This window comes from Archocentrus centrarchus, chromosome 2 (genome assembly GCF_007364275.1).
Source record: "Archocentrus centrarchus isolate MPI-CPG fArcCen1 chromosome 2, fArcCen1, whole genome shotgun sequence".
Lineage (NCBI taxonomy): Eukaryota > Metazoa > Chordata > Actinopteri > Cichliformes > Cichlidae > Archocentrus > Archocentrus centrarchus.
Window position 1 is genome coordinate 18,582,013 of NC_044347.1, and position 71,772 is coordinate 18,653,784.

The window sequence follows — 71,772 nt, forward strand, 5'->3', positions numbered from 1 at the left end:
ATTTGTGGGAAACAATTTAAATGTATTTATTTTGCTGCACATCACAGTATAAGTCATCTCAAGGCACTTGACATAGTAAGGCCAAGACCCTTTCAACACAAAGAATCCTCCAACAAAAATAAGGTTCAGTAATGGCTCGCCCGGTCAAGAAGTGTCATGTCCTGGGCCATTTGCCCAGCATTTTATGTTTAGTTTCATATTTCCTGAGTTTGTCTCCCCAGTATGTTTTGTTTCTTGTTCCCTTCTTCCCCTGTATCTAAGGTCTGCGTCTCTGTCCTGAGTCTGTGTGCCCAGATCCCCATGTTCAGTCAGCATGTACTTTGGTTTGTCACTTCCTGTTTTATTTTGATAGTCTGGTTTTCCCTGTGCTTTGTGTTTAGTTTTGCTTCCCCTGTGTTATTAGTTTCATTTGCCTCACCTGCTGTGCCCTGCTGTTTCCTCTTACCCTGATTACCCATTGTGTATTTAAGCCCTCAGTTTCCATTTGTTTTTTTGTCGCGTCGTTGATGTTGTTGTGCCAGTGAGTTCCTGTGCTTCCTGTGTCTACCATCAGAAGTATTTTGTATTTGTTTCCCCCCAACCTTAATAAACACTTTTACGTTATGCCTACCTCTGGAGTCCTGCATTTTGGTCGATCTCCGCCCGTCTCATCGCTGGCCATGACAAGAAGAGAAGCAGGATGAGTAGGTTTGTTTTAGTTTAAAATCATAGTACCTAAAGCATAAGAAATGCCAGGGAGGCTATTGATTAAAATTTTGAGGCATGTATTGGTACATCTTGGTAATGGTTCACTTGGTAACAATACTAATTCTCAACACATTACTCAATGGAGCTTCATATGAGAATGCAAATATCAAATGCAGTCAGACTATCCGGTTTTATGTTCCGTGTATTCTTTATTATCATACAAAATAAATAAAGACAAGGCTCAGAAAAGCAAATTGTCCAGTGAATTTACAGCAAGTGTGGACTTCATGTATCCTGCTTCCTGCATGCCCAGAGTTATCAAAGTGGCATTTTAGAAAGCCTTCAAACAAGGAAAGACTGTGCTTCTATACGTCTCAGGCCTCCACAGTTCATGGTGCGCTATAGCAGCACAGAGCAAAACTTAACCTTTGCAGTGACCACAGAAGGTCAGTCACATTGGGTGACTTCAGCTGAATATGGGCGAAAACCTGCTGGTGTTGCTAAGTGGGCAGGTCCCGAGATAAGCATTTCTCAGCTTCAAGGGGCATGACTGAAGCAACCACCAATGAGAGCGCAGGATACTGGTGATTGACCTTCATTTAAATTGTGGTGGAGCTGTGCTAATGGCTCGTTACACTTTAGATAAATGTTAACATGCTAATGGGAAGCAGTTATAGTATTTATTATGTAGCTTCTTAGCATGTTAACACTGACTGTTGATGAGTAAACACAAAGTTTAATCATGAAAAGTTGCAGCAGTTAGACTTGTCGATGCTGAATGAAAGGTCAAAGGATCACTCGAGTTATTACTGTTCCTCCTTAAGGAGGTATTGCAAATTTAGAGGGACTCTATCCAGTAGTTGTTGAGAAATTTCATCCACAACCATAAAATTCAACCTTATGGTGGCACTAGAGGGAAAAAAATCAAAGCTCACCAAAGTCAATAGGCTTCATCCTCTGGGGAACATGAACATCTTTGGGGAAGTTCTTTTAATCCATCATGTAGCTGTTAAAAGATTTCAGTCATGACCATAAATATCGTTAATGGTGCTTCCTGCTGCACTTACAGATTTGCACTCAGAAGACGTGAAGCATCTTGTGTGTGATTGCTTCCATTCATACAAGACAACTTGCTTATTTATTTACACCCACGCTAACTATACACAAGATGATTCTTCTTCACAACACAGGAAGCTTTCAACACACTGGCTGCATGTCAACAACAGTCAACTTCAGCTGAGCCGGTCATGGGAACAGAAATCATTTTACTGATGGCATATTGATAAGTTTCATTTCATGGCTATCTCATTGATTAGACTTCAGTTTTTGGCTCTTGGTGGCTAGAGCCACAGTCACATGAAAAGTTTTCTAAGAACTGATAGCATCGCTAAAAGATCTGAATCTCTGCAGCCTGCTGGCAGTGTTTCCCATCTCCATGGCAACAGCAAAGCCTGTATCACTCTGAGACGAGACTGCTCTGATGCTGAGGATGTGACCACCTCCAGAGTATCATCGTGTTGTGGAAATATTTAGATTGAAGTCAGTTTGAAGCTACTCGTGACCATCTATACCGAGGTGTTCAGAGGCCCCTGTGTTCGGCTGTTCTTCTTTCTTTTATCCACCATTAACTCCACATCTGCTGCCGTGGAGGAGCTGCAGCATGCTCGTTAATGTAGTACGACCCCATTTGGGCGCCACTTTCTCTTCTGTCTCGCTGTAATGAGGGGAGACAGGCAGTCGACAGGCACTCATGCTTTTGCCTTTAATGGACTCGGAGAGTTGCGGAGGCAGATCAGAAATTTTCTGCAGCGGGGCAGGAGCACAGTCTCTTTTTTTTTTAAAGCCCAACAACTAGTTAAAAATGACCTAGATGTTAGATGTTTGTCCAAAATCAGCTGTTGCACGGGTCACTTCTGAGCACGGTGCTTCAAAAGTTTGCATTTAAAATATTTACAGGCGTCACTGACATTTACCCACATGCCCACACAAACAAGCACAAACTGCAGGCCATAAACATGGATTTATATTTTGTGTCCTTTGTCTAGTTCTAATCTCACTTTGTTGTTACTTATTTCTTAATAATACACAGAGGCACAGTTCTATACCCAAAGGGATTATATATATGAATCCACAGACCTGACTACCTCCCCCAAACACACAAACAGTATGCACCCCTTTGATATGTCAGTTCAGTACAAAGGAGCGTGACTCTAAGGATGGCAACATGGCACAGTTGGTGCACCCTTTCCTTTAGTCTAGAATATTTAATTTGAAATACAGTGCCATGTAATTTGGTACAGATATTCAGTGTTCCTAAGGGAAGAATCCCACTGACTGTGATAATCCCCCAACTTTGTTGTTTTAGTGAAATGTCTGGACAATTGAGTCATGTTGTGGTCACTTTGGAGATCATTTACATTTTCATGTAGAACCACTGACAGATTTTAGTCTTTAATAAAATAACAAGCACCAGCCTAGCTATAGTTTTTCTGGTTCACAATTATTTGTATGCTAACACATCATCACCCTCCTAAAAATAATGGTCCAGGGTAGGTGAGGGTGACTACATACAAATCCTTAAAACAAAAGTGAACATGAATGGCGTTTACTTCAGCATCAATTTGGAAGCACTGTCATCGTGATCATCAACAATTCACTAGGACCATGAATTAAACGATTATATCAGTTGTGGGATCCCAAAGTTTCAGACAATCCATGCAAGTGTTCCATTTAAACTTCACACTTTTAAGGACTGATAAAAACTCAGCATTAGAAGGAGGGTAGTGACATAGACACACCCTATTTACACTATATTGCCAAAAGTATTCGCTCACCTGCCTTCACACACATATGAACTTGAGTGACATCCCATTCTTAATCCATAGGGTTTAATATGATGCTGACCCACCATTTGCAGATATAACAGCTTCAGCTCTTCTGGGAAGGCTTTCCACAAGGTTTAGGAGTGTGTTTATGAGAATTTTTCCATCTTTCCATCTTGCATATGTGAGGTCAGACACTGAAGGCCTGGCTCACAGTCTCCGCTCTAATTCATCCCAAAGGTGTTCTATCAGCTTGAGGTCAGGACTCTGTGCAGGTCAGTCAAGTTGTTCCACACCAAACTCGCTCATCCATGTTTTTGTGGACCTGCTTTGTGTGCTGGTGTGCAGTCATGTTGGAACAGGAAGGGGCCATCCCCAAACTGTTCCCACAAAGTTGGGAACATGAAATTGTCCAAAATATCTTGGTATGCTGAAGCATTAAGGGTTCCTTTTACTGGAACTAAGGGGCTGAGCCCAACTCCTGAAAAACACCCCCACACCATAACCCCCCTTCACCAAACTTTACACTTGGCACAATGCAGTCAGACAAGTACCGTTCTCCTGGCAACCACCAAATCCAGACTCGTCCATCAGATTGCCAGATAGAGAAGTGTGATTCTTGATTCCAGAGAACACCTCTCTACTGCTCTAGAGTCCAGTGGCCGCATGCTTTACACCACTGCATCCGACACTTTGCATTGCACTTGGTGATGTAAGGTTTGGATGCAGCTGTTCAGCCATGGAAACCCATTCCATGAAGCTCTCTGCACACTGCTCCTGATCTAATCTGAAGGCCACATGAAGTTTGGAGGTCTGTGGTGATTGACTCTGTAGAAAGCTGATGACCTCTGTGCAGTATGCACCTCAGCGGCCACTGACCCCGCTCTGTGATTTTATGTGGCCTACCACTTCATGGCTGAGTTGCTGTCATTCTCAATTACTTCCACTTTCTTATAATACCACTAACAGCTTACTGTGGAATATTTAGTAACGAGGAAATTTCACAAATTTCACAACTGGACTTGTTGTCTACCACGCTGAAATTCACTGAGCTCCTGAGAAGGACCCATTCTTTCACAAATGTTTGTAGAAGCAGTCTGCATGCCTAGGTGCTTGATTTATACACCTGTGGAAGTGATTAAAACACCTGAATTCAGTGATTTGGATGGGTGAGGGAATACTTTTGGCAGTATAGTGTATGTTCAGCTTATTTTTGCTTTCCCTCAATGTTTGCTTTTGTTTCAAGTTTCACTTTGGTTAGGTTTAAGCACCAAATTTAATTGGTTACTTGGTCACTATAGGTCATAGTAGTGGTCCTTTTTCTGGGGGGACAACAGTCCTACTTGTTAAAATGATCATTTGGCCTAGATGATGAGCTTGGCTATAGACCCTTGGTATTGGAATTACAGTTCAAGGGCTTCCTCTCTTTGAAAGCAGTAGAAATACGTCACCACAAGTCAAAGAGGAGCTGGAGGAGGAGGATGAAAATAAATTTGTAGGTTTAGGCCTGTTTACAAGTGCAGAATATTGGTTTGGTGCAGGTCTTGAACTTCTCCCAAAGCATTTGGTGCTGTGTTGACGCTGCACAGCATTTTCCTTGAGTTCATTTGTTAGTCAAATAGTCTGAAAACCAAATAGTCTGTGATGTCACTGCATTTGTGAAGGCTTTGGCATATTCTGGTCCTCACACACTAATAATGTTGCACAATAATCTGTGAGATGAAGTAAGAGAACTTTGGAAGAACTCTGGCTTAAGAATTGGAATTCCACTATAAAAAGAAAAAGGTTTCTTACACCTTACTTGGTAGGAATTATGAGGGCTTGGACTTTCTGACGTCTGTGGAACGCAGCATAGTTAGAGCTGTGTGTGTGTGTGTGTGTGTGTGTGTGTGTGTGTGTGTGTGTGTGTGTGTGTGTGTGTGTGTGTGTGTGTGTGTGTGTGTTTTGAACAGTGTGCATTTGTGAATGTGTGTGACAGGGTGATCGTGAAGAGTGCCAGGAAGCACTGTATTTCATCTTCTGGACAAGTCCTTAATCTGTATGACCCAGCAAGGGATTATGGGGGTTCTGAGAGAAAAATGGGACTTGAAGCTCACCCTTCGAGCCTGGTAACTGACAGTTTGAGTCTGTGTAACTCTGTCTGTGTGAATTTCTCTTTCTTTATTCCATTTTTTTTTTCCTTTTTGCCTCAAAGCATGACCGTGTCTTGCTAGAGATTGAATTAGCAACAAAATAGAATAATGCTATTTACTGATTATTCAATATCCTCATTGTATGACCTCTCATCGTTCTATATTGACTACAAAACACCATAGCCTGTAGCACTTAGGCACTAGTACAGCTAAATGAAAGGGAAAATGGTAATCCTTGGACTTAAACTGTATTAATTTGGTTAATTTGACAGTGGTATAAATGGCCAACATTATGTGTGAAAGGGAAATTAATTTAGAAAAAAGCTGCAAGTTGAGGTATTTGAATATATTTCAGTTGTTGCAGATCCTCTTTCTATATTTTACTGGAAAATGTTTTATATTAAAGTGATGACACCTTCAGCATCAAACAATCAGTGGTTATTTTGCAATAAATGCAAAAATGTATTCATAAATAATCTTTATTTCTTTACTCAATTTTTTTTTTTTTTTTTTTTTTTTTTTTTTTTTTTTTGCTACACTGTAAAACAAATTCTGAAAAAAAGGGAAAATTTCCTGGTAATTTTCTGCCAATACATTCTGTTTTTTAACGTAAGTTTCTATAAATGGTAAATGGAAAAATTCAATCCGTAGTTTAAAAAAAATTGAAAATATTAAAATTTATACAGAAATTTCCTTCATTTTAAAACTGCATTGGACTGAATTTTTACAGATTTTTTAAAATTTGCACTCACTTTTTAAGCAAAAATGTCAAACATTTGCTGCTTCAGGCTCTCAGGTATGACAGTTTTCTTCAGGAAATTATAATGATTAACTTAATTTAAAAACCTGGATGAATTATTCTCAGCCTTTATGAGACTGTGGATTTTTTTTTTTTCACCTTTTGTGGACCACACACAAAGAAATAATCAGGCTCCATGATAACTACATGTTTTTGTGTGGTAGAAGCTCAACTGTTCATCTGGCTCTGGTGCTGAAGTTTGCTGTCATTAAAGGAAATAATACTTCTTACAAAGCTACCTTGACTCCTACATGTTTTTCACAGTGTTTCACTGGGTGGTCATTCATTTATGCAGAAGGCTCAGGTTTCCTCACGCCGCTTAGAGCCATTCAAATGTCATAAAGTCAGTGTGACTGGAGACCCTCTTTGATTCACCGACATATGGAGCTGAGTGGGTGTTAATTTCAGGCCTCGGGGTGAATGGACCCACTAAATGTCATATATGACACGTTAGCTGTCCTGGCGTCTGATGTTTTGTTAGATGAAAACATCAGGAACTCCTGGGGGAGTGGGGTGGGGTGGGGGGGTCACCTCTGTCTGTAGCTTGGAACGGGATGGGGGGGATTTCCTAAACTGTTTTTGTGGGCTGAGCTTTATCTAAAACGGGGACACGTGGGCACGAATTAAAATCTTATTTAAGAGGATTCGGGACAGATGGTGTCCCATTGTTTGGGGATGTGTTTATTATTAGAAAATGGGGTGAATGATGAAAACTGCACAGCACACTCCCCACCCCCCAATGGCACATGGCTTCATAGCGGTTTGGAAAGATGGTCCAGTTTAGCTCAGATGAGTTTAAGTGAAGCTATTTAAACACAGCAGGAAAACAAGAAATAGATTTTGAGTGAAACTTAACCATTATGCAACGCACAGCTAAGCATGCTCGGAGTTAATTAGAGCTGACTGTGGATGCTCAGAAGTGTTAAAATAACTGATGTTTGGTGTGACAGAAAGCTGAAAATCAGTCTCCCCTTTCCCAGCCTCCCTGCCCAGGTTCTTGCTTTTATCTTACACAGTTACACTCTGTTACAGCATCTCCCTCTTTTCCTCCCTTTCCCTCCCTCCCTTCCTTCCTCTCTCTCTCTCCCTCCTTCCATCCTTTCCTCCCTCCCTCACTCTCTGTTTCTGTCTCAGCTCACCAGATGGAGAGGGGGCGGTGTGTGTGTGTGTGTGTGTGTGTGTGTGTGTGTCGTTGTGGGGTTGCGTGCATGCATGGTTACCCATGAGTTTGCATATTTAAATCACCTGCACATTTTGTCCTTTTCAGGCAAACAATTAAAAGAAAATCACAGCACAACTTGCAAACCACAGCCTCAGGAAGCCACAGATGAAATACGCCTGGCAGAATTATTATTATTAGTAGTAAAAGAAATGTAATAATATATCATCAACATGTATTTTGGGAGTGTTTAACATCATGAGCGCAGTATGAGGATGATTTTGGGCGCCAAAATCAGGCGTCGCCTGGCATCTTTTTTCTTCTTCTTCTTCTTTTTTTTTTTTTTTTTTTTGACGGGGGAGGGGGTTGGGGGGAATAACCAGTGGGTCTGCATTTGCATTTTGAAACTGGATTGTTGATATAGATAGAGACGGCGCCGCGCTTAAATAGGCAGAAAGAGAGAGAGCGGGAGAGAGGTGGGGTGTGGACGAGAGAGAGAGAGAGAGAGAGAGAGAGAGAGAGCATCAAGTCACCAGAATAGGCTCCATCATCCACATACTGTAAGGTACAAGTGCAAGTAGCCTACAAGGAGACTGTATTCCTCTAAAATAATGGACGGGACAAAGCCAGCCATGGAGTCCAACGCAGAGGAGACTCAGGACGAGGGACAGGAGAGCAAAGGTACGCTCTATCAGCCGCTGACATTTGCGCATTTTTGTGCATTTTCTTTGGAGACATTTGCGTCTGCGCCAGCCCTGGCGGGTTTAACCTACTTGCAATGGCTCCTCGCTTGCGCGCGACACAATAGCAGTGCTTTTTGTTCTATGGCCTCACACCTATTTGAGGGCGGTTTGATGAGGGGAATATAGTCTCTCTCCGCAGCAGGTGACCGAGATTATTTGCACAGTTTCGAGTGCAATTTAACGTCTGCTGTGTTATTTTGTGATTTCAAAGGGGTTTGGAGGCGGATGGTAGGAGAACAGGGGGGTGGGCGGCTTGATGCGCTGAGGAGGGTGCTCATTCTGGTTTTATGGAGCATGTATTAATGCCAATTTGCTTTTGCATTGCCGCACCATCATGAGCTTATTCCTGCCTAATGAGCGGCTGATAAAGGGCAGCGCGCTGCGCCGCGCTCCGTGCACGGCTGCATTGTTTTCCGCCAGGTGTATCCTCCCGCCGCAGCCGCTTCGATTATTATCGGTGATGTCCACAGAGGTTTTATGGGCTGATCTGTCAGGAGCGCGATTAGTCGAAGACGCTGCAATATGGAAAGAATTTGAGTCGTTTTATCGTCTCTGTTGGTCGAGCTGGAGGCTAAAAACAATCAGCGGTGCTGTTGACGCAAAAAGATGGTTGTGTCCATCACTTAGAACCCCACCGCACCAATAAGGGAGCCTCTGTATGGTGCATACATGTCATTGTGGACTCATGCGCCATGCTCTTTTTTTTGTATAATAGAGTGAAAATGCAACATACCCCACCTTTGTCCCAGTACATTTAAACCCTTACATGCCAACTGAGCATGGATGCAAGGAATTAATTTACAGACACAAATGGGCTAAAACCCTGTCAGGTGTCAAAGACAAGCGCACAATTCGATATCTTCTCCAAATAATGCTCAAACTGTTGCACATACGGACTCAGTGTGCCGTGTAGGCGTGTCTTTGGTGCGCTGGTGGACTCGACGTCCATACAAAGTGGATGTGACTGATTTGTTTTAGTTGTGGCTTGGTAGTAAAATCACATCCTGCAGTTTGGGGCAGACCAGTGCTGTTGGTAACAGGCTGCCTTGATTATAGACTGACTTAAATGTGAGTGTACAGCACAGTGTGTTCCGTAAATCGTAATTTATTCAGTAATGGGTGTTGTAAAAAAAAAACACACTTTTTTTTTTGTTGTTGTTTACACCTCGGGGGTAGTGTTTCAGCTGATCAGGCATCCTGCCCCCAGCCCTGCTGACTATTAGAGAGGAGGATAGGTGACACCAAGTCAGAGTGCATATACCTGGAGGGCGTTACACACACTCACCTCTCACTTCAGTTTCTGCAGATTTCTTTCACATTTGTACGCGCAGGTGTCCTAAAACCAAGTGTTTCTGTCTGAAAACATATGTTGCTGCAACATATATAAAACGGGCTAAAACTGATTATGTGGGGAGCAGTTATTCACATTTGCACTCTTAGTGTTAGGTTAGATGTGATAACTTTGGAAGGAAATAGCTATTTAGAAACAGTTGCATCATTTTAAAGGCAAATGCTCTGTCAGTACGTTTATATTGCAGCATTGGACTTCTGGGTTTTATTCCTCGACCCTGTCCCGGTGATACTGCTGGGTCACAGTTTGTCTGTGACGTAAAGTTAAAAAGAGTGGGGTATCCCTCAACAGTAATGTTTCAAAAAGATATTACATCATCTTCTCCCAAGACATCCTGCTACGCGCACGCCTGTGTCCAATGAGAGCATTTCATGCGACTTCAGCTGAGAGAGTGGGCGAGTCTGTTTAAAGGCCTCTAAAGATAGAGAGACATATTTATAGTTATCGATTAAGCCTCTGACCTTCTTAATGACCATTTTCAGTGGAAGCAGTGAAATTATATTCTGCTGCTTTCACCCAAGTTCAGCAGCCTCGGCTGTTGTGCTCCAGGTGTGGTGTTGCGCAACACAATCCACCTACACCAGCGGCCCGAAATAGACCGGATTGGAGGATGGCCTATTTGTTGGCGTAATCATTTGTGTGTGCCTTTGACATCTGGAATGTGACCATAAGCTTGTAGCATCCGTTAAGAAGCTGAAGATTTAAAGTTGGGGAGAGAAGGCGAGTGTTGCCGTGTAAGGAGCTTGTGTCGGTGTGTGCCAGCGCTTCTGATTCAGGAAGCACATGTATGAAGTTTGGAGTAAACACTTAAACAGTCCCAGATGTTTGGTGTCACAGTCAGAGGCTCAAGGCAGGACTTGTGCTTAAACTGTGAAACTCGAGTCCCTGTTTCTGCTGTGGATTATTCATGTTTCTTTTTAAATGGTAATCAGTGAGTTAGTGGTTGCATTTCATTTTTCTTGTCTGATAATGGGTATGTTTGATGTAACTGCTGATGTCAGCTGATTGTAGATATATCCATTTTGGTGTTATATGTAACAGGAAATTATAGCAATAGCAACAAAAATTAGAGTTTCTCCTCTTTGAAGAGCCTTAAACTTTTATTTTGTTGCATCAATTGACAGTCATCAAAATCAAAATGCATGCTAAGGGCTAACTAATATATCCTTATGGTGTTAAGCAGTAAAGTAGAAAGTACAACAAACAAGTGGAGATTACCATGGGATGACAGCACACCAGCCACTATAACACTGAATTCTCTGACCTCACCCATCGTGGAAAATATATGTTTATACTCCAGATTAAGAAACCTTATATGAAGAAATATGTTACAAAAGCAAACTGTGTGTAAGGAGCTGACTGTCTGCAAAGGGGACATCGGAAAAGTGTCTTATACCTGCATTCTTTCTAATAGCCAGCAGGGGGCGTCTCCTGTGCTTGCAAACATTGTTGCGGTTGTATGGTGTGTAGGAAAACTGCCTTTGTCTGCCTTGATCTATGGCCTCAGGAAACACTTTCCTGATGGGTTCATGGGCTCAAGCACTAATTTTAAGTTTCATTGAATATAGAATAATATTCATTTACTGCATTGGGTCCCTAATTCTGTCCAAAGGGACAACAGAGCAGGTTGTGTTTTAAGGTGGTCCTAGTTTCTGACTGACAAGTTGCTATCGAATGAGCCTGCAGTGTCCCTCGGACCCATTTCTCGTCAGGTCCGAAATCTTTGCTAACCAAAGTCCATCTTTTATATACAGTCTGTATGTCTTCAGGACCACAAAGTGAAAACATCACAATCCATGTTGCTGCTGCTGGTAAAAATCAGCCCATGAAACAAAAATGTATGTACATATATAAATATTTAGTTTTAATGCATAAACATTCTGTACTTTATAGGATATATAGATACTGTAGATATAATTTGTTTAACTTAGCATAAAACACTTAGCACTTACACAGGAAACAGCGATGCCTCTAGCTGTCATAGTATCTCTAGTCCTGTTAATTTATAGAATATTATAAAGATAAATTAACTGAGCTATAAATGTGATGTTATACCACGCACGTTGGGCCATTTACCTTTACATTACTCCCTCCCATCTCTTAGCTGTGGCTCCATTAGCCAATCGTGGTAAACAGAGTCTGTGTCCTTAATTGAAGCTTCATTGTGTCTCTCTGCAGGGTCTCTGTATGACATTTAACTGAGAGTAATTACAAACTGGAAAATGAACACAGAACACAGGCGTGGTTTATAATCCAGGGAGGGTGGGTTTGGGTGCTTTGGCGTGTTTGGATTGATCCTTTTGCTTGATTGCTTCCTATAATCTCTAATCTGTGTGTGTGTTTGTGCGTAGAGGTGCTCTGAGCTCGGATAACAGGACATCAGCTTTGCTCTCTGAGGTACAATTATATCAGATTTCATTAGGCTGAGACAGTTTTATTAACAAAAGCAAGCATCTCGTGTGACAGTTTGCTTTTTTTTTTTTTTGCTTTTTTTTTTTACTTTTAATGCGGCTTTGAGCGCTTCAAAGTGGCCCTGAGTGCATTTCAACTTACTGCGTCTGTCCTTCCCTTTGTTGTATATGATTGGCCTGCTCACGCACACGCCGTCCTTCCTCCCCTGCCTGTGTACGTGCGTGCCCGCTCTTACATAACGCAGTGCCGGCTTGCCGTCCTTGGTTATGATGTTCAGATCAGAACCCTAAGAGATTACATCATCGTCTGGAAGGATACAGGTTTTGTCGAATTTTCTGCATGGAAGGGCAGAGCTGCTGCAGCTTCTGGAGCACAAAGAGAGTTCCTCTTAATCAGGCTGCTTGTTTTTTTCACATTAAAAAAATCTGCAATTTCTTACCTGCACCTGCATTAAAAAAACTGCAAGTCTTACAAGATGTTTTAAGCTCAAACTAAAGCAGACTGAAAGCTCTGGATATCTGCTTATTCGCTTTCTTGCTGAGAGTCCTGCTGTATTAACCTCCAGCCACATATCTTTAACAGCTCTTTCTATCATTTTTTGACATTTTTAGCTTTTTTTTTTATCCATCCAAGCACAGGCTGCCTCCTGTGATTTAATAATGGATAATTCCCTCACTCTTATGTTGAAAGTTAAAAAGCTGGTCCTTCCGCTTCCTGTCACATGTTTCCCAAAGGGTCTGTCATCCCGTGGTCAAGTAGACTCTTCCTATTTCCTAAGACGGTGGAGTTGGGATTCAGTCAGAGACTTGGTAGCAATGCAGGCCTTTAAAAAAAAAAAGTTTGTACTTTGAGTTTATATCCACGCTAAGGTATAACCTGTGATTACAGGTCAGGCATTAACGTGGCTGCGGCTCAGGTTATAAGGTGGGTTGTACAGTTGCTCAACCGAGGGCCACCACTGGTGTAAGAGTGTGTTAAGGTGGGAAAAAAAATAAAGTTTTAGAGCTTTTGAGTAAAAAAAAATTAAAGTGCAAATTTAAGCATTTTTGGATATTTCCATAAACAAAAATACCAAAAAAAAAATCTCTGGGTTAAGCTTCTCAAATGAGAATATGTGCTAGTTTTCATATACTTATTTCTCATTTTGGGGATATGTGTTGCCCATTTCCTATATTAAAAAAAGAATCTGTAAAATAAGCTTCAGTTTCATTCAGTAAGTGACTGCAAGGTTGCACAAAGCGGAAAATAACCACTGTGGGGTCTGAGAGCATCCTGGCCTCATGTGCGTAGATGTTTTTGGGGAGGAAGACAGGGGTCATTGGAGAAAAAAAGCTTCAGCACCACAGTCCAGCTGAGCCCAGGCTGACGCCTTGAATCTAAAGGCCAACCTCTGTTTGATGATCATCAGTCGAGCGAGGCGACAGGAGAGGAGCCGGGCTGCTCTCTCTGCTGACATTTGTTTTGTGTTTCCCGTGAATATTGGATGGTTTCCCTTCCTGGCTTTTCTTTACTGCAGCTCAATCACGGCATTGTTTCATTTTCCATAAAAAAAAAAAAAAATTAAATCTTGTGTTTGTCATTCACGCTGTCAAAAATATGGGCATTCGTTTGAGTTCCTCTTTTAGCTTCTCATTTTTTTATTTATCTGTCCATATATAGCATCAGTAGAGAATTTATATCCGCTGGAGATTTTTGCCCCTTTTTTGAATGAACATGTTGCCCATGTTCAGACTTTTTCTGCCTTGTAATCCACTTTTCAGACCAAATCAAAGCTCTGCTGACACACACACACACACACACACACACATAAATCTTAAGAAGCTTCCTCTCCACACTTGTGAAGGAGTGTGATTTACCAGAAAGCCCCTCATTATTCGGCTCTTATATTTGTCTTTGGGGCAGGAAACTGGTAAATTCATCAGCCTACACGCATTTATCTACAGTAGCTTTGTGCAATATCCAAATACTCCACCTCTTTTGCAAAGTAAAAAATAGATGGAGTTCAGGCAAGTATACATAAAAAAATATATTGATATGCACATTTTTTGAGATGTGTTGGTGTAAGATAAATTGCAAATAACCTCCTCTTACTGAGGCTTGTACTCCTTTCATTTGCCTCTTTTTTTATGGCAGAAAAAAAATGCTCCCACACACCAGATTACCACTCCTTAAAAGTATTTATGAAGCATACTGCATCTATATATCTTTAAGTCCTCATCTACAGAGTTCATCATTTTTTTCACTGACAAAAACATTAAGACAAGTTACATAAATTATGAATAAAGGTGTCATTTATTTATACAGAAAAGACAGACAGGAATACCTATGACACCTTAACTTCTGCTGCCTTAAACCTGCATTCTTTCTAATGGCCAGCAGGGGGCGCCTTCTCTGTTTGCAAAAAGAACTCTGGCTATATAGAAGTGCATGGGAAAATGACCATTCTTCTCACTTGCTTTAATGTCTTAGCAAAATAAATTCCTCATGGGTTTATGGTCTCAATCGCTAGTTTAAAACCTTATTTAATACTATATGATTTTTATTTTCTAAACTATGGTTCCATTTAGATTCAAATAGACAATATAGGGTTTGATTTAGGATCTGGCTGCCTTGTGATTCGCTATCATAGGAGGGTCCTGCGTGCTCAGTTTCTTTGTCAGATCCACCCCTTCACTCGTGATGACTGCTTTCAAAAAGACAAGATGGCCAAAATGCTAAATTTGAGTCTTAAAAACAGGAGTCCGCACATAATTGGGTGATGTTACAAGCATCTTTTATATAGTCAGTGATTTTGCTTTCAGTTCAACTTTGCAAGCAAAGAATCCAAAGAGAAAGATGCTCTGGCATCTTCGATGTTCACGCTCATCAATTTGTCGTTAAGTGCCACATTCTGCTTTTTTTTTGCTGCAACTCTCTTGTGCTTCTTCCATCTCCTCTCCCTCTCCCTCTTTTTCTCTCTCTCTCTCATTCCCACATATACACTAATGCACACACCCTTTGCCTATCCTCCTCCCGCCCCGGAGGTGTGTGAGGTTGTGGGAGCATGTGAAAGCCGTCACACAGAGAGAGGCTCATGTGTTCCTCATTTGAAGCCATTTGCCCAAAGCATGCTGTCAGCCTCCATCTGGATATGTGTGTGCATGTGTGTGTGTGTGTCAGTGTGTGCGCTTGTATTTGTTTACGTGTCAATGACCAGGAGTGGTTGAGGGGAATGTCTGTGTCAGTGCTTTGCTTGCACTAAAGGAAAAGCTCTATTTTTGTACACACACACACATGTGGGCGAGACCGTGTAGTACACCATTGTGCTCGGTCCCTGCACAGTGGTCACATTTTTATTTGACTGTGATTTCTGCAGGCACGCACAAAATGAGCACTATTTAGCATCAGAGTGCCTCACTATTTACTGTCGGCGTAAAAGCTAGCTGCACTGAGGAAGCTCCCTTAAAATAGCCTTTTTGTTTCTTACCTTAAAAGGAATCACAAAGGAAAAGAGTTTAGAAAGAAAGCATGGCATTTTTAACACAGCAGTGTGGCTAAGTGTATGGCTAAATGAAGCATAATTAATTATTAGTAGTAGCAGTTTTATTATGGGGGGGGGGGTGGGTGTCATGCTTTTTGATTTTTTTTTTTTTTTTTCAATTCAGTTTATTTTTCTGTTTCCAGAGTGGGCTCAATAAAAACAAACTTTAAACCATCATCATGCAAAGTTAACCAAACTGACAAAGACTAAAACTGAGGACATTTTATCATTTCATTCAGCCAATCATATGGGAGCAACTTAATGTGTTTCGATGCTGTCAAGACCATGAAGTTCAAACTGAGCACCAGAATGGGGAAGAAAGGGGATTTAAGTGACTCTGAATGTGCCGTGGCTGTTGGTGTCAGACTGGCTGGTCTGGTTATGTGAGATTTTCCCACACAACCATCTGTAGGGTTCACAGAGAACAGTCTGAGAAAGAGAAAATATCCAGTGAGCGTGAAAATGCCTAGATGGTGCCAGAGGTCAGAGGAGAATGTCCAGACTGCTTTGAGCTGACATGAAGGCAACAGCAACTCAAGTAACCACTCATTACAACCAAGGTATGCAGAAGAGCATCTCTGAATGCACAACGCATTGGGCTACAGCAGCAGAAGACCACACCGGGTGCCACTCCTTTCAGCTAAGAACAGGAAACTGAGGCTACAACTCACATCAGTAGAAGATTGGAGTAGCGCTGCCTCTTCTGATGAGTCTTAATTTCTGCTGCAACATTCAGACAGTAGGGTCAGAATTTGGTGTAAACAACTCAAAAGCATGGATCCATCCCGCCCTGTGTGTCAAAGAGAGTTTATCTGCTATTAATTTATAAACTGGTCTTTAAAACAAATGTCACGTTTGCTGGCCAAACTGGATCTTACACAGACAAACCTGTGCACTCAGCCATTAATCAAATAACTGGAAAATCATAATGCTGGTCCAAGCTTCAAAAGAACCACCACTGAAAATGTAACTATACTACTACTAAACTTTATAACAGTAAAATGATGAATACTGAGACATTATCTACCAACACAATGCCAAAAAAAGAGTCATGATGTCAGCACACGAGCTCAGTAATTTCAGTAACACTGCTGTATCTAAAGTTTGGTCACATTAGCTGCTTTTCCACTGCAGTCTAGGACTTGTAATCTGTAATAATGTAATGTGTAATAAATCTTTCGGCATTCAAAGACCAACCAAAGCAATGCAAGTTATGCAGCCTGGGTGTGGATCTGTGAGAAATGAATGGGGCTGCCAGTTCCTGCTGTGGAGAAAGTCTCACTATCATGCCAAAATTGAGTTATTTATTGCTTTTAATTATTACGTTTAACTCTGAGTAGGACAAATGTGTTCATTTAGATCTAAAAGTTTCCAATTGTAGCCACTGATCAAGCAAATATCTGCCTGGTTTTAGGTTCTAGATGTGCTGATTTGCTGTTTTTCATTGTTTCTTTGGAAAACTGGTAATGAAATCTGTCCTGACCTACAGACAAAATCACTGGGGACTAAACTAAAAAAAGAAATTACACCCAAATTGTTAATGTCTATAATTGTGTAGCCCTAGTAAGAAGCAACAGATTTCTAGAATTTGGAAACAAAGACCCAAGCTAATGCAACACTGCTTGAGCCCCAGACTGCAGTGAGTATATGAATAGCAGCAAGTGGCAGGTTGGCGCAGCATGTCTTGTTCCTGAGTGATGCCAACCTCCTCTGGCCCCCCTCCATCACCCACTGATGCCCAATCTGCTTCTCTCATCCATAGCCCATAAAATGCCTGATGCCGATTAGCACTTGTCATCATCAGCCACAGCTGACATCGATAAGTGACTCGCCTGAGTTATGTGTAGGTCGTTCTGCGCCCCGATATCAGACGACGGTCTGTCTTAGTCCTGCTTTTTATATACAGTTCATCTTCTAGTATTCTAAGATTTTTTTTTGTTATAGTTCATTTTGTGTTTTTTGTATATTTAGGCTTCTTTTATATATGACAGATGCAACTAAGTGAAGCCAGCTGCCCCAGAACGCGCCTTTGTGTTATAGTAAATGAGACTTGTAGCTCATATTTGAAAGTTCGTGCTCAGTAGTGCCTTTGTGCCACGTATACTCACACACTTAACGTGCAGAGAGTCCCTGAGGCTGCTGAAAATTGAATCTTCATAATCACATTGGGGGAAGGGGGGGGTTGGAGGAGAGGCGAAGGGGCCGGGGGAGGGCCACTGACTTTCTTTTGACATCTCAAGGAAAGTGACATTAGCCAAGTTGGTTGCGTAACCGCTGAGCCATTCAGTCCAACGGCATGGCACTTCTGGCCAGAGGGGCCATTTTACATTTTGGTGGAACAAGACTCAAAGTAATAGCGTCGACTGCGCTCCACTGAGCCAGCAGACAGTGGCTCAGGACAGGTGATCCTGCCTCTGAATGGGAGACGATAAGAGACAATCGGGAGCGGTTTAAATAGTTTTCACGCTGGCTATGAGGTCAGTGGCCTATCTGCCATCAGCCTTTAAATTGTCACTGCACCCGTAAGGCAGGTGCTTTTAAATGAACTCCTTTAGTGCTCTGCTGTTAATTGCACTCGCCTCATTATGCCAAATACCCCTGAAGGAAGCTTTCTTTCATCATATTGCACGATGAAACAATCCAAGTGACGTGACTGCCTGAAGATAAATCAGGGGTCCTAAACTTCATCTCGCTTGTTATTTTTATTCTTGGCCCGTCCTTTTGGAAGCATCGGTGTCAGCCGTGGTGGTTTGGATGCAAACTGGCAACACGCTGATTTTGACAGTTTGTGTGTTTTGCTCTACATCTGCGTGTGTGTTTTTGTACAAGAGCATCCGCTCTCATGTGTGCCCCATCTGTGTTGGCAGTTCTGTAGAATTTATTTTAACATGGGTAAGTGTGTTTGTTGTGTGTCTTGGGACTTGCATCCCTCTCCCAGCTGGCAGCGTTTAGCTCAGATTGACCGCTGAAAAAGAGAGAGCTTTGTAAGAGGAATGAACACGCCACAGATCAGTGGGATAAAAGTATTGATCACGCCGCAGAGTGCCGAGAACAGGATTTGAGCGCCGTGCACACCATCAAGCTCAGTTACGCTGGGACAGATGCTGACCCCGTGGCCTTCATAAGCCAAGGGTTTCTCACAAACAGAAGATTTGGGTCAGTTATGTACCGTGGGAAAAAAAACAACAGCAAAAAAAAAAAACAGTACGTCCTTTTAATCAGCCAAAAGTGTTGAAAACACCAATTGCCATTAGCGCAGTTTTTCTCGGTTGCTTTGGTACATTCCTCAGATCAGAATTGAAAATCTGAAGAACTAACACAACATCAGGAAACATGTCATTCCTTTAAACTAAATCCAAATGCTTGTGAGCAGTCCACCATTTCCAGATTTTTATTTTCACGTTATCCTCTGTTGAACAGTCTTAGACCTCAGAACATCTAGGCATTTGTCCACTGGATAAGTCTATCCATGCACAATGGTTAAGCCAGTTGCTATAATCCGTCATGCATATTTTCTCTACGTTTCTATCAGACTTCTTTTTGTAAACATGTCCTGATGTGACCATGTCACTGGGATACCAAAAGAAAAAGACAAAAATGAAAGAAGAAAAAGAGGCACATGCTGAAATGTGTTTTATCCTTTGTGTCATGCAGCAAGTAAAAGCGCGGTTTCTTTTCCTCTCCTCTCTGTATTACAATGACATGGTCTGCCAACAAATTAAAGCACAGACAGTAAAGGCCTAAATGAGAATCCTATCCAATCTACCACACACGTTAATGTGTAACTTTTTACTGTTGTAGTTAAAGAAAATCTCATCAAAAGTTTACACCAGAAGACCTACCCATCCATCTTCTTCCACTTACCCGGTTCAGGGTCGCAGAGGAGCAGGAGTCTAGCCCAGCTGTCATGGGGTGAGAGGCGGGTTGCCAGTCTGTCCCAAGACTGACAACCATTCATCCTCACCTAATTTAAAATCACCATTTAACCTAACCAACACGTGTTTTTAGACTGTGGGAGGAAGCCATACTCTCTGGACTGCATGAGGAGAACATGCAACCTCCACACGGAAACCCTGCACTGTTGTATTGACAGAGTGACTGTCATCAAGATTTGACATTCTGATGGTGCTGACATGTTCTTTTCAGCAATAAGTTAAACATTTTGAACAAGTTACAGGTTATTGCAGGTAATCCATTATGTGCTGTTCTAAAAACATGCATTTTTTTTCCAGCTGAAAAACGCATGATTTGTAAGATCAGCAACAGATGGAAACAAAATGAAGAGAAGTTTGAAAGAAAATAAAACAAAGTGATTATTCTGTAGTAGTGTACTGTAGTTCCTTTGCATAGAAAGCTCTCTGAATGCAGATCATGGTCTGCACAAGACAAATAATGCACGTGCAGCAACTGCGCATGTGCTGATACACTGCCAGATAATCCAAGTGATAATTATTTTTTGTTACAGAGATGAGGGAATGCAAATACTCCTTTTTTATAGTAAATTAGTCAAATTAATTGCTGTGAGTAATTTTTTTGGCTTCTATTTGCATCTACACCACAGCGTACTGATTATCTTCCATTTCAGATTCTTGGAAGCTTATTGTCTACACTGGCTGAAACACTGCAAAGAAAATATACTTTAATTCTTTTAGTAGTTTTACATGCATATCCACTGCAACTGACTTCTAGCAAAATGCATATGACCTACATTCAGTACTATGCTTGAACATGTCAAAGATAGTCACTGAAAGAACTGAAATTGCTGCTGCTGTTGTGTAGACAAGGCCTTTGTAGATGCTTATCTGGGCTCTAGGAATTTCTCACGGTCATTTTTCTAAAATTTTATAAGCAAAATTATTCAAATGTTTACCCAGAACATTACTGGCACATCACAATAGCTGCAACCAATCAGCATTTGCAACTTTGTGCCAATGTGGATAATCTGGCCTAGCTCTTGGCTTCCTTACAGCCAGGCTGATTATCCAACTGTTCGTGTTTCTTTCTTGTTGCGGTGATGTAGCTGTGTTCCCAGATTTAGGGAATAATGTTGGTGGTGAAAATGGTTAAAGAAAATAGAGAAGAAAAGCAAGTTGAACAGCCTTGTTTTTGGCTCTGTAATGCTGTGGTTTTGATGTTCTTGTTTAACTTTCTGAAGAAGCTCAGAGGAACATTTTATCCCTTTCCACAAAGTGGAACGACGGAAATCTCCCAAGCTGCAGTTACAAGTTTGTGTGTTGCTGTGGCTGGAGTCTGCTGCCACTGAGCAGATGGGGCTTCTTTTTTATTTCCACCAGAGGAGACACAGCCATCCGTCCCCCTTCCATCTCTTTTTTCCTTTACTTTCCCACACCTTTCCCTGCTCTCGCTCTGTCCCTCTCTCTCTTTTGTGGGAATCTACCCATAATGCACTGTGAGGAAATTGCCCCATAATGAATACAACACTTCTAAATTTGAATGCAGCCGCAGGCAGGGGCCAGATCGGCCACTGAAATATTCACAAAGCTTTAATAACGCTGTTATTCCTGGCAGATGCACTGTGCACACTAACAGTTGGCGATAATCATGCTGTGCCACTGGGTTGTACAGTTTATGGCAAATCATTAACTATCAGGACAGTGGGATGTAATCGCGCTCGCTTCTACTCTAAGTTTATATTTAAATCTGATTTATAGGCACGCCAGCAAGGAAATCGATGTAGACAGAGGAATATAGTGCATTAATTTAGGCAATATTATCTAGAGATTAGCAGCTGCTGCAACTGAATGAGAAAACAATGATATATTTACCTCAGCTATTTTGCTCTTCAAATCTGCTTAGATGTCTGTTATTAAAATAAAATGTTACAAATTCGAACCTTTTGACAATGAAGTTCATAATGCGGTGTGTATTTGAGGGATTATTTCATGGTGAACACTCCTCATTTCGTGTCGTGGGTGTCAGGTGATTGACAGGAAGCGGAGCGTAATCACAAAAGATGTCAGCAATCTGTGACAGCTTCTGTCTCCAACCACGTCTACTGTGTGCCAGGCCTCATTTATCCAGTCAAAGAGCCTCAAAGGCTCTCTTGTCCAATAAGACTTGGGTTTGAAATGATGGAAAAATAAATAAGGTTTTGAAAATGGGGTTCTAAAAAAATGCTTTTTAGACTTGTTTTGTTCAGAAAATCAGAGATAAAGATGAAATATTTAAGGGCTCGGCATACAGGCCTAGAGACGGGTCGGTAGACCCCTGGCAATCTCTGGTCACTTGGGAAAAATGTGTATTCCTGGTGTACTTATAGTTGTCGAGCGGTTGCTGGATATCTCCAGGTGAAATCGGTCTTAAAGAGGGTGCTGCTGCAAAAACCTCCTAGTGATTGCTTGGTCGCTAGCAGATTGCTGTGGTCAGCCAGTTTGCGTGGAAGATGCCAACTTGTCTGCAAGCACTCGCCAACTACTAGTACAGCAGTAGTGTAACTTGAAAAACCAACCAACACATTTCAAAAGGCACAGCTTTTACTTTGAAGTTGAATGGTCTCTATTTCTGGTTTCCACGGTTTTCCTACAGCTCAGGTAGCAGTTGTCAAGTGGTTGCAGACAAGTCCCCATTTTCATCGCAAACTCTGGGCAACCTACTAGCAACCAAAGCAATCATGAGGTTTTTAGGTGCAGCACTGCCTCTTTGCCACCAATTTCACCTAGCGACTACCAGCAAATTCCATCAACCACTTGCCAACCGTTGGGAAATATATATTTCATACAGGAATTTAATATGTCAGGATACATAACTAAAAATGCTAATGTTGTCTTGTATGTTATGCGAAACCCAAAGGCCTAGTTTTTACATAATTGTGGTCAGTGTACTAGAGAGTTGATGGCGGTTGGTATGCCATAGTTTGGAGCGTGTGCTACATTTAAAATATTTGCACTGCTGTACCTTGATGTCAAACAGCCATTTGTGGTGGGTAACGGAAGTTTTTATATCACCGGTTTCAAAGCCACCGGACTCTTTTGATAATAGCTGGAATTTTACCTCACAGAACACAGGAGTATCTGATTTAATGATGCGCTGCCTCATGTTAAATGGTTAGCATGGATCCAAACTACTAGTCTTAAAGCACTAGTGTCACACTATAACACAAACAGATCGAGGGAGCAACTGATAGTCAACTCCCACGTTTTGTTGGGTAAAAAATACTGTTTTTGTCAGAGGAGTCTTATGGCTTAGAGAAAAGCATAATGGCTTCAGTTCCCCTTCATAAGGTTCTGCAAAGTGGTGAAAATATTCAGAATCTTAAAATGTGTTTTAAGGCTCCGCATCTATGTCTGTAGCTTCTGCTTTTCTAAACTGGGGGCTTGCCAACAGCCATCCATATGACTATGGATAAGCACCTCAAGTAAGTCCACTTCAGAAAATTAAGGTTTGATCACATCCTGGTGCAGCTTGTGCTAGCTGATTTACTGCACTTTACTTAATGAAAGGTGTGATGAACAGATATATATAACCAGCAACAGAGGTTGTGAGTGGGCCAAGAAGAGCAAGAAACTTCACTGTCAACAGTCTGTATGACTTTGTGTTACATGTACTAAAAGTATACCATTCTTCCTTGTCCAGTATTCCAATTTCTATTAGACCCAGTTTCCAAAATAAGACTATTGAATAAATCAGATATTGCCCCTCTTCCACTTTGCTTTAAAGCCCTGCAGCTTGTTGTTATTTTTGTTTTGACTTCCATTAAGCACCGATCTTTGGGTTTTGAGTCAGGCTACATCACTCTGTGTGTACGTGTGAGAAGAGTGGAGCGGCTGCCGAGGACTACACTACTGCTGAACTGGGTCGTGGGTAACACGTTGCTATGGCAACTGCCATTTGCCGGCCCTGGGGCCAAGAACTGCTTTTCACGTACTCTTTCTCATTCTTCTCTCTGTTCTTTCTCACTTGCTTTGCCTCTTTCTCCACCTTCTTCTCTCTTTTCTTACTCGTCCCTTTGCTCCTCTGCTGGCTTTTATTCGTCTTGTCCCCGCTGTTCCTCTCCATTCACCCTTTGCTTTTCCCTTTTTTTCTCTGAAACTCCTGACTTATGCTGCCTTTCCTTCTTTTGTTCTGTGTGTCTGTCTTTAGCCTTCGCTCTGTGGAGACAGCAAAAAGAGCAGGCATCTGTTATCATCATTTCCTTTAACTCTAACCAACAGCCACAAATTGAGCAGGGGTACATTTTCTAGTTTTCTCCTGCAGGCCACAGCAGTTCACTTGGAAGGAGAGCAAGCTTTAACAGTGGGGGATGTTAATCCTTAATTGCAGCTTTTGACTGTCAAATTATTTGCTGCTCTGTTGTTTGACAATATTAACAGAAAGTCCCGAGTCTTTTGTTCTTACTTATTGGCAAGGTGCCTTCACAGACAGCCCGTAAAAAGTCCCCACAAACTGATGCATTGTTCTTGGTGTGAAATTGTTGAGATGATATATGATGCGGCATCGTAACAGGACCGTAACATATTGTCTCAGCGATTAACTCCAGCTGGCTCACTGTAAGTACTGCATGAGCATGCAGTCATATTTCAATTGAAGAGCAGAGAAGAAGACAAGCCGGGCGAAGGCAGAGATAGATGCAGCGAGATGCAGCGAGCTATAAAACGAGAGAGATGGGTCTGCCTCGGTGTTTCACCTAAATTCTACTCTAATGAATAGCCCATTGATTTCCATTAGGGCTGGCTGGAGCTGACCACTCTGACCTGTCTGTTTCCCATTAGCGCACTTTTAAACTGAGGCTGACAAACAGTCATAGCCAGAGGCAGACCGGAAGAGGTGGTCTGTTCAGTGTTTATAGGAAACCTATGAATTCATCCATGAATCTGTATGGAGCCAAGGAAAATACAGAGTTAACTGCAGAGTTTAAGCCTTAAAATCCAATCATGCAGTCACAGAATTTGTCTTAAATGAACAAAGTCAACTCGGTCACATCCGTGAATAGACATGAACGATAATATCTCCCAGAAGTTCTTGATTTGCATTTGAAAAAGCAGGATTATCACATCTCTTTTTGGTTTAATTCTCTTCTCTTAATAAAAAAAGACCGGAAGACTTACAGACTGAATTACCTGTTGACGCAGACATTTTATAGCAGGATGGAGTGTCAGTGCAGAGCAGCTTTTAAACCTCCTGGTTGTCATTGTATCGACCATTGAGTCCATTGCAGGCCCCCTGAGGCCTGGCCCGCTTCTGAGCTCAGGATTTTAGAGCCATCCAGCCTTATCAGCTGCACTTCTCTATCAGCCCGTTTCCTTCATTAACATTAATAGGATTTGGATCTATTACGCAATGAGCCTCCGCTGCATTACGCAACGTAGAGTCTTCATCAACAGCAACACACTTTGGAGGGGAACCGATGCATCTTTAGCCTCAGCTTTTAAAGAGAGAAACAGGCAGTGACCAGAGTGAACATTTCATTTTAGATCACTGAAAAAATGTTTTTAATTGCATCATGAAAATTGGATCAGATATGCTTTAAGATTTTTTTCAGATTAAAATCTTTAAAATACCAAGTGTTATTAAAATAATAAAAAAAAAAGTCGTAAAATCTGGTGACTGTGTAAACCCTACGTCACTGACTGACCAATCACTCACCAACCAGTGAGGGAATATACATTTTTCCCAAGCAATCATTGGTTGCCAGATGGTTGCAGACCCATCTCTAGGCCTGTGTGACTGGAGTCTTACTCACTTGACTCCACTGTCACCATGATTGTCACACATCCAAAATGGGAAACAAGTTAATATCACAAGGTTAGCAATCACCTGTCTGCAAAATCTCAAGAAGTCTATGGAAAGAGTGCTCTCTGACTATCTGTGACTGCTGTAAAATTGCTTTCAGAAGTAGCTTTAAAAAAAAAAAAACTTGCCCAAGTTTTGGAAAGTCACACTTTTAATTAAATTGTGAAAAATATACAATCTTTATTACAATTATTTTAGTGGTACTGTAAAAGTCACTGAAAAGTCAACTAAAGCATTAATCAGGTCAAAATTGATGTGAGCATCAATTTTGACATCACCAGAGGGGATCACCAGTGGTCATCAGTATCTGACCACATCAAATCTGTTGGTTCTTCTCTGTTCCTATATAAATTAGGTCTAGAACAAACTACCAACCAAAAGATAAAAATTACCATCTGGCTACAGTGCTAGCATGGATAAATAAAACAAATCTTATTAATATGTAGTATTCAGGTCATGGAAGTCCAGGGTAATCCCCTGTCTTTTCAGGGAACAAAGGACAGTTGTTTTTGTTTCATCGAGTCATAAGTTATAAGTTAAAGGTACAATCAGTCACTTTTTTCAAAAAATAATTATAATGATGTAGTAATGTAATAAATAATAATAATAATAATAATAATGTTGTACTCATATACACACATACACACACACAAATTAGTGCATAATTATGTCTTCCAACAAAGTGATGCATTCTCATAAACTTAGAATGACTCCATTAAAAATACATAGGAGCAGACAGTTTATGGAAGCCGCCATGTTGCCCCACCATCTTGAATACTGTGGCTGAGATGGAGGACATCACCATTCCATCTAATCACATTTTATATATGCTGCTATATATGTTGCTATAGATAGTCAATCAATCAAATATACTTTGTCCCTGTGGGGAAATTTGTCTTAGACATCGTACACTAAGCAAGCAGCTTCCACAATAATACACTATAACAATAAGGGTCATGTTAAAAATGCCATGAAAAGAAGTCCATAAAAAAAGAAAAGTTGTTCAATAAAAACAATAAAAGCAGACAAAAAACATTAAAACAATAGAACACATATTGCATATGTTGCATATTCCCACATACATTCCAACAGTGAACGAGCCAGCAAATCAGTTAGCTAAATCATCAGAGCATAGTACGCCAAAGACAGAGGAAAAGGGAACTTGTAGTGCCATGGAGGCAAATTTTAATTCATGCTGGCACCTTCAAACTCAAGATATGAACATATAAGAAGGTGTCACCTTCACCAAAGAAGTGAAAATGTGAAGAGACAATGCAACCGGCATCTGGATAAAAAGTCATCCTCTTCCTCCTCACCTGAAGACTCATCGCCTGAACTGAAGTCAGGAATCTAACACACAAAAATGTGCATAAACATGCTTATTTACTCCTCATATTGTCACAATTAATTACCCTTTTTTCTAATTTATTGCTAATTATTGAAGTTATTCAAATGTTAAAATACAGTGTGTGTAAAAATGTTTTTATACAAAAACAGTAGAAGAAACGCAGACCGGCTGCAGCCGTTACAGGGCACAGTCTAAATTTACTGTTTATGATCACTCTTGGCTGACTAAAACATGTTTGTCCTATAGTGCCCACCGTAGCTAGGATTATGCACTTAAACTGGGAGGTGTAAGAAAACAGACTTAATTAACTACAATCTACTGACATCTAGTGGTGAGATTTTACACATTCTACCTTTAAGTTTAAGTTTAAGTAAGTTTGTGTTCTATAATGATTCCATTTATTCGGCGTCTGCCGAATGGGAGCATATAATGTGAAAAACTAAAATTAAAAGATGATAATCACAGCATTTAGGTTCAGTATGGTGGAGTTTATTTCCCCCCAGCAGTAATGTTATTGGTGATTCTTCTTCCCCCATGGGGAGGCTGAAACCAAATTTGCCCTTCTAAACTCATCAATAAGAAGCCTCCACAGGCTTACAACCCTACCTGCCCTCAACAGTGTAGTGGCGTAGAAGGGTTTTTCAATATAAAATTACACTCTTGTTGCATTTTGGTCAAAATTTCTTCTCTTCCTGCTAAGCTTGAGATAGCCTTGCGTCTTTCTGCCTGTGCATGCATGCAAGTGTGTGGTTTAATTGCTTTACGTGGTAGGATATCACCTCATGTCATCACCTGTCAGAGTCTACTGATTGAGCTTGACGCTGACAGAAGCTGTCAGAGGGTCTTAGCTCCGGCTTGTGTGGATGTTGGAGTGAATTTCATGTTCTCATAGAATCAACTGTCAGACGCAGTAAAGAACCATGACCAGCACTAAGGGTGTTATTCTCTAATGCTTGGTATCAACTTTAGTAGAGCAGGCTGTCAGAATACATCATCTGATCTCTGCAGACCTTCATGTGCGGGTTTGAAAGATGTGCGGTGTGATAGATTTGTGTTGTTAAGGTCGTACATACAGAAATATATAGATTTAACATACTTCTGAAAATGAAATTATAACGCTTCAGAGCTGCCAGTTGGAGCGGGTTGTCATGGAAACAGCAAAGTGGCACACACAAGACATCATTTTGTATTTTTTTTTTTTTCAGAGTAACTTCCTGCTTTGCTCGAGGAGTTATTTATAACCGGCATTATATAAGTTCCAAACTTTTGAGCTCAACACGGTGTTTCATTTTCCCTCTTTCTCATTCGTCTTTATCCTCCTGATTGTGAAGGGGAGCAGAGGCAGCAGGATGCATGGTGTTTGCGGCACCTGTATCTCGCAAGCCCATGACTCATGCAGGAAGCCTTGTGTGCCGCTGCGGTTAATGGAAAACAAATTTACTAATTCATCATCATCACTATATAGAAACTGCTCGTGCACAAGGGATAATTTTCAATTATTCAGCACTCTCTTTTGATTTCTGAAAAAGGAGCGAAGGCTGCAGAAAGCTGCACGAGGGCGCAGGCAAATTTTGGTCGTCTTCAGCCTCCCTTAAAAAATGTCACTCTTTTCAGATTTGTGAATTTTTTTGTTGCATAGAAATCTAAAAGCAAAAAAATGTACAAAAAAAATTACCCATGCTAATTTATTTAAAAATCATGTAGATTAGATCACAAGTTGTTCTTACAATCTGGTCCTAGCAAAGGGGGGAAAAAACTTTTTTTTCCTTTTTTTGGTTGGGAGGTAGTAGTTATAAGATGTGAGCATGTAGCACAGCTTACATGTAATATTCAGCACTCCCAGCTGAGCTCAAAGTGAACACACTCTTACTGTGAATGATGCTATGATTAGCTGCTCGACATGCCTGACAGTGAGAGGTGTTCTGCTCTGAGAGACGAGCATAACGCTCTTGAAGCGTGCATGCTTGATTCAGCCCCAGCAGTGCAAACATCCACACAGGTTTCTGCACGAGTAAAAATCAAAGAGCGGTGGACAAAAAGGCCGTCGAGTGTTGCACCGAGTGTCATCAGCAGAGGCGACCGAGTCTCTTTATGAGATGTCACGTTGCCACAGCCAGCTCTCTTTGCTTTCGCTCGCTAAAAACATAGATTTGATTTGCAGTTTTGCTGCGTGTGTGCTGTCAAATCTGACCTAAGTTGTTTTCTCTTGCATCCTCCTTAAAGCTTTGTGAGCTTTAAGTGGCTAAATTTAAAAGGAACCCCTATGGACCAGGGACTTAATGCCCCTCTTTTGCTCCCCCTGTAGGATGCTTCGAGTGCTGCATCAAGTGTCTGGGCGGGGTGCCCTATGCCTCGCTGGTGGCCACTATCCTCTGCTTCATAGGTGTGGCCCTGTTCTGTGGATGCGGCCACGTAGCGCTGACTGGGACCCTGACCATGCTGGAGAACCACTTCTCCAGGGTATCTAGCGACCACGCCACCCTCACTATGGTGTAAGTCCACTGTGTTTCCAATCCAAGTATCTATATGATCACTAAGGTGTTCTGTTACTTATGAGTCTGTCACATATAAAAGATTAGACTAATCTTTTACATGGAACTTATGGAAACGATAAGTCATTGCCCAGTTATTTCACTTACTACCATCCTTTCAATGAAGGCACTAGTATGACCTCAGTATACTGGTATTATCCTTGTGTTTACTGCATCTGTTGAGGAGAGCCACCCACATTATGTGCCATACTTGAGAACCCTTAAACTGCTAAATGTCTTTTAACAAAGCATAGATAAAATTACAAAGTAATGGATCAGGGTGAGAGATGAAAGATAATTTTCTGATGATTATTTTCAATGGACTGTGGTGATTCTTAAGTAAAGTGCCCCACACAAGAAACCTCTAACAAGTGCCACTGGTATTTAACTATAAACATAATATATTAAAAATTAATTTGAAAAAGGATAAATCGACCATAAGCTAATGGCCATATTTGTCTTGTATTAGCCAGCATTAGTATAGCCTACATATTATCATAAGGTCCAGAGGGGTGCACTATGAAGGAAGCTCAACGCAGTCAGGCTTTTCTTGCACTAGTTTGGCGTGACAAAGCCTAAAACCCCACTCAGAGATAACGGGTGTCATGACAGCGTTACCAACTTTCTCTGTTAAGCCGCGGTTTCTGCCTCAGGCTCTGTGCACGCTCACATAAAAAAAGGGGCGTTTTACACGACATCTGACTCTTCCATTCAAAATGATCCCCATGAGTGCCGCTTACTCCTATTCAAGATGTTGTCAGATGATGATGAGGATAAAATGTTGATTAACATCCACAAAAATATGTATAATAGTAAATGCAACATTGGTAGAAATAAGACAGGAAATGAATGCTGCAGAAAATCATTAATTTTGGTAAATCTCATACAGAGCGGTAAAATAAACATTTTATCTCAAGTTAATACATTCAAACCTAATGCCCATATGCCTCTAAAGTTGATACTGTTTATCTAAAGTTAGCCAACAACAGCCACAATATAATTTTGACATTTTTCCTTTAAAAAAAATGAAAAGAGAAAAGATATCTACCTCGCATTAGCTAACATTAACCACCATGAAATACTGGCCTTACTGGCATTAATGGAAAAATGACTGGTCATATTTATATAAAGTTATCCAGCATTAGCTGAGGGTTGCATTGGTGCAGCGTCATGTCAGCTTGATGTTTAAATCTGATTTGTTTCTGTGCATCTTTGTCCAGGATTCAGATCTTTCAGTACATCATCTACGGCATTGGTTCCTTCTTCTTCGTCTACGCCATCATCCTGCTGGCTGAGGGCTTTTACACCACCAGCGCCATCAAGAAGGAGCTGCAGAGCGACTTCAAGACCACCGTCTGTGGACGCTGCATCACCGCCTTTGTACGTCAACACCACACACACACAAACACGCACAAGCAGCTGCAAATCATCACACCCACTGACCCAGTTACACTTTAAATTAAAGCCTCCAAATGAGACTTAATGACTTTGATGTGTATTTTAAAATGTTCCTGTTTAAAGTAGTTTAGTGGCTTAAAACAACAAACAGAAACCGTTCCTTCAATATGCTGTACATGCCTGCATGAAGGTCATCCTGAAAGTGTTTCCGAGGCACAATCTCACACCTCTGCACATGTATGGGCACATGCACATAAGGAAGACAGATATAAACAAACGCTTGCACACACACAAATGCTCAAAATCCCACTCGAGCCTTCAGGGTAACTCTGGCACAGTTTGTCCTTTCTAGTCTGATTACTCTAATTGCTGCAGATGTCCACTAACATTAGCGTAAACCCTGATCTGACTCTGATTTGTGCCTGTATATATGGTCTCAACCTTTAAAGAATATTATTCTTCTGTTGGTTTTTTAAAGCAACAATCACAAAATCCCAGTCTTTTGCTTTCTTTTTCACCTTCCTCCCCTCCTCAGTTCATGTTCCTGACCTACATCCTCTTCCTGGCCTTCCTCGCCATCTTCGGCTTCACGGCGATCCCGGTTTTCCTCTTCTTTAATATGTGGAACACCTGTGCTGCCATGAAGTCTCCTGATGCTAACATCACCTCTCCTGACTCCATCTGTGTGGATGTCAGGCAGTACGGTAAGTAAATTCGAAATGGCTTCAACTGTAATACTTCAGTTTGCAGTGTTTGCTGCATTTTTTTTCAGTGTGTTTTTAATGCGCGTGCACTTGTAAGTGAAGTTGGCTGATATTAGCCACCATAAGCTACTGGAATGTTTGTCTAAATTCTTAAGGGAATTTTGTATCTTTGCTGACTAGTACCATTCTTTTCCCTGTGAAGGATAAACTTTATGGAGAGCTGCAATATCTTACATCAAATTAGCACTTACGATGAGAAATCTAATTAATAGTTGCTTTTGAAATGATGCAGAAATAAATTCATCGCTTAACATCTTTGAAAGCTTGATTTGTATTCTAACAGCCATTGGTATAAGGCTTAGCAGCCTCCTAACATTGTTTCTTAGCTCCTTCTCCAGCAATCAAGGCCAGCCTGCCCTTTATATTTTCGCTCTAGCTCTTTGTTCTGCACACCTGATCTTATTACAGCTGACACATTTTCATCAGTTTGTGCAGGAGTAGAACTTGCACACCAGGCGGGCCTTCATTGTGTGGTTATAAACTGTTTGCAATAAAAGATGTACGAATGGTGCTATCTTTTGTAGCACAGCATGCACGCATGTTAGCTTACATGTAGCAACTTTGTGCCTTAAGGAGAGTTTGTTTATTCATATGTGCTATATGTAAATTAGGCTGACCAAAGCTGAACTACCTCCTTGCACTCATTTTTTAAACCTATTAGGCCTTTCTCTTCTTCACGTTAGGAATTGCCTGATATTATTCACAAGTACTTTTCTGTGTCCTGTCAACAACACTGTGAACAAGACCTATTTGTTATTTTAGATTAACATGCTGACAATGTTTAAACAGCTGTTCTTCCTGAGGCGTATGGTGACACTTAAAAATCTCAGAAGAAGGTTATGGAAATCTGTACAAAATATTTGAATGTGCTGTGTGAAATGTGATGGAAGTGTGGCATTACTGCACAACCTAGACCACCCTAATTAGAAACTAAAAAGTTGTGCTTTAAATCCACCTTCGAAAGACATTTACAGGTCTCAAAAATAAAATCTGCTGACTTCAAAGTTCAAGAAAAATTTCCCTGATCGAGAAATATCCTGGCTAACTTTAGCAATGGCTAACTTTAGCAATAAAAGCCTTCAGCGGCGCAGGAAAAATATCCAGGTGCCTCTCTCACTTCCACACAGGTGTTGCCTGCAGGACAGCAAACTGTGGAACTAGAAACACCACCTATTCATCTCCATCCACTTTAAATGTCATTTTCTATGCAGGAAGAGGTCAAACGAATACATTTAGATTATTGAGAGACTGATTGGATCTCTGTGAAAATCCACCTCAAAGCGGTATTACAGCATAGCAACACTCTCCTGCGATTGCGTATGTGGTCATCAGTCTGATGGCCTGATGTACAGTACGCGACCCACATTTGAAAGACAGCTGGCTCGCTTGCAAAGTAGGATGAGGATCACATATGCTTCATTGACTGTGGTGCAGCGCTAGCACGCCGTGTGAAATATTAACCCCAATTACTAGCAGTTGTGAAATTATTGTCAGCAGTTTTGGAGCTCCAGCTGATGAGTGATTGGGGAAATGTTTTGAAAGGTAAAAAAAGAAAGCAAATGCACAGAGTTAAAATAGCAGCAGAAATGATTCTACAGTTGACCAAAAAAAAAAAAAAAGGATTCACAATGACCCATATTTTTTCCAGCAGCAGCAGCAGCCCTGTTTCCTTTAATCTTTATCTGCGCCTAATTCATAATGCCTTCAATCATATCACTCAGTCTCTGGGGAGGACAAAGCTTCTTGTCTCAGTCCTGTGACGTTTCATCTATCTGATCCCGCAGGTGTAATTCCCTATAATGCCACACCAGGAAAAGCTTGTGGAGCCACCCTGGGAGAAATTTGTAACACCAGTGAGGTGAGAGGATGCTGACCTCTTTTGTTTTTTGTTGTTTTTTTTTTTTTCCTCCTCCTCCTTACTTTCATTAACGCCTCCTGGGATCCCCCCCCCCCGCAGTTCTACCTGTCCTACCACCTCTACATCGTTGCGTTAGCCGGCGCCGGAGCCACCATCATCGCGCTGGTAAGCTCCACGTGATCCCACCGATACAGTAATGTGCCGCTCAAAATATGCATGTTGCTATGGCGTGATTATCTGTTTCCATGGCAACCTCTCCCACCTCTCACATATGTCCTTCTATGGGTTTGAAATCCTGCCCTGCAGCCCGCCTCTGTGCGTGTGCTCAGCGAGGGTCAGTGTTTTACTCTGCTGCGGAGGCGGGCTTTTTTGTTTTGAGTCAAGGGAGATACTAAAAAAAAACAAATAAAAGCATTAAGCACTACTCCAGATGTTAGCACAGGGTCAGCTGGAAGCACTGTGTACTTTGATGTGTTACAAAAGGTGGAAAGACATACTAGAAAAAAAAGTAACGGAGGAAAACTGCTGTGGAACATTTTCATTGCTCTCGTGTTGGTTTATTTTAATATAACAGGATGTTTTCTACATTTAGATGTTGCTAAACTCCACTGGGCAAAAATCCGTAGTGTGGGATCAGGCACTCGTGGGTGTGGCAGACAGATGAGAGAGAAAGCTTCACAAGAGGGTGTAACAGCAGCTCTATCAAAAACATGGCATACAGAGTTTTTTTAACAATCTTTATTGTGTCCTTTTTTCACTGTTTTATGTGTTTTATATAAAATGCATGAGTTTAACAACAGAAATAAGGTAGCGTGGAGTCAGTTCCTGCCCTTGAATATGAAGAAAACATCTTGTTTCTCTTCAGATCCACTACCTGATGATTTTGGGGGCCAACTGGGCCTACCTGAAGAGTGCCGCCTCCACGCACGATTACCAGGACATCAAGACCAAGGATGACCAGGATTTGGAGGCTGAGGCACGCTCCAAGGAGGGCCAGAACTCGTCCTCCTACTCATAAGGACAAGAGAGCCCAACACCACCGCCCGTCTTCTCTCCACACCACAACCCCCACCCCCCCGCAACACCTAACGCCCACCCTGTCCCTCCGTTAAAACAAACCACCTCGGTCATGTTTGATAGTCCCAAAACCTCCTGATTCTCCATCCTCTTTCCTTCCACAGTGTTTATTAAGGGTTGTGGGCACGTCCTCACACCCGAGGGGAAGAGAATAGAGAGTCAGGAGAAGCGGCAGGCCCAGACGGAGGCAGATGCTTTCAGAATGGGAGAGCTCGCCCGCCGGGGTCGAGCTCAGGTACAGTACATCAGTTCAGAAGCGTCTCTTCCCTCGTGCTTTTGGGCGGCGGCTCGTGAACGTGGCCCGGCTGTGATGGCCTCGCGCCCTGAGCCAGCACAGCCTCTCGACACACAGCTCCTAACAGCCTAAAAAAAAACATTGCTCACTGCCTGCTTCGGCCATAAAGAAGCCAGGCAGCGATCAACTTCCTCTGTTTTTTTGGTGTTTTATATGCATATATATATGAATATGAATATATTGTGCGAATGTGTACGAATGTTGTTGTTTTTTTTAATACTCTCTGAAAAGTATGCCAGGTAATATTATGATCTTTCTTCTTCTTTACGTTTTTGCGCTCATAGGTTTTTCTCCTTTACTTTTCTCTCCATCTTTAACTTTTTATTGCTAATGCTCGTTGTTGCACTATTAAATAAACAAAAAAAATGGGGGATAAAAAAAAGCCCTTGAAAAACATAAACCGCTCCAATTCCCTCTCTCATAGACATACCTAAAATGATCTCAAATCACGTGGTATCTCAAGGATTATTATGCATTTACATGATAAGAGTTTTATTTACCCATCAAGGTATTAACAGTACATTTAAGACCAGAGGGGTAGCAAACTTTTAAGCAAGAAAATCCTTCAGGAAATACGCTGATTTGCTTTCAGGTCAAGGATTAGAGGAGAAGATTGAAAGCTGTCAGTATGATTTGTAAGAAGCTAAATTGCAACAGGCAAGCTACAATTAGCATAAAGATTGGAAACACAGCGACGGGCATTGTGTCTGATTTCAGATACTTGTGTAGTACACTATGTACATAATCATGTAGTGGATTCATTTTGACTTGTTCCAGCAAGTCATGCACTTACCAGAAACAACTGTAGCGCTGGACCGCGATTGTTAGCTGCCGCATTTTGCCGAACATACATTTTTTGTTAAGACTCTGACCAAATATTAACCTAAATTACTCTTAAAAAAAAAAAAAAGATGACAACGTAACACAAACATGGAACAATGCAAAAACATTTGTAATACCAACAGCTGAAAAAAATGTACCTGCTGCTGTTAGCTAGCTAGCTAGCACTGGCATCACCTGCTGCTGTTATTTGTTGAATCTTCCTTTTGCACTTCTTGGCTAAAACTTATTTGGTGGGCCCTTTTTCCAGTGCTTGGTCAATAATTGTTTGTTAGGTCCTCCTTTTCCACTTTTTGGCTAAAGCTTATTTGGTGGGCCCTCTTTTTCCACTTCTTGGCTAGTAGTTGTTTAGTGGGCCCTCCTTTTTCTCTTTTGGCTAAAGCGTATTTGGTGGGCCCTCTTTTTCCACTTCTTGGTTAATAATTAATTATTAGGTCCTCCTTTTCCATTTCTTAGCTAAAGCTTTTTTGGTGGGCCCTCCTTTTCCACTTCTTGGCTAACGCTTACTTGGTGGTTCCTCTTTTTCCACTGCTTAGCCAAGATGGCAACTGTTATGGGTGAGAAGTTCAGCCTTCCACACTTAATACAGGCATATGTTAGTGCTAATGCACTTACACATTCAAAACAACAAGTGTAAGTACCGAAGTACATAGATTTAGTTATTTCTTGAGCCTTCTAGCGCTGGATATTTGATTATTATTGAAGGCGGTATGGCTGTACTCATCCAACTTTTGGCAAGAAAACATATTGGCATACTTCTGGCAAACTGCTCCTTTTAAGACCTTTGTGGGTTTTTTGCTACACTCACCACCAGCGGCAGCAGAAATCAAAGATCTGTCCGAGTCTTAAAAAAGACACACACCTCAGGTATTAAACCAAATCTGATTTTCCACCAGTTGTGTTCTTTTCCAAAGCGTCACCATTTAAACTTTTTCCAGACTGCAGTCCTGTGTGACTTATACAGTAAAAACCTGTTCTCTCAGTTCCTCCCTTTGAGAAATTTCACCTGTAAATAGCCGAATCACCCTAAAAAGATGAATTAACTGTTCCCAAAACAGGGAGAACACAATCAGTGTTTTGCCATGCTCTTTTATTATTTTTTTTCCACAAATATATGTAAATGTACCCTTTGAGATATGTGTTTAGCACTAAAATACTAGTTCTGCATTTGCTATAATAATTGTAATGTAACATCTTAAATGATATGTCGTGAGAGGGATGAAGTGCAGTCATGGTATGATATGATGGATTGAGGTGCTTGTGACGTATACATTTTAAAATGTGACAAAAAAAAATAATGGAAATTGATTTTTAATGTTTTATCAGTTCTAGGCAGCTGATTTCTTCTTGTGATTCAGTAATTATTATTTTATGGAACATGTTTGTGCTTCTTTTATTTAATTTTTGATGGCCAGACAAATGAGTGACTCGAGATATGAGCTAAAGTCACCTTTTTCTTTTTTCTTTTTTTTTTTTTTTTGTTTCTCCTGTTTTATTTTTTAAACGTCATGCCTCTCAAATGAGCCGCAGAGACTGTTTTTGGATGTTTACACTGAATAAAACAAGTCAGGAATTTTCATACATTAATTTTATAACCAGATATCATTTAATAATCATGAACTATATTCTATATCAGTCATTATTGGTTAGTTCACCCTCAGAAAACACTGAAGAAAACAAAATTTTTTTGAACTTTGATGAGATGAAGCATGTCAGTATTGTCCATGTGTGCAGCTGTCTATTCTGTATAAAAAAGGACTATATTGCCATGTGTGTTATGTTTGATAAATATACGTGCTTTGCCGCCAGGTCGATGTAAAGGCAAACTTCAATTTCCTATAAGACGATGCGTGTCAGGGTGTTGTTGTTTCCTTGTTATTTGCATGAAGGAGACATGACTGTGTCTTTGCAGTTTTTCAGGTGATGTGTAGTCAATTGTAATGACAACTATGGTAGGCGGTGTTTGCCCCCTTCCTTCCTCCCCTTCCACCCACTCTTTTCTAAAGAAAACTCCATTGTACTTTGATGGCATTGTAGTCCTTGTAGGTGTTTCATTATGGTTTTCTTTTTTAAGTTGGAAATAGTTCTATGACTCCTATTTAGTGATGATTTTTGTAACCTTCTCTAGTAAAACCGATATTTTTTATTATCGTGACACCATTGCCTCCCGCCTCTTCCTTGTGATTTTTATGGAAATTTATTAAAAATTAAAGTGAAAGTATAGATAAGATGCTTCTTGTAAGGCTGCAAGTGATGATTTAAAATCAAAATGAACCGTTTTGACTCTTTTCTCAAATAGCCAGCATGCTTGTATGCTCAGAAACAGCAAACTACTCAAAGCAAAAAAAATTGTGTGCCGTAAACTGAACAGATGTGCAAAGACTTCTTAGAAATCAAGGTTTTAGAAGTTCAGTTTGGGTTTTGTTTTTTTTGTTTTGTTTTTTGTTTTTTTTTGTTTTTTGTTTTTTTGGGGGGGGGGGGGGGGTGTTATGATACGAACAGAAACAGAAAATAATCTTCTGTTGACTAAGCAGCTATCGATGGAGGCTTCCTCCTGCCAAAAAATAAGCTGTGCTATAATCTCAAAGATTTGGGTTATTATGATAAAATTTTGAGATACTTCACTCAAATTTTTTTAAATAACATGAAATTTAGAGATAATCTAAAATTTTAACTAAGCTCCACCTGGCAAATGTTTCACTGGCATGAAGATGCTTCCATACTTATCAAACTAAATATTTTAGCTCTAATTGAACAACGATTCGGAGAGTAGCCATTTAATCTAAAATAGTAGCATTGCTAATCACATTAATTAAGGCTTGGTGCCCAAATGGCATCAGTAGCACCTGTGTTTGTTATTTTAGGGAGCAAATGCATAAATCAAATTAAAAATCACCTAAAGTGTGGTTGAAGTCTTTGAAGTTGTTACTAAATAAAGAGAATAAAGAGAAAAGCAGCTGTTTCTTTCTCAGAAAGTCACAAGAAATGAGCGGGTATGATCATCTGTGTTCAGGCAAGCATGTGCTTTCACATATTAAAGCTGTGAAACTACTGAACCTACAAATGCATACTATGAGGAAGTTTAAAGACACCACCCACGCAGGTGTTTTCACTCATGTTTTAGTTGTTGCTCCCATTACGGGAGCATGTTTTATTATTAAATATTTAGAATCCAAGAATGAGCTCTGTTAAAATTCAGCCTAACCCATAAGACATCAGAAATCAGACTAATAGCAATATATGACACCATCTTCTGATACATAGGCACCACCTTGTGGACTACAATGATAATACAACATCAGTGAAACCCATATTAAATAACAGGTGTTTCTCCAGTTTTGCCTGACATTTTATTTTCAGTGTTTTTAAAAAAAAAAAAAAAAGTTGGGAGCCATCTCCTTTAATAAAGACCATAATTACAGTAATTTCAAAATTAGAACTGATGAATAAATACTTAAACACAGAAAATGGACTCTAGCTAGCGACAGCAGTTTGAAGGTCTCTGGTTTGGCATTATTACACTGTCAAAATAGAAGATAAGATCATTTATCTTAAATAGTTACCTTAAATTCTGTGTTTATATAGATGGGGGTGGGGGGGCATGTTGCATTTCTAAGGCAAAAACATTAATAGCTTTAAATCAGGCTGTTTTCTTATTTGCCTTGCAGGTCTGTTTAAGGATAATTAGTATATTTAAGCTATGAAAGCTGTTTTGTAGTTTTAGTCTTCCGCCTTCAAACCGAGTCCAGTATCTGCTTCAGTGTGCAAAAGTAATCGTAAAGGACTTCTCTTTTTGTGGTTAAAGCGTCAAACTGCAGCTCCATCAGTGACGTCGAAACCGTCAGCACGTCTGAAACACTGACTGTGGTACAAATCCTGCATTAAGTGGCATTTAGAGGTGACATGATTTTTGTTTTGTTTTTAAACTGAAAACCCATTTGACTTATTGCCAATTGATTTGTTAATCTGCACATCCAAATGAGAAATGTTAACAATTCAATTTGTTTCTGAAAGGGACCAAAATGTGAGAAGGTCATGAAGAGTTTTCAGGCACATGATTATGTAAAAATCATGAACAACGGCACAAAACCGCTTATTTCCAATAACACTCGCTGAGAACATCACAGACTGTTGTAGAGACGCTCCTGAGCCACCACCAGTTCCCTCTTTTCGTAAAAATCGCTTGTGGGATCTGCACAAGTATCACGAGCTCTTGGTAGGTCACACTGTGGGCTGAGCTCAGCAGCAGCTGTCCTGGGGTTGGCTCTTCCTCTGCAAGTCCACCGTGTTGGTGTTGATGAGGTGACTATCTCTGTCGTCCGATGCCAGAATTTGACGCACCGCCTCCTCAAAGGCTGATGCTACATTTGTGGCATCCCTGGCGCTTGTCTCAAAGTAAGGGTGTCCGCCGTTTTCGCGACACCACTTCCGAGCATCCTCCCCCGACACCTGACGCTCAGGAATATCCAGTTTGTTACCCAGCACCACAAAGGGGAAGCTGTCAGGGTCCTTTATGTCAGCATAGTATGTAAACTCCTTCTTCCAGTTTGACAGGTTTTGGAAACTCTGTCCGTCGTCCAAGCTGAAGGTGAGCAGGCAGCAGTCGGAACCGCGGTAGAAGGGTGTGCGGAGGCTGCGGAAACGCTCTTGACCTGCCGTGTCCCAGATCTGCAGGGTGACGCGGTGCCCGTCCACCTCCAGCTCTTTGTTCAGGAACTCCACGCCTATAGTGTGGAAAAGGTGCGAGTCGAACTTGTTGGTGACGTATCGGTTCATGAGTGACGATTTGCCCACGCCACCGTCACCCAGGAGGATCACCTTAAAGAGAGCGGATTTGGACATCACGAACTTTGGGTTGAGTAGTCAGAGCCAAGAGACGGCGCAGGGGGTCTGAAGCCACCACCGATAAAGAAAGCAGTTTGATCTGGAGAGGAAAAAAACTCAGCGTTAACTCAAAGAACATTTTTAATGGAGAAGCATCCAAACTTTATGTATAAGATTTTTATTTTATAAAGTAGCTTTACATGATTTCACACATCAAAATTATCCTACTTATCTTATACCAGGCTTCAGAGCAGCCACTCAGTTCATCCTCTACCTGAAACTTGTTCTGATTGGCTGCCCCTCAAACAGAAAGTTTTAAGCAGAGGTGTGCTCACTTCTGTATAACTCTGCCCACCTGAGATGACCATATTAGGGGTATTCCCCCTCAGTGACATCACACAGAGTCAAAAGTAGAAAAAAAAAATCTGAACTCAAGCATTCAGAGCAGTCTGAAGTCTGACATTCTGTGGGATTGTGTAGGATCTTTGCTTTGCTGCCATTATTGGACATATGTATGTATACAGCATTTGTAGGTAAATTGAACACTTTGGGTTTTGTGACATTTAAATGAACAAAAAGTTATATGAATATGAAAAATGATAATGGGCATTTTTAGCATTCTCTAATCAAATATACTTTTAAAAAATAAAACCTGAAGATCAATTTTTTTAAGAACAAAAGGTGAAAGTTCAACTAACTTCAGTGACTTAAGTCACTAACTAAGGAAAAACCTGAACCCCGGGGTGTGTATTGTTGGCTTGGTTTGGTTCCAGTTGGATTAAACACCATCATCTTAACCACAAATAAGAGAATATATTCTGGATAAACACATGCACATACGAGCAATCTGGAAACAGCTTTTTTTTTTTGTAAGACAACATGACATGCTTTACAGATATTGAGAGATCAGATGAACTTTGGCCTGCTCGGTCACAGCAAAGGAAGGTCCTGGGTTCGAATCCTGGGGCCTTTCTGCGTGGGTTCTCTCTGGGTACCTTGGCTTGCTCCCACACGCCAAAGACACGCATGTTATTTTAACTGGGGGCTCTAAATTGGCCGTAGGTGTGGATGTGAGCATGTCTCTCTGTGTTAGAACTGTGATTGCAGTTCCTGCCTGGGGTGTACCTATCACACCTGCAACCCTGAACTGGATAAATGGAAGAAAATGGATGGATGGATGGATGGATGGATGGATGGATGGATGGATGGATGGATGGATGGATGGATGGATGGATCTGTTTCTAAGTTAATTTTCCCTTCATTATCCGTGGCCTTTGAGTATTATTCACATATTTCCTCAGATTCAGACCACATGAACATCTGATTCGAGTCAGTAGACTAGTTAATCCTATTAAAACTGCCACAGCCCCCCCTCATTACTCTACATAACAATTACATGTTTAAATATGTTATGCATGAAATGAGCCATGCTGAAAATCCCATGGACACTGATCACAGGACTGGTGAGTCATTCACAAGCTGGAAACACTGTCAGCACCAAAGAAGAGAGTTTTCCTCACCGTTACATCTGCGTTAGATCGCTTCAGCATCAGCTGTCTGTGAGATCATGAAGTGGCCAAAGGATTTCACCCACTCTGGCTCAGCTGCAAAGCAAAAAAAGGAAAAAAAAAAAAGTCTAATGAGGATCTAAATGCAAATTTAATCCTGTCCCACACACTGCCATAGTTTACATACCACTTCAGGGTAAGAGCAATCTAACCTACAAAATCTCAGAGATGAACGTGGGCACGTGGGTAACAGCTTTACAGGAACACAATCCCCTCGTCCATCACTGTGACACAGAGACTGCACCGCCTCATTACTCACACAGGTACCAATCTCTATTTTACACTTTTGATGTCACACATATAGTTTATTTCGATGGCTAAACCGCTCCTTCAGCACAATACGCGTCTCTGCTCTGAATATATCCTCTAAACCTTTACAGTTAAGGGGAGATTCATCATTTTTGCAGCAATTTTGGACCATTTTCTGCAGGACTTGAACCCAAAGTGCTTTATAGCACATCTTTCAAGAACCTGCTGGTGATTAAGACTCCAAAGAGGAGCGGCTAACCATTAAAGCCCAATTCAAGGGGCAGCGGTTGTGTTTGTTTGCTTAGTTCTTTGGCTACAGGGAGAGAACGATTATGGGAATTTAACCAATGCAAGAGCCACAGAAAAAGGGGCCTGAACACAAAGGGGAACAACAGTAGAGTTCAGAACAAAGAGGAGGAAGCAAAGAGAAACATTACAGATTAAAAAAAGCCCACATGAAACACGCATACAGCGGCAAAAGCAGACGGTTTTAATTGTTCTTGTTTCGTTTCACTACAAAGTCGAATACGACATCTGCCTTCTCTGCGCGGGGGCAAAGGTAAAGGAACAAAAACAGCGCAGACACAGAGTGGTCCACGTTACCGGTTGTTCCACATAGTTTATGATGCTGCTTCCAGGTGATGGTAAACAACTACAACATGTAGACGTGCATGTGTGAACTGCTGCTGAGCTGCCCTGCCTACTGATGTCTGGAATTTGAATTGCAGTGCTTTTTCTTTTTTATGACTTTAAGACATGACAGATTAATTCAAATTCGCAGCGTTATATAAGATGTTCCACATGCAGCGGTGTATGTGCAGTCTGCAGCCATAAAGGAAAGAACTGACTAAACCCACTGCTCCTTAGGAAAATCTGACTGCCCACAGAGCCGCCGAGTCACAAGCACTGGCAGGAAAACAGAGATGAAGGACCAAAATAGGGTAAATAATGTCTTTGTCTTGAAACCTTTAAGCACAGTGCTGCTCCTGACATTTGCTCTGGGGAAACTTTGACCGTTTTAAAAGCAGCAATGCAACAGAAAAATGAAGCAGGAAAGAAAGCACACACACACACACACACACACACACACACACACACGCACGCACACAGTCACTCACTCAGGAGTCATGTGCTTCATTCAGCAGGATACAGACAGGGCTGCTGTGTGTGGGGGTGAGTGTGTGTGTGGGTTTTTTTTTTTCCCCCCTCTATAAAAATGTTCCTCTCCTCCAAATCTTGGACTTCTGAGCCTTCAAAATAAAATATTTCTGTATCTTAAAATCAAATCGAAAGCTTATACTCAGTCAGTGTGGTAATAATCTAATAAATAATAATCTGCCATGAGTCATGGGAGCAGAGCTGGTTCAGGTGACACACCTTACCTGAGCGTGAGCAAGTAATTTACTGGATTTCTTATCGCCAAACAACATGAACAGCAACAACATGGAGACAGCTGCAGCCACATGTGAGCCCAGTTAAGTCTTTTAGAAGCGGACTCTGTCAAAGCTGTAAACTTTCGTGTGAGAGGCGCGGGAAGTGTTTACACTTTAAGTTACTACATCATAATTACAGCACAGATTGAGCATTTTTGTGGTTTCCAGCTGGCAGACGCTCGCTAGATCCATTTTCGGACACCCTGCAAACCAGGGACAACTGTTTTCGATAGTTTATATATATATATATATATATATATATATATATATATAATGCTCTCATTTGCACCATTTATAGCAAATGCAGACATACAGCATAAAAAAAAGTTAAAGGAAGCAACTTGATTAGGCCTAGCTACAAATAGGTAGCTTCTTTGCATTTACCAGCTTTCAAATTAGGTCTTCATTCCTGCAGAATTAGCGTATATGTATATTTGAAAATTAAATCCTGCTTACATGCATTTAGTCAACGTCAATATCTAAAGACACTGTTTTTAAGAAGCAGAGAAGTCTGGGCTTGTCCGATAATGGAACCTTCACCGCAAACTGTTGCTGTCCGATAATGGGCGTGCTAGTAGTTGCACGTTCACGACTTTACTAATCCGATTAAAACGACAGAAAGCGGGTATTTTGGCGGCTGAAATTAGACTTTTCGCCTCTGCGTAACCTTACCTGTCGCTATGGCGGTCAGCGCTGGATTCTAGCCGTTAAATTCCTCTCGTTTCCCCCGGTAGGCTGCTGCTGACAGCCGGTGGCATGGCGATCCCGTATCCCTGCCGCTGCTCTCTGGCCCCGCAGCTGCGGATGACGCTCACATGACCCAGCAGGGGCTGTCACGCCTCCTGTCATCAGGCGCTTTCCTGGATCCAGCCGGCGCGTCCACATTCTGAAGAAGTTAGAAATGTAACCTACTGTGTGTTTGAGCGCAGGTTTAAAATGGTCGCAAAACAGTCGTGACCCTCCAAAGTGCTCCTAAATAAGCCAGGAGATGGCTGAAGTTGTAACAGAGTCAAAAAGTTTTTAGTGTCACAGAGTTATATTATTTTCATCACTCTTTTATCTCTTTTTTCCTGTATTTTTTTGTGAAATACAGTTTTCGCCACTTCAGGCCCCTTAAAACATCGCTAAGACATAACTTGGTTTGAGCGGTCCTAAGCAAATATGAATTGTTTGAAGAGATCAGAATCCAAACACCCTGCTGCAGTATCACTTGTGCAAATATTGTATATTTATGCATCTCTGTAAGTCTATTGAAGTGTGGCAAAATTCATGCTAAGAGCCCAGACTGGTGTTTTGATTCCCTATCTTGCAACTTTTGTGTCTGTGTGTAAGTGTGTGAGGGAGAGTGGGTACAGTTATAGTCAGAAATTAACATCCACTCATGTCATGAGCATGAATGTTATGATGATTTTGGGCTTTAAAGATTTCTTTGAACTGTTCTTTCTCCAGGGTGGACTGACTGTGCAGCATTCATCTTTACTGACTTAAAAAAAGCAAGAACTGGCTGCAAAAGTTTGAATTTATTTTGGATTTTCTCTAATCCACACAGGGTCAAATGTATACATACACCCAGATTTACAGTATATTTGTAAATGTGCCTCAGCATGTTGCACCTTGACCACATGCTTTTGGTAGCCATCACCAAGCATTATTATACCAGATATCTGATCATTCTTCTTGGCAGCTATTAAACATAGTTCACAAATTTTTAACAGGGTTGATTTAAGTTCCCATACCGGGAGTCGAACCCGGGCCGCCTGGGTGAAAACCAGGAATCCTAACCGCTAGACCATTCTCGAGACACCTGGGAGAGGACAGCCAATTGATCCAAACTCAGTTCAGCATGGAGATCACAAAGGTTATATAGTGTTGGTCAAAACCCCCGCATTCCTAATTTCCCATATATGGCTATAAGGGACAGCTCCAACTATCCCCAAAGGCATAGCCTATAGCTGGACATATGGTCAATTCCTTATATGGAAATCAAGAGAGCCTACAAGGGGCCCTTTGTGCATTCCTTTGTGCTGATGTCAAACCTTTAGTTCATCCCTAATTACCCTTCTTGAACAAAATCTATACAGGCCTTAAGGAAGAAACCATACATACATATATAGAGTTTAACATAGCAGTACAGACACCACAAGTACTACTTGCAATATACCTTTGTCAGAGACAGCAAAACAGCTCCAGAGCATGATGCTACCACCACCATGCCCGACAGCTGGTACAGTGTCCTTAGGTTTGAAAGTGTCAAACAGCTCAATCTTTGTCTCATCTGACCATAAAACTTTTCTCCAGCTACAAATTTCAATCAAGCTTGAAGGTGTCGATTTTGGAACAGGGGCTTCTTTGTTGGTCGGCACCCTCTCAGTCCGTGGTGATGTAAAACTGGCCTCACAGTTCACAACTGGCTGTACAGTTCTCCTTCTTAGACCTTGACTGAGTTCCTTGGACTTTCCCATTGTTCTGAGTCCAATGAGTGCTGTCAAACAAATCCTTTCATTGCTGGCAAAGAGAAACTACCAGCTGTAATTGATCATGATCACTATCGAAGGCTTTGGCCTTCACAAGTTAAAAGTAGAACCTTTGGCACCACTTATTAAGATTTAAGTGAATGTCTGCATATATTTGAGGTTTTTTTTAAATCATTAAAGATGTATGCTGTTCAATCAGTCCACCCTGGGAAAAGAACAGTTTTTACCAAGACATTCACGGCCACAATGAGTGCATGCAAACCTCTGACCAGAGCTTTGTGTGGCTGCAGAGCATCAACCTGACAGGCCATGATACTGAAAGGCTCCTTATCTACTAAAAAAGATAAGGAGCATGTGAGAGGAGATGCAATACAGAGAAATGCAGCAGGGCCGAGATAACAAGCATCTTATCTTCGACCATTTTACCTTTGGACATCCCAGAACGAGCCTGCTACAAAGATCAGGACCAGGACATGACATAAATAATGACGCAGACAAAACAGCTGAGAATCAAACTGAGCGATTTTCTCTGAAAATCTTCGCAATGTGCAAAAAAAAAAAAAAAAAACAGACTCATGTGACGTCACAGTAAACGTGTAAATGAGTCATTGTGCCACGCTGGCCGGAGCACCATGGGATATCCACCCCTCCGGCTGCTGGGGAGGGCAGATTAATGACTCACATGCTTGCTGTTCTTTCGGGGGGGGGGTCACATGTCTCATCTGCTGGATTCAGTTTGCCACAAATGGGACATTGTAGAGCAGAGGCATGTGTTAAGGAATCTCCCAACATGTTAATACCCAGAATTACTGACATAAAGACTATAAAATTAAACATTAGCGATGAATGACTCTTTTGATCAGAGAATGTGAGAGTGAGAGAGAGGCCAGTAAAAGCATTCAAATGTATGTAGAAATAAACTGGAGGGCCATTACAGAGAGTAGAGGAGACAGGAAATGATTCACCAAGAAAAAGATGATGACAGCTACTTCTTAAAAACTCGTGGTTTCAGTCGGCAGCTGCAGTGACTTGGCATTTCAGGCAGTAAAGACACAGTTTGGGCTTCCAGCTGTGGGTTTTACTGGTGAATGCATGAAACATCAAACAGAAATGCTACGAAAAAAAATCTGGTTTAAACCACAAGTATGCACTTCCTCCTGCTGGAAAGTTTCCACTCTCTGCATTTAACCGGTCACTAGAAAGTCTTTACGGCGTCAGATTTAAACCTTCAACATGGGGTGAAGAAAGGAAAATCCACTCAAATGAGTGCGGTTTCACAGCGGGCAGTCCAGCTAAAGCAGTTAGTCTGCAACAAGGGCCGTTTAAGTCATTTTATTTGGGTAAATGAAACTGGCAAATAGAGAAAATAAAGTCATCATTAATGAAAGTCCTACACAGCATGATTCCTGTGCAGGACGATATTATCTGTTATTTTCATCACTGATTAATCTCTCATTAACTTTATTGGCCATGTGTGTTGGTTTAGAGGCAGACCCACCCGCTGTGGTACCACTGCTGGCCACACCCGCTACAGGTCACAAAGGTCATCGCATCCTCGTCTGGGCTGCCCCGCCTCACCCATGCAGGCAAGAACAGAACCCCTCTGGACACTTGTGTCACCCTACAGTCTGACCCCCCGCATCGTTTGCAGCGAATCTTCTGAGTCTGCATCCCTTCTATCCCTCGAGGCAGCTGCCTCTCGCTCACACCCTGGGAGGAGTACTCCTCCCTCAGCTGCCGCAGCTCCACGCTGGCCATCTCCTCCGCAGACATGCGGCCGAAGGCCTCGGGGCACAGGGAGCCGCTCAGGAGGCCCTGACGCAGGTGGCCGTGTTTGGGATTCCTCAGGTTGGCTACCTTGCTCCTCACACAGGCTTTATATTTGACCTGGTTGTGTTTGTGGAGCTCGTGGATGTGCTGCTCGATGCCTGCAGCCAGCTCTGCAGCCTTGTCCTGATCAGGAGCTTCGGGGCAGAGGGCAGCAAGGAGGAGCTGAACGCATTTGGTTCTTACGCTATCAGAAGATACAGTGGAAATATGAGCCTGGAGGCCCGGAGTAGCCTGCACAGATGGCGCTTCTTTTTCTGCAGCAATCTCCTCTCCAGTGTCACGTGTTTGTCCAGAAACAGAATGGAAATCCCCCTGCTCACCATCCACATCCTCTTTTGGTAAAGAAAGCTCAGGATCCTTGCTCTCCTCTGTGCATTTCACTCCTCGTCTATCCCTCGTGTACTGCCTCTTCCACTTGGACAGCAAGCTCTTTGCGGTCTTCTTCACGCTGTCATCAGAGCAGGTTTTCAGGAGCCTGTAGAGCACCTTGACGATGTCTGTTGCTTCCAGCTGCTCTGCTGTGACTTGAGACTTCTCGAGGTCACCAAGGAGGGTCATGATGTTCCCATAGCTTCTGTCTGCACTGAATTTCTCTATCTGAAGAGCACAGCGGACCACTTCCTTTGCATCCATAGCAGCTGCAAAGATATAAGGGCAAAGATGAAACGATAAATATCACAGCTCTACAGGATAAAGACAGCTAACCTGTCAGAAAACATTCAGTACATTTGCTTTTCTGAATGCAGTGATCTTTGCCACAGCCTGCAAACTGCAGCACTGCTCTCCTGAAAGCACGGCAGTATACATCATTTACCAACACATTAAAATATACTTTTGCGTGTGTTTACCTGATTTCCTTCATGATTTGTAGTTTCTTCCTGCTAACAGTGAACCCAACAAACGTCTACATGGGAGCAGCCATGTTGACTGTCTCTCCAGAAAAGAAAAATGCCAGCATTCACCTCTAGATGGGGCTGTAGCCTCACAAAATCAGTGTGTTCATCACGGTATTATAGGTAGTTTGCCATCAGTTTCTTAAAATACACATATATATATATATATATATATATATATATATATATATATATATATATATATATATATATATATATATATATATATATATATATATATATTTCTAAATTATATTTCTAAAAATTGGGATTAATGCAATATTTCAAATGAAAGTCTTAGTGATGAGAATGTCTCCTCGAATCATCCTTTGAGTATATTGTGATGTGTTTAATCAGTAAAAGTATTGCAGCTGTGCTGTCAGTCTGTGGTTTGCCTAAAATGTACTGTAGGATTAGTGCTTTATGTGAGGATTTAGGTGTGTGCATTTGGATTTTCAGGTTACCTCCACAGCCAGATTTCTGTTCTATTTTCACACCTCTCTCCTGTTTGCCCACAATAACACATGTGGATGAACCTGTGTTAAAGCACGGGAGGAGTTGAGGGTGTCGCCCAGAAGAAGAGTGTATATTCATGTGTTAATCTGTATTATTACAGCCGTGTGTTTCTTCTTTTCAACTAATGTGATAGAGATGAAAGATGTGCATGGTTTGATATTTGGTTCGGCATGCAGAAACACGTAGTCCTCACATCCAAACAGTCCAGTGGCCTCCAGACAGGAATTCAGTACAACACATCTCATGACAAGATGGGGCAAGTATTTCAGCTGGGGCTGCAATTACATGTTGTGATGGAAGAAAACGATTGAGTGCTTGGTATAATTCATGGTTGTAGAGCTCAGACGAGACATGTTTCAGCGGATGCACCAATTCGCAGGTAGTTGTTAGTATTTCATAGAAGCCAGGGACACAGTTTGGTGTAATCACACCACTGACAGTGACGTGAGTGATAAATGCAAGCTTTATTGCATGGCTAAAAGGTTGATTATGTATTAATTGGATATTCTCTGAATTGTAGCATATCTGGATATTGCCAAAACAATTGAGTAATACCTTCGGGGATTTAGGGATGTGAAAATTGCTGAAGTGATGAGGGAGGACGGGTCCTGTGTTTTACTTTTTCTTGCTGTTTTAGTCTGTTTGTTTTTTCGACAGCTTGTCTGTTTTGTTGTATGATCCATTTTTTCCGTACAGTACTGCATGTCAATCATTATTTCTGGTTTTTGAAACATGCAGCACTGACTCACTGAAACTCACTCATACTGACTACTAAAATCATTTGCCTTCAGAACTGCTTTAATTCTTCATGGCACAGATTCAACAAGGTGTTGGAAACATTCCTCAGAGATTTTAGTGCATATTGTTGTGAATCTCCTGCATCTGAATGTTGCAGCAGAAATGTTTTTCTGCTCTGTTGTTCAATTTTGGTGAGCTTGAGCAAATTTTAGCCTCATTTTTCCCTGTTCTTATCTGTCAGGAGCGACACTCGGTGTGGGCTTCTGCTGCTGTAGCCCATTTTCTTTAAGGATTGATGTGTTGTGCATTCAGAGATGCTCTTCTGCATACCTCGGTTGTAACGACTGGTTATTTGAGTCACCGTTGCCTTCTTATCAGCCCAAAGCAGTCTGGTCATTTTCCTGTCACCTCTGGCATCAATGAGGCATTTTCACGCACAGAACTGCCGCTTACCGGATATTTTCACTTTTTCAGAAATGGTCTGATAAATCCTGGGGAGCAGCAGTTCACCAATAAGAAGCATCAGTGACTCAAATAACCACTCATTACAACCGAGGTACGCAGAAGAGCATCTCTGAATGCACAACATGTCAATGCTTGAAGCAGCAGAAGACCACACCCAACGTCACTGAAAATACAGCTCACACAAGCTCACCAAAACTTGGCATTAGAAAACTGGAAAAAGTTGCCTGATCTTATGAGTCTTGAGTTCTGCTGTGACTGTGAGATAGTAGTACACATTTAGCAAAATGACATAAAAATCTTGTATCACCAGTTTAGGCTGTGTTGGTGGTGTTATCATATGAGGGATATTGTAAAGCAGACATTACAGCAACATGTCTTTCAACATAAGGCTGAAGTTAAGCCAAAATATATGCCTGAAGTCGAAGGAAGGAGTAAGAGTTCCTTGACACAAAAAAAGCAAACTGTTTTCAAAAAAATTGGCTGCAGCTGCAGTGGCAAAAGTTGTAAAAGCCTCCTTTGACTCCTTTGACTGTGAATTGCGTTCATAAATTAGACACAAACCGGATAGAAAGTTGGCTTAAAGTCAAAATTACCTTTTTTATTCAGTGAAGCACATTTAATAGTCCTGTCAAATCATATATGTCATTATTCACACACAAAAGACTCGATGAAATGTAATCAGATGAGCATGGTGGCATTATGTAACAGCTAATATGACATCACGCTCCTAATCTTACATTAAAAATTTGCTTTCAAGATTCATGCAGCTGGGGCCGATAGCAGAGTAGGCCTCAAGGGAAAATTGATTTGGTGTCTCTTCGCATAATAGCTTCTAGCTCTCGAGTTCAAAGAGCTGCTTTTAAAACCCCCAAATGGAAGTTAAGGCTTCCAGGAGGCTTTTAGCAGTGTTAATGTTTAACTTTTCTTTTCTTGCTTGAGGAGTTTTCTCTGAGTGTGTCAGGAAATGTGCTATGTGGGATATTCGAGGGTTGGTAAAGTGTGCGCTCTTTGAGCTTTTTTGGTTCCTAAGTGGATTTTGTGAACTGAACCTCCAGCCTTTCACACACACACAGGAGGGTGCACACCTCAAACTGTGTTTCCCCCTCGACTGTGTGGATTGCCGTGGGTGGGGTCCGGCTGAGCCATCAGTGAGCACATTTCAGACACAAAAAGGAAAGGAAAGCACCTCCTTCTGTAGTTAAAACACACCAGACCTGCTGAATTTTGATCCCTCCAAACATGCACGACTAACACTCACAAAACTCCTCGGCCAAGTTCAAGTCATTTCACTGCGGCCTGTTTGCACTTGTGCACTCCTTATCAGTGGGAATGGAATTTTACCAGCACGCCGCTGCTGTGACAACCAGTCGCCGAGAGGTGGCGCTCTCTGCACTGTGCTGGCTTGAACAGAGCCCTATGAGGAAGTGGAGTCCTGCTGTATCACATCCTGCTTTTGATGACTCCGCCTTCTTGATGGTGTGCATGCGTGAGCGCGCACACAAACACACACACACACATGAAACATACACACACTCACTACCCCGCCCTGAGCTTGAGAAATTCTGAGGAGGGAGGCCTTCTTGTTGAAGTGATCAGCTTTTTCATGGTCACACATTCATAATAACATGGTAAGTCCCACTAACCCCCCCCCCCCCCCCCCCCCCCCCCCCCCCCCCCGCCCCCTTCCTTCCAACACCACCATGTCCATCACCACCTGCAACCACAACCTGAAAACACCCCCAAGACTCCAAGGGCATGTGTACAAGACAACAAAGTGAAAATTTATTATGAGAAATGGCTCAATCACATGCTGCTGAGGTAAAATGGCCACTGTCAGTGCAACATTAAGCCTTATTAGGGTGAGAGGAGGTCAGGAAGCAGGGAGAGCTACGCATATTTTCTTTTTGTTGGCAGGAGGCTGGTCTGACTTTTTTTTCGGGGGAGTGGCATTCCCCAGCACAGCAAGGGGGGGAAAAAAGTGAATTTTACTCAAACTGGCAACATATTTATCTATGTTTTCAGTTGATTATACACTCTGTTAAAAGTAAAACAGGTTTTGTTATTTGATGATATATATTTAGAGCGCCTCACTTCAGATCAGTTACTGAATATGTATCAGGGGGTTTTTTGTTATTATTTATGTCATCTGGTTCTAAAAAAACACATGTGACTGTGGTTTTCATGCTGTGAGAGCAAAATCAGCTCCTATTTTGTATCTATGCTGAATGCTCTTGACAGGTCGTGCACGTGTAAGAGTGTGTGTGTGCGCGCGCGCGTGTGTCTGTCTGTCGAGGGGAAACTGCCTGGCTGCACCCTACCCATCATACCCTTCCCTCCCATCATGACCTTGAGGGTAATCACAGTTGACTGGACTGGATTTTTTTTTTTTTCCTTTATTTTCTCTTTGCTTCTGCCTCAGGGTTCATTTTGTTTTGTCTGACACTCAGCAAGCTTTTGCTGCTTCTTGACTTTCTATTTTTGGGGTAATAAATGAGACAAAGTGTCACGGTTTTTAGCTTGTGCTTATTTGGAGCCCTGCGAACCCCCTGAGGCAGGAAATGAGCCTCCCCAAACACGAAAAAGCAAAGAGCTCTCACGTGTGCTCTTGCTGATCGTAATGTTTTCCCTTTTCGATTAAACAAAATCCTGTTTTATCAGAAGCAATGAGGAAGTGCGGGTTATAGTGACTTGTTTGTGCTTTGCTCGACAGCAGAGTCAAAGCAGAATCACGAGACACGTGAACTCTTTTCTTGTTTACGGTGAAACAATGCAGCGCATGCTGCTTCGTAAGCAATCTAATTTCATAGAGCCCCGGGGGATATGATGCAGCATTTCACTTGATAGCAGTTCAAAGCAAACTTGGCAGCTCCAGCTATACGCTATTGCTTTCCCATAACTACCACTGTTAATCCAAGGCCAGTGACCTGAAGCATAACGAGAAAATATTAGCATTGATTTTACTATTTAGATATGTAGCCATCCTCTGAGGGTGCAGCCATATGTTCCCTCCCGTGTACAAATAATTATCCACATTGATTCATCACATTTGTTTTCCCATGACCCCCCCCCCCCCCCCCCCCCCCACCCCTCCTCTCTCAGTCCCACACACACCAACCGGACACATGCTCGGCCTTGTGGGAAATCCACCAACCAGTGGGTCTGGGTTACAAATAACCACATCCTCCCCATGTTGCTCACAGTTGTGCATCATTTTCTAGACTTTTGTAATGTGATCACAGAGGAGGGCTGAGGCTCCAGGCGTGCACAGGTGTGAGCGCCTGCTCTTTAGTTCCGTTCAGCTGCGCGTGAGATCAGTTAGACTCAACTCTAAGACGCGCACCAAATAACGAGTCTAAGGCATTCAAATCGAGCGTTTCTGGTCATTCGCAATCAAACACATTACTCACAGTAACCTACCCTCTTTCATAACATCTAACTGCGACTGAGCGGAGAAACGGAACCAAACTTCTCTGTCCAAGAAGTTTGGTTTTGCTGACTCATGCAAAAACTGTTAATGTGGTTTAAACTAAACACTCAGCTCACCAGCGTCAATTTAGAAGAACAGTGGCGATCACAAATAAGCATAGTGTTGGCAAACTTCATCCAGCTTGCACGACTGGTTGTGCTAGGTCAAGTAAATGCTATCAGATAAGCAGGGGCACCTTATTAAGTTTACATGTGTAGGAGGAACACGGTCTTTTAAGCCTCACACAGTTAGCAGCACAGTTTCTTTTATGACATTTTACTTAATTTCACTTGTGTTGCTGTTGTTGTATTCTTCTAGTAATTCAATGTTTTGTGCTCATTCATGGAAGTCACAGGGCAAGGAGAGCAGCAGTGAGAGCCAAAGAAGGCGGCAGGCAGTAGTGGCAACAGGCATGACGAAATGGGGTGGAAGTGGGTTGCAAAGTGGTTTGCAGGGTAGCAAAAATCTTGCTTAAACTGCACGCCCTGTTCGAGATTGGCTAATAGGCTGCCCAAGTGAAATGACAAATCCATCGGCCGACGTGCACTGGCACTGAGATCAGGTGACTGACTTTATTTATTTGTTTGTTGTCCTTTTAACATCTTTTGTGTCTGAATCTCAGGGCTTTTCTTTTGTTTGTTTGTTTGCAACATTATCTGCATAAAGGCGTCATAAAGTACGAATATCATGGTAGATGGCACTGGACCATCACAGGTATAAAATTTTCCTATTATTAAAAAAAAAAAACATTAAATAACACTGGGAAATGCTAATTATTTTAATTCTGATTCATTAAAGTCGCCTTCTGCAGCAATTTTGCATGCAAATCAATGTGCACACATTTGTACTTATAACCAAAGACTAGCTTAGCTTTGTAACCTGACCTTCAAGATCAGACCACTTGGAGTCCAACTCTCACTAAGATTTCCTCACATAAAATATAAACCTCCCCTTTTCTGTGTAACCACACAAGCAGCATGCAACCGCTGTTAAACATCTCTTTGTAAACAAGATTTAAATAGGTGCGATAAAGTGCATGAATGATACGGGCTCAAAGTGCCTTTGTGTGGAGGGGCGCTGCCTTGTGTGTAAATGACCACACACACGACAGAAGGCTTTTTGTCCAGTGTGTGCGCCATAATATCTTCTCTCACTTAGACATGGAGCAGAGGCAGGATATCAAGGGACCAGCTTTGGTATAAATTCCTCAGAATCAGAAGTCCTGAGATAGTTCTGTTACTTTTTAACGTGAGAAAGTCCCTGCATGTGATTAATGATTAATCTCGTTTACATTTTTAGTTTTTTTGGGGGGGAAGGTTAAGACACGATACACTAACAGTCAAACTTGTGATTTATTGTTTTTTCAAAACGGAAAGGACACAGTGTGCACGTTCTGTCCTTTTTGCATTTTTTAGCCCCCCCTCCTTTTCTGGTGATTTCCGTTGGGTGATTGAGCCTGAATTCCTGATATCCCACAGTTAGGATTCATAGCCCTGCGGTGTGTGCGGACAGGACACTTTCTTAACCCCTAAACTCTCTTATACCTTTCCCTTTTCTCCTCTTCTGCTCGCCATCTTTTCTCTCTAAGTCATTCTAAGTCATTTCCTTGTTCTCCCCTCTCTGCTACACCCCCACCCCCCCTACAAAAACCCCCTTGCAAATTTACCAAATACATTCCTCCCCTCCCCTCCTACATCCTCCATTCCTCCTCTCGGCGCCTGTCCTCCACTTCAGCCGTCTGATGGAGGCACGATTTAGAGCCGCAGTGTGACAGAGTATGAAAAGCTGAAGGTAGAAAAAGAGTGGAAAATGAAAGTGTGGGATGAGGTGTGTTTTGGTGACTGTGCCTGAATACAAGCCATGGGAATATACACACACATTTTGCGTGCATGTGTTTGCGTTCACACACACACACACACTCTCACAAATTGGTGATTGCTCATGTGGGCAAATACAACAGCTGCGAACAGAGAGCAGAAGTCAGCGCCGCTCTCTTTGAGTAATCAATAAGGGGATGTGCAGACACATACACACATGCGCAGAGAGAGACACACAAATGTGCATTGTTTTGTTTGAGATGAGAAAAAGCTGTGAACAGAAAATGTGTTAAAAACAGTGGATTCACACCTACAGTTGGGGTTGAACAAAAATAACAACACTGAAAAAAATCATTGCATCTTTTTTATTTCCCTTTCATTATTATGCAACATAAGTAAGCAACTATTAGAGAAGACTGCATATTGTCCACTTACAGATAAAAAGGTGAATATATAAGCAATAAATGCACCCTTGCTCGTTTTATTACTCTCAAATTTCCTTCAAAGAGTCTAACTAGGCTTGGTATGGCAAGCACCTTGTGTTAGCTACAGTCATGCGGGGGAAAAAGAAAAAAAGGTTTTCACAGAACTTTATGAAGTCATCTGAAAAACTAAGAACTCCCCTTGATTCAAAAGCTTTAGAGCTAAATTTAGCAGCAATTACTGTTTTTCTATATGACTTCATTAGTGTTTCACATCGTTGTGGAGGGATTTTGGCCCTCTCTTCTTTACAATGCTGCTTAAATTGACAGGTTTGTTTTGTTTATGGGCAGCTCTGTTGAGGTCCCACCACAGCATTTCAGGTATCAGACTGAGGTCCAGACTTTGACTGGGCCATTGTGACACCTTTATTCTTTTTTTCAGCCATTCTGCTGTCGATTTGCTGCTGTGCTTGGGATCGTTATCCTGCTGCATGACCTAAATTGGGACAAGGCTGCTAAACAAGCCCAATTGATCACCCCTCCACCACCGGGCTGACACTTGATATGAGGTGTTTGTGCTGATATGTCTTTGGTGCTGGTCAATATGGTCAAACATCTCCACTTTGGTCACATCTCTCCAAAGGACATTGTTCCAGAAGTCTTGTGGTTTGTTCAGATGAAACTAAGCCGTGCTGCCATGTTCACAGTTTGACCTTGGGGTGAATTTGCTGGTCCACTCCTGGGAAGATTGCGGCATTGTCGCAACACACACCTGAATGTATTCAGACCAACAAACTGCCAAACGCTTCAGGATTTATGTAGGTGGAAGCAGTAAGGGCAGACTTACTGGAGTTTTTCACAGCACTGCATAGAGTCTCGTGAAAATGTTCTTTTTCACATGACTGTAATGTTAGCAATGTTTGGATTCCTTTTGCGTACCCGCTGCACCAATGATGAATGCTGAAAACAAACAGGAGGGGACGAGGCATTGTGGATTAACACAATATTTGTAAGATTGTCATTGGATGATACTGTTTTATTGCAAAGTTGAGAAAAATAATCTAACAGCATGCTATATGTGCTGAATGTTAGCTAGCTTTCAAGGCTTCTCGGGCTGCAGCTAGCTTTAGATGATGACTGACTCACGGTTCGGCCAATCATCTGCTAAAAGGACAACTTCTTAGCTGGGTCTGTGTGATAAACCATCTGCTCTGTGAGGTGAGATTGGATATGCAAATCCAATCTCACCTCACAGTAAGGCTGACTGTTTGACCCTGGTTTGTGTCCCATGTGGGAGCTTGGGTTTGTTTTCACTCGCTGCTTGGTTAGCTTCAGGAACCAAAACTACCTTTTTTGGTTTAGCAGAGCATCGCGGTCATGCCCATTCATAACATTAAAAATGTTGCTAAAGGCGTTCAAATGTAACTCCCGGGGGTGCTGACCAAGCATCCGTATGTGACGAGGCGAGACCCGGCTCCAAATGAAGGTAAATTCAGTTTGCATTACCAAGCGTGGCTACAGTGGCTGCTCCAAAGCCATGAGGTAACCTTGTATAAGAACACAGAAGTAGGCTGCTTTCTAAAATATCTCAACAACTACTGCATATATTGAAGTACTTTAAAATGCTAGCCTAGTGGCATCAGCACTGCCAACTGTCAGGCACAGCCTTGCAGAGCTGCACGTGTGCCTCTAGTGTTATTTGGAAGCGCCAAACAAATCTAGCGAGACGTGTACTTTTAGTTCAGAGAGATGATGGCATATTTTTTTTTTAACTTAACCTCAAATTTCAGGTTCAGTCGTTTTAATTCTAGTAAGGAGCGCAGAGTGCATTTCATCGAATTGAAAATAAAGGAGTAAAGGTTTGCAGTGCAGAGGTCAACCAAACCTCTCCAAACATGCCCGGTATGAGCACACACCCTTAAATCTGGACTCAACCAGCTCGCGTGTTTGATGACTACCCATCTGAAAGCTGGTGTCTCCTTCGGTCCTGTCAGTTCTACAAACAGTTAACCTCTGCACGGCTGAAGATGTGGAATATGCAGTGTGATATGAAAACCTGTCAAACACAGGAGGCGAATCTCATCTACAGATAAAACTATTCAAAGGATGAAAGCTGCTCTTAAGTGAGGCTGGTACAATAAAACACTGCAAGAGTGTGTGTGTGTGTGTGCGTGTTTGAGGGGGCAGCATCTGAAGACAGAGTGCAGGTCATGCTCCTTTTAATCCCCTTGGCTTTGAAGTGAGTACTGTGCTACTCGGTTAATCTGAGGTAAACCACAACATTGCGTCTCACTTCCTCGCATTGAGGCAACATGCAGTGCTTGTCTCATTCCAAAACGGGAACTTTAAAGTTTAAAAAACACACACACACACTCACTGTGCTAGTACATAGTTTTGAGGAAGTAACACTTAACAGGAAGATGGTGTATACTTATCAATCTTTGAGGCTTGTACCAAAATCAAGTGGAAATAGCTGCAAGCAGCGACAAATAAAGCAGCTCATGTGTTTGTTTGTGTTGACGCCACCTCATCTCCACTGAAAATGCACATCTTGTCCCAGTGAGTGGTGAGCAAAAGTCTGTGAATGCAACAAAACGCAGCTCGTTTTACAAAAAAAAAAAAAACCCTCACGTGAGCCTCGACTGCTTCTCGTGTTACTCAACATTATCAAACTATCGAGTAACCTCTTTAAATGCAGGCAATCAGCTCTAGAGAATTAGTAAATGACCATTTTAGGCCATCTTGTTTCTTCAGGTAAACATAAGAAAAGACGTACGGGGACTGTCGGGTTAACTGTGAACTCTGATACTGACAGTCCGTGAAACACAACAGCTGTGGCCATGGGTGTAAAAGGGGAAATGTTTTCCCCACACGGCGAAAAGGTTCACAATCTCACCCTGGCTGCCTCCACAGACTTACGTAACAGCAAACATATGAAAGAAAAAATGCTGGAAAAAAAAGAGAGAGGGAATGATGGAGGAGAGGGAGAAAAAGAAACCACATGATGTCATGCGTTTCGTAGTAAAAGAAGGGGATCGAGTCAGCAGGGAAAATGCACAAACACCTCACTTTTTTTTTCTTTTCCCCCCTTTTGTGTCATTCTTTCAGTCTCACATGGAGACGCGGAAAGGCAGTTACAAAGCAGGCCTCGTGTTTCAGCAGATGTGGCAACCCGGCCTTATTTGGCATCCCAGGAAAGAAAAAGGAAAAAAAAAAAAGGGGTGGGGGAAGAGGGCGGCGAAGGCCAAAATTCCACATCAGGTTTTTATCAAAGACTGATCTGGAGTCAGTGGCAGCCTTTAAAGCACAGCGTGAAAGCAGAATAACAATATCTGGAGCCTATCGAAGCAGCCATTTTGAAGCCTTAAGGCTTTTGAAGAAAGATAGAACTCAGTGCTACCTTGACTGGCGTTCGTCTTCTTAAGTGTTGTGACTAAAATACGATGATATGTAAAAGAGGAGTGCAAAACCAGCTATGCAAACGCATGCTGGTGCCCATGTAGAGGTTGCTTTGTCTGTCACCGAGTCAGTGCGGTGACCTCGGAGCACAAACAGTTCATTTTGACACATAAAGACACATTCAGCCGCTCACATCTGACAAAACAACCAACAGGAAGCAGAACAGACACCTCCTTGTCTGCGCCGCGCTCTGCGTTTTCAGAAATAGCCGCCCCCGCTGTTATCAAGCCTGGGTCACACTTCCTGCCTTTCTGCTGCTTCAATTCACGCAAGGGATTCTGGGTAAAGGGCCCAAGGTGAAGTGGGCCCTGCTCCTGCCCCTACCCCCTTATCCCCGCCCACCTGTGTTAGCAGCAGGAAGTCAGCGCTCCCACTTCCTCTTCGCAGAGGACGAATGCAGAAGTGTGGAGGGTTTCGAGAGGGAGAAAGGTCGCTCTCAGTTCTCATTCCGAACCTCTTCACCGTCCTCTTCCTCCCTGTTATCAGAATTCTCAAAGGGTTATTCCGCATTGTTATACATCAATTTCGATGTTGAAGAAAGCTGCAAGTTCACAACAAAGCAGTCAAAACACCTGCAACCCCCCAGTGTGAGATTTCCTTTGTTCAGTTGAAGGTGCTTTTTACTCCACCTTCACAATGAAGTAAAAGTCTTTGCTGTCAAATGTTGTCTGATGATGCCTTACAGGAACCAGAAAGCTTGACCCTAAGGTGACCTTTATTTCTCATTGGTGACAAAGTGTTATCGCTTTGGGACATTTTCCTCAAATGACCAAAAAAACACTCTGTGGTAAAATGATTTGGACACATTGTGTAATAAATTGTACAGGAAATTATTTACAATAATGTACCAATTTTACAGAATAATGCAGGATTTTCTTATTGGTGGGTGCAAAGATTCATGGGAATGTAAATGTTTAAGTTCAGATGGAACTAGTGGGTGGACGGTATGTTCGAGGCAGTCAGACAGGAGAAAGGGAATTGTGATAAAAGGCTACACTGTGTCAGCTGTATTTATGGTATATGGGCTATATTTTACTGTAACTCACTGTTTATGGTGTAGTGGGAAAATAACAGTACTATACTGTAAGGCTTATATTATCTGCAGCACAGTACAATGCATTGTTTCAGATTACAGCAGGCACACAGTTTTTTTATTTATGGTTTGTTTTTATAGGGACAAGTTTGTTACATAAACCAGCCACTCGCTGCCATTTATAACCTAAGCTTGTTTGCAATAGTCTAAAAGTTTAATTTAACAAGGGAATTTCAGTGTGTTGAGCTAAATATTGGCAGCTGCCTTTATAATGTTCGTTCCAAAGGTCATTAAGTATGATCTATGACCGCGAGTCAGCTCTGTGTCGAACATGTTCGTGCTTACAATGGGAGTGTTGAAACTACCTAGACTGGTAAACAGTGACAAAAAAAAAATAGTCCAGCATATTACTGAGAACCTGCACACACTGAGCACCATATCCAGTGTGACAAAAGATCATAGCATAACAAATGGACTGAGAAAAGAGTTTCCTGTTGTTGGCATTTCCATTCTAGCAACCACAAAAATTGTACACTGCTGGATGACTCTTCAGGGCCAAGCTCACATCCTCGCCTTAATAAACACATCATCCCTCCCACATTCCTGAAACAATGGCTGCTCTCTCTACCAGATACAATGCTTCTTCTTCAGCTCAGGGATGTGTGGTAGAGAGAGAAAAATTCCCTCTTGATGTGGTAGCATATTGTCCTTGTAATGGGCAGGTTATCTGGCTGGTTTCAGTGTAACAGAGGAAGGGGCAGCCCACATTCTTGAGAGCTGATCTCATGCTTGAAAACCTTCACTGCTTGCTCTAAAATTCAAAAACCAGCTGAGACCGAGATGGATAATTTGCTGCAGCACGCGTGCATACCTGTTTTCCTTTTACCTTTAATTCATTCCTGCCCCTCTGCACCAGGGTATTGTAAATATTTTGAGTTCTCCTCTCACCTGCAGTTTCACATTAAAAATGTGTGAAGGTTGAAAGCTTTTCAGTAAAAACATGCACATCTTAATGGATATTCCTCCTTTCTGCAAACAGTGATGCAAAGAAACATTGCTTGGTTTTCTGGGAGCTTTGTTTCTTCCTCTTTTCTCCCTGGGAGATTCTGGGCCAGAAGAACATCTTATCGTAGCATCGATTACCACAGAAGAAGGGACAGATTAGGAAAAATTCCTGCGCTGAAAATGGAAGCATGTTTGTTCTTGTCCAAATATGGCTGCATCCTGGCACTTGGCGCAAAGTGAAAACATGAGGTAAGAACGACAAATTTGAGCCTGGAACGAGCTCGCTTTCCGACGCCCACGTCGTGAAAGCAGGAGAGGTGACCCCTGAGCCCAGGTGGGGTCCTGAAGAGTGGCAGTTCAGGCTGCGGGAAGGACTTGATCAGAACTCTGTGCTCAGTGCACCTGCTGTGAACTTTGCAAAGATCCCCTCGCACATATTTTCTGGCTTTGTGGGAAATCTAATGCATATTCATTTGGCCCCCTTACTGTACCTGCCACAGTTAATTCATCACCCATCTATGTGCACACTCACACACACACACAGAGACATGCAAAATGAACAACAAAGGCTGCTAATGAGCAGGAATGCCCACAGATCAGTGGAACAGCACGGCAGCTGTCACAGCAAGGAGTCTTCTTCTTGTTGCCCCCACCCCCACTCCAAGACAATAGCTTTTCCCGCCATGGGTGTGTTAACCCCGTCCAGCGATAGACAGGAAAAAAAATAACCAGCAGGCCAGGCAGGAGAGGAAGTGAGTGATGATTTGGAGGGTGCAGGGTTGAGTCACTTCAGTTAGCACAAGCTGGTTTGCACAAGCTATCCAACATTGTTGTTTAATGCTAAAAAAAAAAAGAAAATTATGGAAGATCTATTGAGAACAGAGACTCTTGGGGAGTGTTATCAACTGTAGGCCACAAGGCCAGGCACAACAGAAGACTTCCTATCTCAAGATAAATGCCCAACATTTAAAAGCTGTTTCCTGTCTTTGTCATTTTTAGGGCGAAATGCAAGAAGTCGAGCTGTAACAGTTTAGCTATCACGAGGTTCGAGTTAATTTCAACTACATTTAAACTCTTTCTGCTGCAGAGCGCTACAGGTAGAGATGCACAAACCATCTCAAAAGATAGCAGGGCCTTTTTTTTCTGGGTTTTAATTGTGCAGCGGCAAAGACGTACCACATGTGACCTACACAACTTTAATGAAAACGTACGCAAAAAAAAAAAGCTTAAGAGGTAGGAAAACGAGCCACAGGCTAGCTGTCCCTCAGCTAACAGCATGTAAACGTATTCAGATTTAGAGCAGGGAGTGAGCCCATGCTGGAAAATGGGCTTCAATTTTGCTGCGGCCAGAATAATCCATTAAACAATTTTACTGCCATAATCCCCCAGCTGTAAAATAAATAGCAGTTTAACTTTCCACATTCCTCAACATACAGCACACGTTATGGCCTCACAGCATCAACACAACACCATCGTCATTCAAAACATCCCAAACATCCAGTAATTTATACTTCGCTCTTAATTCACATGCGATGTGTGTGATGACATAAGTGGAACAGAAGCGGTTACAGTAATTCCCATCTGCTGCAGCGGCTCAGTCTAATGTCTGAGGAATGTACAGCAGGAGACGCTGGCTCGCGGAGGAGGAATTTTCGCAATTACTCTGGTCTGGATGGAGAGGAGGTGTGAGTGCGTGTGTGTGTGTGTGTGTGCATGTGTGTGTGTGTGTGTGTGTGTGTAAAAGGGCTGAAAGGCTAAAGAATAAAAGAAAAGATGAATGTCTTGAGGAACAATGCGAAAAAGTATAGTGTTGTTCAAAGAGAAAATAATGGGTGAACTGTGTGTGTGTGTGCGCGCGCACGCCCACATGCGAAACCTCTCCTCCACAGTTTGTCTGCCTTCACTGTGCCGCTTAGATAAATGCAGGGATTACATAAGATGAGGTCTGATTGGCTGCTTCTGAGCATGATAACTGGACTGGCCTGCACAGATGCATCCTAGTGGATTATGGGTAATATTGGAAAGTTGCATTAAGGGCAGACTGTCTGTCTGACCGACTGTTTTCACTCTCTCTCTCTCTATGAACTCTATTGATAATAATAAAACTCATATTAGGGCTCCAAAAGGAAAATAAAGTGAAAAAGGATAAGATTGCACAACAATTTTCAAAATAAAAGCTTCAAACTAGTGTTTGCAGGTACATGTATAAACAGAATTAGTAATGAACACTTGGGACAAGATTACATATTGCATAAGGGCATGACTAAATCCATATTAAAAAGCCATTTTAGGTGAAGATGATAGCTTGCTTGCTTGGTTTTCGACATCTAAACATTTGAATTTAGAGTCAAACTGAGTATTTTAGCATTTTCAAGAGTTTAACACCTTTTGTAGACATTTTTGCAGAAACAAACTCTTAGCTTTTAGCCTCTGGCAGGTATTTCCCACCCAATGACTGACTGATATCTGAAAAAGTGTTGCTAATAGCACTGTTTAGCTTGTTGTGTCGCCTTTGAAAGTGAAAAACAGGCATTTCCTCTATTTGAAGCAATTTTAGTCCCCATTGTACTTCACTTTGTATATCACTTGTTGAGCGGGAGCTAATAAGCCAGCTAGCTTCCACTCAAAACGAAGATGCTAGAGAGGCTTGCTAATGTTTTGCTCAGTCGCTGGCAGCTCTTCCACTGTCAGTCTTCTTGTTACATGAGTTATTATATAAAGGAGGGGGTTTAGCTGGCGTTAGCTTTCTATCTCTCATGGGTCATGTGGTGAGTGGAGGCTGTAAAACCCAGCCATCATGTAAAAAGAAGGAGCAAATCTACAGGCAGGGCTGAAAGCATGGATGGGTCTCCCCAGCAGCTCACTGCCAGGAACAACACAAGGGGCCTACACAACATAATTAAATATTTTCTTCTGTCTTTAAGCCTAAATAAACATTGAAAGTCCATAATGTTGATTTTAAGCTGGGAAAGTGTCATTCCTAGCACCCTTAGTGGGAATTTCTGACATCAGCCACAAGAAGAGGCAGAAGACATCTCAGGCACTGGGCGATAGCGGCGGGCATGTATGCATTTGACCCCAACTTGCACTGCAAAGACACACACCCACGCACGGGCAGCAAACCACACGCTGAGACCGAGTCCAAACACTCTCCCCCTGGGTCTGAAGCAAAACAGCGGATCAGCTAGTTTGAGTCGTAGCCATCGATTTCTCAAGCCATCTGCTCGCTTTTGGCCCCAGTGAACATCTCCATGACAACGTGCTGTTGATAAATGGAGGAGAGTCTTATTTAAGTCTGCAATCTGCTCATGTACTGAAGTCAGTTCTGCTCTGCTTCCTTTGTATGTTTATTAAAATGGCTGTCGCTGGCTGCTGCAGTTGCCTGACAGAGATGAGCTATAATCCTGGATAAAAAATTCTCATAACAGAGGGGAACTCGCTGCGGATGGGAACACAAACACAGATTTTTAAACATTAAATGTTCTCGGAATGAAAAAAATAACTTGGCATGTATGACTATCTTCTTCCTTTTTTTTTTTTTTTTTTTCAGGTCTTAAAATGAAACCTCATCCAAATTAGATCTCAAGAAACATCCTAAAAATGGTTCTCACACATTCAGCAGAAACACAAAGCAGATCACAATATCATTTTTTGATTTGGAGGAAGTTTACACTGTGGTTTTGCAACTCTACTCCAGGCCCGGCAAACAAAACACAATAGACCCGCTGCCACTCCAGTTCCCATGAAAACAAGTTGTTCATCTTTTGTCTGTGAGGAGATCCGCTTTCCTGTGACCTTTATATTTGTGTTTTAACCACAAGTTTTCAGTTCCTCGCAGGTTCATCCACTCCCACTCATGGCACTCGTGTATAGCTGCTTTAATTATAGATTTCAATCTTTTGTCAGATTTAATAGTTTAGTGATCTAACCAGTTGAATGACTGCACATTGAGGGTTTTAAATCTCCATCACAATGCAGCACATACTGTACCGTGACTTCAAACGTGGCCAAACAAGTTGCTTAGATGATGGAAAACTTGTGTTTAAGACACACAGACAATGAATTACAGGGTGAGGTTTGTCTCTTCTTTCAGGAACAAGCAGACCTAATAGTGGGTTTTAGCACTTTAATTTTCTGTTAATTACAGGCTGCATATTTAAAAATGGGAAGGAGATATAAATACTACAGCGTGCCATATTAACCATAAACTTCCTTACTGATTGTCGAGACACACTCTACTTCAAAGGCTACTGCACTTCAAAGTAAAAAAAAAAAAAATGTGGCATTGCAGTTCAGGAGACACCAGAGATTTTGCCTCTTTCAGTTCATTTCAGCTCACAGACTTTACAGATTTGAAATTTCGTTACAGCTGATGTCAGCTCTTTGTGGATTTCTTTGTGACACGGGGACAGCATGCACAGAAAGTACAGACAGTAAAGCTCACAAGCACTGGGTGCTGCCCTTCAGCGGGCTCCTGAAGATTGACAAATCAGAAAAGAGTGAACTTTTGGAGTGGAAGGGCTTATATTGATTTTAAGCAGTGATTACTGAAGGGCTGCTAAAGAGCATGCATACTAATGTAATAAAGTTTTTTTTAAAAACTGTGAGTAATGCAAAGCTCATGCAAAGAGGAGTCCTAGAAGGAAAAAGAGGCCCCTTTAAATACCTTAGAACCAGGCTAGCTCTTTCCAGTCCTTGGTTCCAGTACTACAATAACCTTATCAGGTTATTTTACTTGGTTGGTGACCACCTGGCAACAAGCGCTGGGGGAAAATGAGTATTTCCTGAGTGGTTGGCGAGTGCTTGTTTGCTGTCACTAGGTGAAATTGGTGGCAATCGTGTAAATGGTGTTGCACCGAAAACCTCTGTGCAATTGCTTTGACTGCTAGCAGATTGCTGCGGTCACCTGCAGTTTGTATGGAAGATGCTGACTTGTCTGGAAACAGTCGCTAAGTACTCACCAAGCAGAATTAAGACTGTGAAGAGCATGACTCAAACCAGAAACTGAGAACGTTTGCTATCAAAGTTAAAGTTGAGCCTTTTGAAATGTGCTAGTTTCGGCAGGAAGGCACAGCTTTTACTTTGAAGGAGAACGTCCTCCATGTTGGTTTTTCACTTTTGTCACGTTTCCCTGACGCTCAGTGGTTAGATAGTGTTTGCAAACAAGTTGGGGTGTTCCACACAAACTACAGGTGACTGTGGCAATCTGCTAACAAGTAATCACAAGGAGGTTTTTAATGCAGCACCTTCTTTACAACTGATTTTACTGAGCAACCTCCAGCAACCACTTGCCAACCAGTCAAGGAATACATATTTTTTACTTGTGACTGGAAGTTGCCTGGGGATGGGGGGAGTCTCCGACTGGTCTCTAGGCCTGTGTGACTGAGGCCTTAACAGATAGATGCAGCTCTTCCTACCTGACCCTCCACAAGAAAGTTAATATTCTATGTATGTATTATATTTCTAAAAGACCTTTAAGAGTAAGTCAGTTTTATCTCTTGTTTTAAGCATCCTTGCTGGGACCCCTGCCTGTTAACCCCGCCAACATTTCACTGGGTGAGGGTGTCAAATAAATGTTTAAAATGTAGGTGAGCTTTGTCAGCGCTGCAGAATGCAGAAAAGTTGGAGTGTATGGCCCCGGGGTATCTCAAACCCCATCTGTGTGACTGTCTTTCTGTCTGTCAGTCATTAGTTATATAACATCCAGCCTGAAGTCAGACGCGCACACACACACACACACGTACGCCGCATGAGCCTGACAGGACCTGCATGTCTATCTGAAGTATCCTCCTGCAGTCTGCTCTATCTGATCAGCATCTTGTCAGGGAGGATTAGCGTGTCTGAGTGTCTGGGTGTGTTTTCTTTGACAGCCTGGTGAGTGCTGGTGGAGTAGTGCCAGTCAAGATGCATGCTTATTCTTGATTTAGCTCATTTGGCAATAAATATGTAGCTGTATTTGCTTTCATATACTTCACAGGCAAAACATGAAAAACATAAAATGATTATATTATATCGTCAAAATGTTACATTACAACAAATTCTGCATTGTTTAGCTTTGTGGCCAGGTTTAGCTGCCAGTGACTCAATTTGTATGAAAACATTAGGCTTAAGCCAACATGAAAAATCTTCTTAGCCGTAAAAGCATCCTAGACTCTGTGTGCTGTTAGGAACATGTATCAGCATGTCTCTTCTATTCAGAGAAAACGGGGGGAAAAGTTAAGCCGTAGCTGTGCAGAGAGCCTCCCGATGTGCAGCATTACTGTAGCTAGGAGCACCAGTTGTCCTATTTATCGGCACCGAGCCCGGCCTCGCAATCCAGCTAAAGCATTTCATCCCTCTGGCAACTGGGCGCTCCCACTGCCGAGCCCAGGCCAGCTTTGATATGACACAGAAGTACAAAAGCGGGAGTCCATTTAGCAGAGCTGTTCCCATCAATGCGAAAATGGATTTATTTCTCGTGGCTGTGAGCTGTCTATTAGGCCACTTGTCTGGTGGAGGCAGGAATGTGAGAGGCTGCCAGTCCCCCTATTGTTTCCATATCAGTAGCTGGAGAGATGACAGGCTTTGCATTGTCGGCGAAACTTGAGGTTTGACTTCAACACTGTCTAATCTCATCATCCTGTTAGTGTGGAATTTTAATACTACTCTTGCACTTGCTTCCACTGAGCCCCATAATGTCAACAGACTTATCAAGCTATAACTGTTTCCTTTGCATGACTCAAAAGAATGATTTGCAAAGTCAATTTTCTACTGAGAACACCACTTTGCTTGGATTAAGTATTTTAATTTTAGGTACTTAACTGAAAATGGAAGGTAACTACTTAAAGACCCCAGCTTTGCCTTCAGGCTGCATCAGTAACCAATAGCAGGACAATACTTTCCCACAATAGATTACACAGGTAGATCTGATACAGATGTTCCTGTGGGGTCTGCAGTCGCGCACTGTGCTTACGTGTTCAGTTTACCATCTGCCACAATAAAAGAGTCAACCATAGCTCACTGGAGGTGATCTTAAGCTCAATCCTCCCATGTGTAGAAACTCAAATTTAATCTAAACCCAGAAAGCCCATCTGAACCATAGCTGGATTATATTTGTTCTTCTTGTGCCTGAACGCCCCCGGGCCATTTACGTCCAAAATCAGAGTCATATTTCAGCATCACAAGATCAGCGTGTTGTTTCAGGAACAATTCAAGAAATACAATCTGGAACTCTACTGGAGTAACAGAGGCCAAAACAGTGCAGAGCCTTTCGTAATATGAGACAGGATTTAAAATGTGTTAATGTTACAAAGCAGCTGGCCTACACGGTGACACCAAATTATAATGAGCGAGAAACTATCCAAGCTCAACCTTCTGCCAAAGGTTTCTATACGCTAGCCTTTATTTTGAAAAAAAAGGAAGTAATGTTTCTTCAAAGAGCGTCAATATTAACCCGAACATGGCTGAACGGTCCGGTTATGACAGTGTTTGAAATATCAGAATTTGGTAGGAAAATCCGTTTGCTTCAGTGTAATTGTTATAATCAGTGGATGATTTGCACTGTTTTAAATGTGAAGCTCCACTTTTGTGAGGTTTGAAGTTAACTTTTAAGATAACCAAGCGCACAGATGTCATGGATGTATTAAGGAGAACCGGATTTTGAACTCGAAGATGGCAGCTGAATGCAAGTTATTCACTTGGTGCGTGAGCCGGAAAACTCAAGCTTCTGGGATTGCTTCAGCATCCATCCCAGCCTACACTTTAGAAACTTCTGCAAACCTTTTATAATTATTACATATATGTGTGTGAATAGAAATACACATCTTTATTCTATATAATGAGGAAAAGTCCAGCTTGCTTTGTGAGTCATCATTGGTGATAATGCCAGGGTTATTACACATAATTAACCTAGACCTTGTTAAAGATGTTGAATATTGTACTACAGCAACGTTCACTTGGAAAAATTGGCAGTAAAAAACATCCTATGTTGGAATGTAAATTGTTCGAATGTGCAGTTATCAATAGGGATTCAATCTGGTGATTAACCCTGAACTGACTGTGCATTTACACAATGCCAGAATGATCTGAAAAAAGTGTCGATGAATTCACGTGAACCCTCACCCCGACCCTAACCGTAACCCCCTGCCGAGTTATTGACTTCATGGTGGTAAAAACATTGGGGAAGAAAGTAATTTTTGACTAATTGTGCACATTTACATCTGTCATATCAACTTTTGCTAACATTCAAATTGTTATGAGGTTCTAACCACTGAATTCAGGCTATGGAGTGCTACCTAGATTAGCTGGAAACAGCACGTAGTAGCAGGTTAGCAGGTACCCTGACAGTATGAGAGCCAAAGTGATATTTGTTTATTGTGCAGCAGAGAGAATCAGCAGTGTCTGTGTATTAACTTAAAAGCAGATGAATTCACTGGAGTCTGTCAAAATGCACATCTGTGTTTGCAGTAATGATTGAGCTAATTAGCTAGCACACTAACTAGCTTTTGTTTCCTCCTCAGTGAAACAACATTGAACCGTGAGAACAAAATGCTGCTACAAAAAGAGCTGCTGTGACTATTACTAGTGTGATTCCAGCTTGCTCAGTTAGCAGTTAGCTCACCAGTTACAGTAATCCTGTGAGCTGCCACCGAGCTTTCAGTGCCACAACAAGCATTGTCCGCTTGTTTGTAACAGCTTACAAGGGAACCAACTCCTACAATGGAAACAATTCGGAAATGTGGTTGCTCGAGTCACACCTGCGGCTAACTTCCTAACACAGGTAAGCAATCTCTCAGTGAGCTCTGTATGCCATAACAAAAAGGAAGACAGGACCTCACACAGGTTCGCACAGACGACACTGCACACAACACATATCAGTCCTCACACACACTTTCAACATTCCTTAGCTGTGTGAAACCCATCCTGCTACATCGGGCACACACTTTCGTAGCTCTCAGGGCTACGAGCGCTCTTGTTGTTTGGGTAGATTTGTAATGGAAAGACGGAGATCGAGGGTGGGCTTGTTTTCTGAGAAGCAACCCCGTGCTGACCTCCGAGGAGGAGAAGCTGGGGGAGGGTGGACGTACGAGGAGAAAGGATTCTTTGGGGATTGTGGCGGACCTCTTTCTACACACCCCCACCCCACCCAGCTTTCTCTCCATTTCTCATGTTGATCCACTCGTGCTTTGTCTCAAATTCCCCGTCAGAGCCGAGGGCCAAGCAATGTTCACAACAAGCCACGGTGTGGGGATACACTCCCTGGTAATCAAATAAAAGCAAGGTTGAGATTGAGCGAGGATTCACTCTGTTGGCTCCCGCTGGTGATTGTTTTGGCTGCAGCAGTGGAGTCCATTCAGTGTTACACACACATATCCTCATTTTAGGGAGATAATTTAGCTTCAGTCAGCTGCTTTGGTTAAATGAAATGCCAAAGAAAATAATTTTTTGTGACTAAAAGCAAGCTTTTAGGGTAAATGTTTATCAGACCACCATCTCTCCCGCTCATAGATTCATTTCCCTGGCATGGCGGGGGCGCTCTAGCTCACAGCTGACATTCCGTCCCAGCCCACGACAGTTTTCTTCCCGCCCACATCCAGCGAGGTCCGAACTCCATCGGAATGCTAATGTACCGTGTAACAGATGGGGGGTGAAGCCTCAGCTTTCTTGTGCCAATCTAAACATTTACATTCAGATGAGAGCAATTGCAGAAGATGAAGCCTGTATCTGTGCTTTCTCACCTCTTCTCATAAGTGGTGTACCACTTTTTGCTGCCTGTATTCATCCATGCCACAGTAAAAAAAAAAAATTGGCTCTTATAATATTTTGGAGAGGAATGTCGTTATGGGGTTGCACAATTGCAGACATTTGGTTGACATTTGAGGCCCCATTAGACCTTGTTTTTTGTGGCAAATTATGGTTATGCCTGATGCTTTTTTTTGCATCATGTGGTTTTGGTTTTGGTTTTGGCTATTTTGTGTCATATAGTGAGTTTAAACATAGTGCTTATGGGCCTGCACAACTGCTTTTGACCTCCTTTCAGACCTCAACTCTTCAAAAAAAAAACAAAAGAAAGGTTGTATATAGCATGTATGTCATGTTCCAGGACATCCAATAAT

At 41.9% G+C, this 71,772-nt stretch overlaps 3 protein-coding genes and 1 non-coding gene across 5 annotated transcripts; 1 reads left to right on the top strand and 3 right to left on the bottom strand.

The window, feature by feature from the left end:
- The first annotated feature begins 8,105 nt into the window (after positions 1 to 8,105).
- LOC115791914 (neuronal membrane glycoprotein M6-b-like) lies at positions 8,106 to 37,643 on the top strand. Of its 2 annotated transcripts, none has more exons than XM_030746218.1 (7): positions 8,106 to 8,280; positions 29,029 to 29,215; positions 30,475 to 30,634; positions 31,188 to 31,356; positions 33,201 to 33,274; positions 33,374 to 33,439; positions 33,867 to 34,028. In XM_030746218.1, the coding sequence occupies exons 1-7, from the start codon at positions 8,211 to 8,213 to the stop codon at positions 33,936 to 33,938; spliced, it is 798 nt and encodes a 265-aa protein (XP_030602078.1). In that variant the 5' UTR covers positions 8,106 to 8,210; the 3' UTR covers positions 33,939 to 34,028. The 2 variants fall into 2 exon arrangements, with proteins under 2 accessions (XP_030602078.1, XP_030602073.1); XM_030746213.1 differs by lacking the exon at positions 33,867 to 34,028 and adding an exon at positions 34,140 to 37,643 and having other exon boundaries at positions 8,114 to 8,280.
- A 961-nt stretch (positions 37,644 to 38,604) lies between these two features.
- Positions 38,605 to 44,388, bottom strand: LOC115794149 (ras-related protein Rab-9A-like). The gene is made up of 3 exons (XM_030749475.1): positions 44,233 to 44,388; positions 41,831 to 41,914; positions 38,605 to 40,410 (listed from the first exon to the last, which is right to left on the bottom strand). Exon 3 carries the CDS (start codon positions 40,326 to 40,328, stop codon positions 39,726 to 39,728), a length of 603 nt encoding a protein of 200 aa, XP_030605335.1. The 5' UTR covers positions 40,329 to 40,410; positions 41,831 to 41,914; positions 44,233 to 44,388; the 3' UTR covers positions 38,605 to 39,725.
- Positions 44,389 to 45,287: 899 nt separating this feature from the next.
- Positions 45,288 to 45,359, bottom strand: trnae-uuc (transfer RNA glutamic acid (anticodon UUC)). Its single transcript has one exon. It is a non-coding gene; the product is annotated as a tRNA-Glu (tRNA).
- A 1,251-nt stretch (positions 45,360 to 46,610) lies between these two features.
- On the bottom strand, positions 46,611 to 48,806 carry tceanc (transcription elongation factor A N-terminal and central domain containing). The gene is made up of 2 exons (XM_030751555.1): positions 48,713 to 48,806; positions 46,611 to 48,502 (listed from the first exon to the last, which is right to left on the bottom strand). The coding sequence occupies exon 2, from the start codon at positions 48,495 to 48,497 to the stop codon at positions 47,517 to 47,519; it is 981 nt and encodes a 326-aa protein (XP_030607415.1). The 5' UTR covers positions 48,498 to 48,502; positions 48,713 to 48,806; the 3' UTR covers positions 46,611 to 47,516.
- Between the last annotated feature and the right edge of the window lie 22,966 nt (positions 48,807 to 71,772).

Excerpts from the sequence above, each read along its gene's own strand:
- LOC115791914 (XM_030746213.1), top strand. The coding sequence starts at position 8,211 with ATGGACGGGACAAAGCCAGCCATGGAGTCCAACGCAGAGGAGACTCAG. Across the intron at positions 30,635-31,187 it reads GACGCTGCATCACCGCCTTT|TTCATGTTCCTGACCTACAT; the intron begins GTACGTCAACAC and ends TCCCCTCCTCAG. Across the intron at positions 31,357-33,200 it reads TGTGGATGTCAGGCAGTACG|GTGTAATTCCCTATAATGCC; the intron begins GTAAGTAAATTC and ends CTGATCCCGCAG.
- LOC115794149 (XM_030749475.1), bottom strand. The coding sequence starts at position 40,328 with ATGTCCAAATCCGCTCTCTTTAAGGTGATCCTCCTGGGTGACGGTGGC.
- tceanc (XM_030751555.1), bottom strand. The coding sequence starts at position 48,497 with ATGGATGCAAAGGAAGTGGTCCGCTGTGCTCTTCAGATAGAGAAATTC.